Raw genomic sequence first — 72,089 nt, forward strand, 5'->3', positions numbered from 1 at the left:
GTAGACTCCGTTTACTTGGTTAATGTTGGCACCGGTAGGGAGGTTGAATTCTCTGTGGTCGGATAAGGTGTGGTCACCGTAGACTCCGTTTGCTTGGTTAATGTTGGCACCGGTAGGGAGATGGAATTCTCTGTGGTCAGATAAGGTGTGGTCACCGTAGACTCCGTTTACTTGGTTAATGTTGCATCGGTAGGGAGATGGAATTCTCTGTGGTCGGATAAGGTGTGGTCACCGTAGACTCCGTTTGCTTGGTTAATGTTGCATCGGTAGGGAGGTGGAATTCTCTGTGGTCGGATAAGGTGTGGTCACCGTAGACTCCGTTTACTTGGTTAATGTTGCACCGGTAGGGAGATGGAATTCTCTGTGGTCGGATAAGGTGTGGTCACCGTAGACTCCGTTTACTTGGTTAATGTTGCACGGTAGGGAGGTTGAATTCTCTGTGGTCGGATAAGGTGTGGTCACCGTAGACTCCGTTTACTTGGTTAATGTTGCATCGGTAGGGAGGTTGAATTCTCTGTGGTCAGATAAGGTGTGGTCACCGTAGACTCCGTTTGCTTGGTTAATGTTGGCACCGGTAGGGAGATGGAATTCTCTGTGGTCGGATAAGGTGTGGTCAACGTAGACTCCGTTTACTTGGTTAATGTTGGCATCGGTAGGGAGGTTGAATTCTCTGTGGTCAGATAAGGTGTGGTCACCGTAGACTCCGTTTACTTGGTTAATGTTGCACCGGTAGGGAGGTTGAATTATCTGTGGTCGGATAAGGTGTGGTCACCGTAGACTCCGTTTACTTGGTTAATGTTGGCACCGGTAGGGAGATGGAATTCTCTGTGGTCAGATAAGGTGTGGTCACCGTAGACTCCGTTTACTTGGTTAATGTTGCATCGGTAGGGAGGTTGAATTCTCTGTGGTCAGATAAGGTGTGGTCACCGTAGACTCCGTTTACTTGGTTAATGTTGCACCGGTAGGGAGATGGAATTCTCTGTGGTCAGATAAGGTGTGGTCACCGTAGACTCCGTTTACTTGGTTAATGTTGGCACCGGTAGGGAGGTTGAATTATCTGTGGTCGGATAAGGTGTGGTCACCGTAGACTCCGTTTACTTGGTTAATGTTGGCACCGGTAGGGAGGTTGAATTATCTGTGGTCGGATAAGGTGTGGTCACCGTAGACTCCGTTTACTTGGTTAATGTTGCATCGGTAGGGAGGTTGAATTCTCTGTGGTCAGATAAGGTGTGGTCACCGTAGACTCCGTTTACTTGGTTAATGTTGGCACCGGTAGGGAGATGGAATTCTCTGTGGTCAGATAAGGTGTGGTCACCGTAGACTCCTTTTACTTGGTTAATGTTGGCACCGGTAGGGAGGTTGAATTATCTGTGGTCGGATAAGGTGTGGTCACCGTAGACTCCGTTTACTTGGTTAATGTTGGCACCGGTAGGGAGGTTGAATTATCTGTGGTCGGATAAGGTGTGGTCACCGTAGACTCCGTTTACTTGGTTAATGTTGGCACCGGTAGGGAGGTTGAATTATCTGTGGTCGGATAAGGTGTGGTCACCGTAGACTCCGTTTGCTTGGTTAATGTTGGCACCGGTAGGGAGATGGAATTCTCTGTGGTCGGATAAGGTGTGGTCACCGTAGACTCCGTTTACTTGGTTAATGTTGGCACCGGTAGGGAGATGGAATTCTCTGTGGTCAGATAAGGTGTGGTCACCGTAGACTCCGTTTACTTGGTTAATGTTGGCACCGGTAGGGAGGTTGAATTCTCTGTGGTCGGATAAGGTGTGGTCACCGTAGACTCCGTTTACTTGGTTAATGTTGGCACCGGTAGGGAGATGGAATTCTCTGTGGTCAGATAAGGTGTGGTCACCGTAGACTCCGTTTACTTGGTTAATGTTGGCACCGGTAGGGAGATGGAATTCTCTGTGGTCGGATAAGGTGTGGTCACCGTAGATTCCGTTTGCTTGGTTAATGTTGGCACCGGTAGGGAGATGGAATTCTCTGTGGTCGGATAAGGTGTGGTCACCGTAGACTCCGTTTACTTGGTTAATGTTGGCATCGGTAGGGAGGTTGAATTCTCTGTGGTCAGATAAGGTGTGGTCACCGTAGACTCCGTTTACTTGGTTAATGTTGCACCGGTAGGGAGGTTGAATTATCTGTGGTCGGATAAGGTGTGGTCACCGTAGACTCCGTTTACTTGGTTAATGTTGGCACCGGTAGGGAGATGGAATTCTCTGTGGTCAGATAAGGTGTGGTCACCGTAGACTCCGTTTACTTGGTTAATGTTGCATCGGTAGGGAGGTTGAATTCTCTGTGGTCAGATAAGGTGTGGTCACCGTAGACTCCGTTTACTTGGTTAATGTTGCACCGGTAGGGAGATGGAATTCTCTGTGGTCAGATAAGGTGTGGTCACCGTAGACTCCGTTTACTTGGTTAATGTTGGCACCGGTAGGGAGGTTGAATTATCTGTGGTCGGATAAGGTGTGGTCACCGTAGACTCCGTTTACTTGGTTAATGTTGGCACCGGTAGGGAGGTTGAATTATCTGTGGTCGGATAAGGTGTGGTCACCGTAGACTCCGTTTACTTGGTTAATGTTGCATCGGTAGGGAGGTTGAATTCTCTGTGGTCAGATAAGGTGTGGTCACCGTAGACTCCGTTTACTTGGTTAATGTTGGCACCGGTAGGGAGATGGAATTCTCTGTGGTCAGATAAGGTGTGGTCACCGTAGACTCCTTTTACTTGGTTAATGTTGGCACCGGTAGGGAGGTTGAATTATCTGTGGTCGGATAAGGTGTGGTCACCGTAGACTCCGTTTACTTGGTTAATGTTGGCACCGGTAGGGAGGTTGAATTATCTGTGGTCGGATAAGGTGTGGTCACCGTAGACTCCGTTTACTTGGTTAATGTTGGCACCGGTAGGGAGGTTGAATTATCTGTGGTCGGATAAGGTGTGGTCACCGTAGACTCCGTTTGCTTGGTTAATGTTGGCACCGGTAGGGAGATGGAATTCTCTGTGGTCGGATAAGGTGTGGTCACCGTAGACTCCGTTTACTTGGTTAATGTTGGCACCGGTAGGGAGATGGAATTCTCTGTGGTCAGATAAGGTGTGGTCACCGTAGACTCCGTTTACTTGGTTAATGTTGGCACCGGTAGGGAGGTTGAATTCTCTGTGGTCGGATAAGGTGTGGTCACCGTAGACTCCGTTTACTTGGTTAATGTTGGCACCGGTAGGGAGATGGAATTCTCTGTGGTCAGATAAGGTGTGGTCACCGTAGACTCCGTTTACTTGGTTAATGTTGGCACCGGTAGGGAGATGGAATTCTCTGTGGTCGGATAAGGTGTGGTCACCGTAGATTCCGTTTGCTTGGTTAATGTTGGCACCGGTAGGGAGATGGAATTCTCTGTGGTCGGATAAGGTGTGGTCACCGTAGACTCCGTTTACTTGGTCAATGTTGGCATCGGTAGGGAGATGGAATTCTCTGTGGTCGGATAAGGTGTGGTCACCGTAGACTCCTTTTACTTGGTTAATGTTGGCACCGGTAGGGAGATGGAATTCTCTGTGGTCAGATAAGGTGTGGTCACCGTAGACTCCGTTTGCTTGGTTAATGTTGGCACCGGTAGGGAGATGGAATTCTCTGTGGTCAGATAAGGTGTGGTCACCGTAGACTCCGTTTGCTTGGTCAATGTCAGCACATTTAGGACGCTGCTCTTATGTGTGGTGTAAGTCTCCGAAGACTTCGTTAACTAGGTTAATGTGGGCTTATGTAGGGATATTATATTATGTGGTCTCTGTAGAGAGATGATATTCTTTGATGTCGGATAAGAGGTACAGAGGTGTAGTCTCTTTAAATTCCGTTTGCTTGGTTAATGTCGGCACATAAGGAACAAGATTGTATTCGGTTTGGCTAGGCATATGTCGAGAGTTTGAATTATGTCTGGTTGGATAATATATAGTCTATATAGATTCCATTTGCTTTGTAAATACTGACACCTTAAGAAATTGTTTTTTGTTTATGGTGATATAAGGGTTTTCCTCTGTTTGTTCCGTTCGCCTGGTTAATGTCTGTAAGGAAGCAATATTATTTGCGGTAAGAATATCTCGGCATATGTCAAGAGTTGATATTCTGCCTGGTCGGATAAGGTGTATTCTACATATATTCCGTTTGTTTAGTTAATCTCGACATATGAAAGGGGTTGGTATTCTGTCTGGTCGTATAAGGTGTATTCTCCCTAGATTCCGTTTGTTTGTTTTTAATGTCGACATATGGCATTTCTTATGGTCGGATAAGTTGTTGTCCCTGTAGATTCCGTTTGCTCGGTTAATTTCGTCAGATATGGGGAATTGATATTCTGTGTTGTCAAATAAGGTGCTGTCTCTGTTGGTTTAAACAATATTTATTTCAAAATAGCATTAAAGGATACAAAAAGTTTAAGCATAATAAATAATAAAGGATTTTCTGAAGTAATTAAACATGAAAGGTAAACAGTTGATGTATGCAAAAAACAAATTTCGACAGAATTGTGAAAAAAGCTTGTTAGCTTATACTATGTCACTCTTTCAAGCTGCTTGTAATTGCGTAAATGTAATAGCAGACAGTTTGTCGAATAGGCGGTGTCTGTGTGCATAATAAAGGGGACAGGTGAAGAAGAAATGGTAGGTGTCCTCAATTTCATCACGTTTGCAATTTGGGCTGTTGATAATGTTTTTAGAGAACAAATGTTTATGAAGATTACACAATTTGCGTTCACCCTCATAGTAGAAATCAGGAACTGATTGTTTATTTTTGTCAATATTTACATGAAGGGGGGCCAGAATGAAGAGACACGAACTGTTTCCGGAAGTGCATTCCATGAAAAAAAATATAGTTGGTAGGAATAAATTCGATAACAGTTGAGTTTTAGAAGAAAATTTGCGAGGCTTAACAGAGTTCCAAAGACTTTAGGAGGTTTGAACACCAACTCGGGACGCAATAAGTACATGTATAGTGAAATTGGCTGGCGTAAGAAAAAAAAAACATCTTGTAAGAAAGAGTGAGTTTATGATTTCTCCTTCTCTCCTTCAGAGATTCAAGTCCTGTTTCAATATAAAGATTTGAAATGGAAACAAGTCGTGTTGTTCCGGAAATGATTCGCGCTGCCTAATGCTGTACTTTTTTTATTTCTTTTGTCCTCTGCGCCAGCTTGCGTGAGATTGTCCCAAACCACATCTGTATATTACAAAAGTGGTAGAATTTATGTTTTGTATAGAACTTCTAGCGAGTTGCGATCCAGAACGTATTTGAATGATCGCATCCATAAAGATAGGTGGGTGTACCTGTATGTTTGTTTTTCGAGGGATGAGAAGTGATAGTTTTCCGGAAATCTGTTAAGGAGAAGGTATTTCCCTGAAGTTTCTAAGCAACTTTTTTCATAATGTGTTTGATTGGCTTTTCTTCTGATATGATTGTCATGATTGCGTATCGTCCTATAAACTCGCCAGTGATATTCATTTTTCGAGTGTTTGGCACTTTTATATGTTCTTCGTCTTTGACGGAGTTAATTACGAATTTCATTATGAAACCAAGGGCCTAAACAACTGCGGTAATTAGTAAGTCTATCGAATAAACGATATTTGAGATCTGCGTTAAAACCCCTACCTACCCTAATCTTTCACCAACACTTTAAAGCCGATCATGGTCCATCATTTGTATAGAGGAAATCACGAAGTTACTCAGTTATGTAAGGGTATAGAACGTATCAGTGAAAATCCCAACTTGCACCGGATTCAATGTGCCCTAAAACTTTAACCTATGTTCCTTAGTCAATCAGCGGCCACAATTTGTAATAAGGTAGATATGGAGTTATATAATCCTAGTTATTTGATTGGATCTTCAAACTGTGTGGAGAATGGTGAATTGAATGAAGGGTATTGTCACTTAAGCACTACAATAAGGAAGCTTTTCAGCAAAGCCTGATTGGTACTGACTGGAGTCATGTGCTATTATGTGATGATGTAAATATTGCCTGGTCATATTTTAAATCTACTTTTTTGTCCGTTTTAAATTCCATTGCACCAGTCAAGCAGGTCCGCATTAAGCAGAGAACAGAGGCTTGGATTGATAATGAGGTTCTTCAGAGTATTAAGGCTAGAGATAAGGCTTTTCAGAAATATAAGAGAAGTAAAACTGAGGAAGATTTATGTATGTTTAGAAAATTAAGAAACTATGCCCAAACATGTATTACAAATGCAAAAAAGAATTATTTTAAGAACACACTTGAATGTAATAAAAATGATTCAAAGTCTATATGGAAGAGCCTTAAACAGCTTGGTTTGCCTTCCAAGAAGAGCCAGTCCTCTTCCAGCATTGGTTTGAATGTTAATGGTGAAATTTGTTTTGATAAATCCAAGGTAGCTGAAGCTTTTAATGTCTTTTACACAACTGTTGCTGCAAACCTTGTTGATAAACTGCCAAAGTGTGTAAACAGATTTGGCAGAAATTTTGTTTTTCTATATTATTCGTCCAAAGGTGTAAAACCAAACAGTTTTGGTACTTCAATAGTTACAGAAAGTAAAGTATCGAAATTCTTGGACAGCCTTAGCTCCAACAAGGCAACTGGTCTTGATGGTATTCCCTCGAAGTTTGTTAAGGACTCATCAAACATTATAGCAAACCCCCTTGCACATATAATTAACCTATCCATCATTCAAGGAGTCGTACCAGATGACCTTAAGTCTGCACGTGTTGTTCCTTTGTTTAAGAAAAACGACAAAACTGAAGTTGGAAATTATCGTCCAGTCTCCATTTTAAACATCATATCTAAGGTCTTAGAAAAGGTTATCTATGACCAAGTTGAGGAATATTTGACAAACAATGAACTTCTGTATAGTTTACAGTCCGGTTATAGACGCAAGTATTCTACTGAGACATGCCTCATTCATTTGACCGATTACCTACGTTTTAATATGGATAAAGGAAATCTTGTTGGCATGGTGCTCATAGACTTACAGAAAGCGTTTGATACGGTCAACCATGATATTCTTCTAATGAAACTTTAAGCCATTGGTCTGAACGAGTCAACAACACGATGGTTTTCCTCATACCTGTCCGACCGTCACCAACTTGTTTCAGTCTCTGGTACTTTATCCTCTCAATCAAAGGTCACATGTGGTGTCCCACAAGGATCAATATTAGGTCCACTTTTATTTTTAATTTACGTGAATGATATGCCAGCTGTTGTCAGAAATAAGCTACTCCTATACGCCGATGATTCCGCAATTTTAGTGTCAGGCAAAAGTACAGAAGATTTAGAGTCTAGCCTTTCTGAAGAATTAGAACTTGTTAGTGAGTGGCTTATCTGTAATAAGCTATCTCTGCATTTGGGTAAAACAGAAACTATTTTATTCGGGTCAAAACAGAGGCTTAAATCTAAAGGCAATCTAAACGTGACTTGCAAAGGTTTGCCAATTGAATGTAAAACTTCAGTAAAATATTTAGGCGCAACCATTGATAATTGCTTGTCTTTTGAGGACATGGCTAGGTCGGTCATGAAAAAGGCAAATACAAGGTTAAAATTCTTATTTAGGAAGCGTGAGTACCTTACCCAGCACACAAAAAGGTTACTGGTCATGTCCCTTATTCAGTGCCATCTAGACTTTGCCTCTACCATCTGGTTTTATTCTGTTAACCAAGACTTGCGTAATAAGCTTCAGGTCACACAAAACAAACTAATGAGATTTGTTTTAAATTTAGAATCTAGGTCCCACATTGGAAAATCTCAGTTTAATTGTCTTAACTGGTTACCTGTGGACAAAAGGGTTGATTTTATAACTCTTTGTCATGTTTTTAAGATTCATTCCAAATTGGCCCCTTCATATCTAAGTGAACATTTTAACCCCGTTAGTGTGGCACACAATTATAAAACTAGATTCAGAATGTCCGCTACATCTCAGGGCACTGATTTTATGGATAGTAGGCGTTTTTCATATCCAAAGGTCAATAGTTTTGGTAAGAAATCCTTTGCTTACCGAGGATGCTCACTATGGAATGATCTCCCTAAGGAAATAAGGTTCAGCAAGTCTTTGAAGTCTTTTAAATCTTCCCTTAAAACATATTTGTTGGACTAGGGCTGTTCATATATCATGTATTTTATATTGTAATAGATAGGTTCATGTCCAAGGTAATCTTACATTTTTAATTTAGCATACCTATTATTCATGGATATTTATGTCTTGTTTTATTGTCCATTGTTGAATACATTCTGTTAATCTAGTATTTGAACAGCACTTCAATTGTGATACACTGTGATATTTCTTATTTTACCTAACATATTATTATTTATTTTTAAATATGCAATACAATTAATACATAATCAGTCTTCTACTGTGATATTTTTTATTTATTTTTTTTTTTTTTAATTATAATTTCTTAATAGCATGTCTTCCTATGTCAACTAGTTTGTTATATAAGGACCACAATGGAAATAAGGGATTATCAATCCCTTTTTTGTGTTATCCTTAGATATATAATGTAGTTAACATGGATATATTTTATTCCTGATATTATTTATCATGTGTTTAATTCCATGCTATGTACATTTTATGCTGAAATAAATCTATCTATCTATCTATTGTAGTTATAAATGATAATGATAAACCTTAACCGGACGCCGATGATGACGCCGACGTCAGCACCGAAGTCGACGCTGAGGCGAGTAGTATAGCCCTAATAGTCGAGCTAAACACAAGTTGCCAAATTCTAAATTGAGTATAAGAGCAGCCATTTGGAACAAATGCTGAAAATCCGGTATTTTGGAATACTGATTTATCTAGCCATCTTGCATATGATTTCTCGTTTAAAATGTGTTGATTTACAGTTGTTCAAAAACATTACGATATGTCTAGTAAAATGATACACAATATTGTGGCCATTCATAAATGTGGCTAAAAAGCTGAAATTTATAAAGCGAGAATTTTTTTTCAGCATGTAAAATTGCATTTCCAAACATTTTAGGACATTTTCCCTTGTACAAGGCCGGAATACATTTTACATAACAGTTTGGTTGGTATTACACTTAAGAATGCTATTGCACACATTTGCAATAGCTCTTGTGCCTTTTCGGACTCGAGTAAAACCCAAGAGATGCGTTAGAAGTTTGGTCGAGTGTATTGGGTAAGATAGTTTGACCTTTGACCAATATTTAAGTGCTTCTGGTTGGGTTTCAGCTTGGCATCCAGCTTGGTTGAGTTCCGAATAGAATGACGATAACAATGAAGAATGAAGTAATACTGTCTTGTCTAAAGATACTCACTACTTGTAACATAAGTACAAAGAGCTATTTTAATATCTTGGGTAAAGAAACAGATGCGCAAATATGTGAACTTTTCTGATAGCTCCATACTATAACGTTATTTATTTTATTTGCTCATATGCCCCATATTGTTTTTTATCATTTAAAACTAGTAAGTGCGCAGACAAAGAACGTGTAATAAGTTTACCAAAACTAATATTACAAACAGAATAAATTTCACTTTCAAATGCACAATTTAGGTCATTTAAACTGAGTTCAATAGAAATTAGAGCAACTACACGAACTGTAATAACTTAATGTATAGTGTACTTGTGTTCATTTATTTTGCATATTAGTGGTCTGCTAGCGTACACCTTTTGAATGATACCAAAATTTTCTGCGTTTCCATGCATTAAAATATTACCTATGACCTTACTGGACATAAATGCATTTTTAAGGCCAATTATTTTATGGAATTCTTTTCTTTCAAAAGCGACAGATTTCGTCGGTAGAGCGGTAAGGGGGATCTCAAAAGCCATACATTTTACCTACCGATGGTAGACGTTATCAGAGAACTATTTTATTTGACAATAACTGGTGGGTTTTTTTTTCTTTGAAAACAAACAAGCTAATAATTAAGATAAACCTGTATAATATGATAGGTACCATATGTATTTGTCATTGTTTTAGGTATGTAAGTCTTTATACATAATGTATGTATTATATTGTAATATACATGTACTATATATTTTCACATATCAATTAAATAATTAACAACAGTAGACTAATCAATATAACTGAAATATGTCCTGATTAATGAAGTAAGATAAATACATATGCACAGTATACATAATTATCACACAAAAAGAAGAAAAGTATCACATACAATAAAACGGTAAACATACTTGTAAGCACTAAAAGATAACTCAGCAAATTCATTGTCATTTTAAAAACACACCTGAGACAGTGTTGTAGAATTAAATGTGAATGTCTTTAATACATATCATGTTATGAAATTATCAAAATCCGATATTTTTAAGATTTTGTTGATCCTCTGTATAACCATGGAACTAAACACCTCCTCACTTCTGTAAGGTTGATCTATACAAATTGCGAATATTTCCATGGAAAATTTTAATGGTAAAGATGGAACGAAAGAAGTAATTTTAACCAAGCCTGCTTTTGTCAGTGTCATATTAGATGACAATTGTTGTGGACAGTCAAACGGTAAACAATATTTCCTTGTGGCATTAAGAAATAATTCTCATAATGTTTAAAGAGAATTAGGCAGTAAACATTGCCTTGAAAGTGTAAGCAATAGTTTTCTATCATAGTTACCAATTGTTTTGCCCACTCTGACATAACCAATAATCACTCCCCACAAGCTAGCTCAAGTCCAGCCACAGAGAAAAACATAGAGCACCATTCAAACATTCTTTTATATAAGAGTTGTCTATAAAAGGCTCTTCAGCTAGCTGCTTTTTATAAGCAACCCATAAAACAAGTTTAAAACTTTTTTTAAAGTGACCTTCTTTTTACCAACTTGCCCCATAATAATCCTTGACCCTAGATTTAAAGACAAGCAATCTGACTAAATTTCATGCGACTCCATACAACTGTGGCCTATGTTTGTCACGGTGTGCTTTAAGATTGTTCTCACAGTTGACCTAGTGACCTATTTTAGATACTTTATATATTCTGACCAAGATCCATGTAAATTGGGCAAAGGAATCGGGATGCTCTCCTGACAAAATATTGGTGATGATTTACATATTTTTACTGTATATCTGACGATCACAGTTGAATGCCACAAGCACGTTTCCTGATGGTGCTTGAATGTGTGATACAGTACATGTAAACAATTAACTTACTAAATTGAAATATTATGCAACTGTCATTGCTATATTTGAGATGAGAATAAAAAAATTGTATGTGAAGCTTACAAATAAATTACAAGGATAAAATCTAGTTTAATACAATAGTCTCATTGGAGAATTTTAGTCGTAACTTCAATGATCTTAAATCTGAATAAATGCCTCAAATGGCAAAAAGTTATTATGTTTACATTTTTCTCCCAAAAAACAAACCATTTTTAATACTGGCTGAAGTGCAATTCATAAACATTGAAATGTAGCAAAATAACAAAAATATGACACTAAATTTTTTCTATTTACGACATTGTTAATCTTAATTGAAACGAGCCGTAATCTATTGATCACTCCCTTCTAAAAAAAAACCCGCTTTTTATCAAAATGCGCTTAAAATGCAGAAAAAAATCCACACAGAAAAAATGCGCTTTAGTGAATTAATGCGCTTCGAGCCCAAAATAAATATGCTTTTAGTTCAGTCTCAAAAAGTACACTTTTTTCTAGTTTTTAAATAACTCAGTAAGAAAAATATGCTGACAATACGGTGTCAAAACCGTTAGGATAAATGCAGATCAAATGCCCAATTAAACAGACTTTTTGGAAAGGATATTTGTAATAATATACCAAAAACTGTACATGTTTATTATGAAGAGAAATTACATTACAATTATGAAATCAAAATTAAGAGTCTAGTTTTCTGTACCGGTATATTCCTAAATTTGTTAAATGTAATGTGAAATCAGTAAAAACTATACAAACAATTGATGATTTACATGAATAAACAAATAAATAATTAATTAGATCATGATTCGTTCTATATCACAAATAGTGTGTAATATCAGGATGAATGTTCCCCAACCCAAGCACAAGGACCTGACATACCATTAATATGAGATTAAATATGTGTTTGGCTTCTAAAAAACTGTATAGCAATCTAAGCTCACACAAAAATCCACAAACTCAAATGCCATACTTATTTTAAAGCTAGAAACCTCTTATAATTGTTAATTTAATGGGTCTTCCCATGTATAAGGATCACTTTATTTTCTTTTAATTTCATATTGTGTCATTTTATTCAATACTATAATAGAGCTGTACAGTACCATTAAATTCTAGGAAAAAATGACAATGAGCTGATTACACAGAACTTTGTTAAAGTTAACAAGTGATTAACAGCATTGTTGTTAACTTCTAAAAGATAAGTATTTTATGTGTTCAAATATTTAAATATAACAAATATATCTGAAATAATTTTTATCACAATGTACCAATGAAACTTCCCCTAGTAGTAAATATCTGAAAGTTAATAAAGATGATATTATCAACGTCATTAACTTTAACAAAGTTTTGAAAAAACAAATCAGTTTATTTTACATAAGAATGTTGTCAACTTCATGTAAGAACCCAGTATCAGCTCTTATTTATATATTCTTATATTAAATTCTTGCACCTGAATGAAAATGGATACTAGCCGAGTCTATTAAATTGCCATGATTTTGGTACCATTTTTTGGGTGTTCTTACACCTAAATAAACTCAATCAGATATTGGATAGTGCTTCAGTTAGCTCCTGTGATGCAGCCAAGGTCAGCACCATCTCTGCAGTGTTCTGGTCAAGGTCATCACCTTGGAGACTAAGGTCATCCACCACTGGGTTGCTAAGCATAAATTCCTTGTTGTCATTGACAACAGAGGAGTAGTCTGAGCACTTGTCTTGGCAATGTGGATCAATGCAAGCGTCAATACATGAAGAGTCTGTTAGTGAATCTATTTATTGCACAAATTCAAACCCTTGTGAAGAAGCGACTTGGATTTGCTCATCATCATTTTCTCCCTCCTTTTGCACAAAGGAAATATTAATTTTGTCTTTTGAAGTATCACTAGAGATTGCTGTACATGTAGCATTCCCCGAACTATCTACTACCTGCATAGAAGGAAACCCAACAGTTGCATCCTGATGGTGCTTGAATGTGTGATACAGTACATGTAAACAATTAACTTACTAAATTGAAATATTATGCAACTGTCATTGCTATATTTGAGATGAGAATAAAAAAATTGTATGTGAAGCTTACAAATAAATTACAAGGATAAAATCTAGTTTAATACAATAGTCTCATTGGAGAATTTTAGTCGTAACTTCAATGATCTTAAATCTGAATAAATGCCTCAAATGGCAAAAAGTTATTATGTTTACATTTTTCTCCCAAAAAACAAACCATTTTTAATACTGGCTGAAGTGCAATTCATAAACATTGAAATGTAGCAAAATAACAAAAATATGACACTAAATTTTTTCTATTTACGACATTGTTAATCTTAATTGAAACGAGCCGTAATCTATTGATCACTCCCTTCTAAAAAAAAACCCGCTTTTTATCAAAATGCGCTTAAAATGCAGAAAAAAATCCACACAGAAAAAATGCGCTTTAGTGAATTAATGCGCTTCGAGCCCAAAATAAATATGCTTTTAGTTCAGTCTCAAAAAGTACACTTTTTTCTAGTTTTTAAATAACTCAGTAAGAAAAATATGCTGACAATACGGTGTCAAAACCGTTAGGATAAATGCAGATCAAATGCCCAATTAAACAGACTTTTTGGAAAGGATATTTGTAATAATATACCAAAAACTGTACATGTTTATTATGAAGAGAAATTACATTACAATTATGAAATCAAAATTAAGAGTCTAGTTTTCTGTACCGGTATATTCCTAAATTTGTTAAATGTAATGTGAAATCAGTAAAAACTATACAAACAATTGATGATTTACATGAATAAACAAATAAATAATTAATTAGATCATGATTCGTTCTATATCACAAATAGTGTGTAATATCAGGATGAATGTTCCCCAACCCAAGCACAAGGACCTGACATACCATTAATATGAGATTAAATATGTGTTTGGCTTCTAAAAAACTGTATAGCAATCTAAGCTCACACAAAAATCCACAAACTCAAATGCCATACTTATTTTAAAGCTAGAAACCTCTTATAATTGTTAATTTAATGGGTCTTCCCATGTATAAGGATCACTTTATTTTCTTTTAATTTCATATTGTGTCATTTTATTCAATACTATAATAGAGCTGTACAGTACCATTAAATTCTAGGAAAAAATGACAATGAGCTGATTACACAGAACTTTGTTAAAGTTAACAAGTGATTAACAGCATTGTTGTTAACTTCTAAAAGATAAGTATTTTATGTGTTCAAATATTTAAATATAACAAATATATCTGAAATAATTTTTATCACAATGTACCAATGAAACTTCCCCTAGTAGTAAATATCTGAAAGTTAATAAAGATGATATTATCAACGTCATTAACTTTAACAAAGTTTTGAAAAAACAAATCAGTTTATTTTACATAAGAATGTTGTCAACTTCATGTAAGAACCCAGTATCAGCTCTTATTTATATATTCTTATATTAAATTCTTGCACCTGAATGAAAATGGATACTAGCCGAGTCTATTAAATTGCCATGATTTTGGTACCATTTTTTGGGTGTTCTTACACCTAAATAAACTCAATCAGATATTGGATAGTGCTTCAGTTAGCTCCTGTGATGCAGCCAAGGTCAGCACCATCTCTGCAGTGTTCTGGTCAAGGTCATCACCTTGGAGACTAAGGTCATCCACCACTGGGTTGCTAAGCATAAATTCCTTGTTGTCATTGACAACAGAGGAGTAGTCTGAGCACTTGTCTTGGCAATGTGGATCAATGCAAGCGTCAATACATGAAGAGTCTGTTAGTGAATCTATTTGTTGCACAAATTCAAACCCTTGTGAAGAAGCGACTTGGATTTGCTCATCATCATTTTCTCCCTCCTTTTGCACAAAGGAAATATTAATTTTGTCTTTTGAAGTATCACTAGAGATTGCTGTACATGTAGCATTCCCCGAACTATCTACTACCTGCATAGAAGGAAACCCAACAGTTGCATCCGGATGATACGGGTCTTCAGGGTCGACCATGTGGATTAGAGATATTTGAGGTGCCACGTTTTGTATTTCCTGCGCCAAGTTTTGTGTTTCCGGCACCACATTTTTTATGTCTGGTGCCATGTTTTGTGTTTCTGATGCCACGTTTTGTTGGCCCATGTACAGATTTGTAACAAGCTGTATCGGGGCCATGCCATCCCCACTGACTTCAGTGTTGTTTGGAATCATAATCGGGGTTGTTATCAACTGATTTGTCTGCTTCCCCGTTGATGTATTAGTAATAATGCTGGTCAATAAATAATGCTGGACAAGGACTTTTTCACCTTTCTCGTTAATTGTTTCAATTTGATCTGAAACAGCTGTATTTCCAGGTACACTGGCCAGGGTAGGAACATTTAGAGCCACGTCTGTCATGGCTTGTGTAACACAAGCAGCCTGTGATGTGGTGTCACCTTCACACTGATTATCTGAGAGAGGGACGTCTGTATGCATGTCATCGCATGTATGTGCATGTTCCTCAACACACTCAGACTGGTTCGTTTTTGCTCTGTTATCATGTGATGTAACAGGCACTAATTTAGACTGGTTTACAATTTGTTTCTTTATAGGTATCACTCTTGCAGCTTGCTGCTGGATGTTACTAGGAAATTTTATCACAGTTGGGAGAACCTTTGACATAACGGACGTTGAGGTGGTGGTAACAGCATGAGGCCGAGTCTCTGTGCATGTTCTTGACATAGGTTTGGAGCCCGCTGTTACCACAGGCACTTTTATAACTGGCTTGACTTCAATATCGCCGTCTGATGTCAGAGGGTAAACTGTAAATATTAGAAAATGTATGAACATATTTATGAATATCTGGAACAACAGAAAGTTTGCAAAATTAACACATACAAGCAAGCGGACTTCTTTTCGTGCTCTTTATCATCAAGGTATGTGTACATTGTAAGTGTTTAGAATGTCATGTACAATAGCACAAGGAGAGCATTTGATGCAAGTATCAGCTAGCCTATATGTGTAAGTTTAAAAAGAAATTTCATAGATAAGTTTTAAACTTTACTTCAATTTTTACATGTATGTGTAGCTGTACATACACAGAACTCCAAGAGCTTAAATTTGCTTCTTTTTGCGGCTGAACAGTCACTGATTCAGTATAGTTCGGACTTTTAAAATAAATGTATATAGCATAAGTAATTTAGGATTTTTTGATCATTTAGAAATATAAGTAAATGCTTAATGGTTTTCAAAATTATGATCTACAGGTATCTGCTGTTCCACTGAGAGATTGTGTGTTAAAGCCAACCAGTATTCCCCAAAAAGAACACTGAGAGATTGTGTGTTAAAGCCAACCAGGATTCCCCAAAAAGAACACTGAGAGATTGTGTGTTAAAGCCAACCAGGATTCCCCAAAAAGAACACTGAGAGATTGTGTGTTAAAGCCAACCAGGATTCCCCAAAAAGAACACTGAGAGATTGTGTGTTAAAGCCAACCAGGATTCCCCAAAAAGAACACTGAGAGATTGTGTGTTAAAGCCAACCAGGATTCCCCAAAAAGAACACTGAGAGATTGTGTGTTAAAGCCAACCAGTATTCCCCAAAAAGAACAAGTATTAGATTTTAACCAGAAACTAGAATTCCGGGATGTGTCATCTGTTTGGAGCGCCCATTTAAAAAAAAAAAAACATTATAAATGGTCACCAAGTTTGAAAATGCTACAAAAAATTTGTCCAAAACGGGTCACCTACTGATAATGACCAAAATGCCATATTTGGAAACTACATTACCTTTGGCCTATTTATACTAAATCAATATGGGTCATCTACTGACAATGACCAATGTACATAGCTGGCCTATTTATACCAAATCAATATGGGTCATCTACTGACAATGACCAATGTACATAGCAAATTTGTAGATGACACCAAGTTGTTTAAAAGATCTGAATAAATTTAAGGTCACTCATGACCTTGAACTTTGACCTATTGGTCCAAAAAATTTAAGGGTCATCTTTTTGCCATGACTATTGTGCATACCAAGTTTGAAGACTCTACACCATGCCATTCAAGAGTTTTTGATTGGAAATGCCCATTATTTTCCGAGTAAAGGTCACCATTACCCCAACCATTGACAGCAAAATCAATAAGGGGTATCTACTCACCATGACTATTGTACATTACCAATTTTAAAAACTACAACAAATCAGAAACGAAAGTGTGACACAGACTATCATGATGACAATGTAGACACAGCCAGCCCGGGACAAAGTAGCCCTATTGGTCAGCCACGCTCCCAGGCAAATAAAAAGACTCAAGCATGGTTATTATTAGCTTATAGTTGTAGTCACTATTGAATAGATTGAGGCCAAAATAAATTAGTGCAAAGATATTATGAAACAAGGAGGTCTCATACTTGTTATAGTATTTTTATTTTTTTCCTGCTGTGAAGACTTGAAGTCCAGCAACTTATCGCCGCTTAGAGTTGTTATCCCTGCATCTGTACACTGAAATATACAAGGAAAGATCTATGTTTGTAAGTTTCATATTCCATATTGTAGATAACTTTCATTTGCAAGATAAGTTTTCCTTTTAATTTTGTTCTAGCATTCTAGCTTTTACAATTTGTATGAGACTTAACAACTTCAATGATATTTAACCACTTCCATGATATTAAACCATTTCCACAATTGTATTAAACTATTTCAACAACATTTTACCATTTCCACGATATTAATCATTTCCATGATACTTAACCATTTCAACAACATTTAACCATTTCAACAATATTAACCATTTCCATGATATTAAACCATTTCAACAATATTAACCATTTCCATGATATTAAACCATTTCAACAATATTTAACCATTTCAACAATATCTAACCATTTCCATGATATTAAACCATTTCCATGATATTAAACCATTTCCACAAAATTTAACCATTTCAACAATATTAAACCATTTCCATTATATTAACCATTTCCATGATATTAAACGATTTCAACAAAATTTAACCATTTCAACAATATTTAACCATTTCCATGATATTTAACCATTTCCATGATATTAAATCATGTCCATGATATTTAACTATTTTCGTAATATTTAACCATTTCCATGATATTTAACTGTTTCCATGATATTTAACCATTTCCATGATATTTAACTATTATCGTAATATTTAACCATTTCCATGATATTCAAATATTTCCATGAAATTTAACCATTTCCATTAGATTAGTATTTGCGATGTGATGATTCCAAAGACAAAGTAATTTTTCCTGTTACAGGCCATGAAATTTTTTTGGGCGTTCACTCAACCTTTAGGGCAAGTGACCTTCAGAATCTTCTTGCCCTGCACAAAATTTACTCGCTCTACATTTTTTAACAGACATGATCAGTACAGCCACTCAAATTTTCTATCAAAGCATTGGTTTTAAACATTTATTTTCTTTTATAAAACCACCAAAATACCGCTTGATTATCGTAAAAAAGTACTTTTAAACTGCGTGATTAATTTAAGCAGCAGACAGGAACCAGACCGCCTATTACTGGTTTTTATTGATTGCAATCTATTAAAAACATTCTTATAATTAATTTTGTAATTCAATAATTAACAAGAGATGTTTGTCAAACATTATGCCTCCCCTGAGCGCCATGTTGTCAAGATTATATGGATAATTGAATGAAATATGCATGGACCGAAATGACAGCTGATTTGTCACTGACATTGGATGCTGTTGAGGAAGTTTTAAGATTATGACCATTCAAAGTGTGAGGATAGAGTGTGTTATGACCATGTCCTTTGACTCTATGACCTCAAAATCCATAGGAGCCATCAGCTGGTCACCAAAAATGTCAAGTATGAGGGCCATGGGTGCAGGCATTGACAAGTTATCACACAGACAAGCTTTTTTCGTTCAAGGTCACTGTGACCTTGACCTTTGACCCCTAAAATCATAAGGGGTCATCTACAGGTCAGACACAACTCCAAGTCAGGTTTAAGGGTCATGGGTGCAGGTATTGTCGAGTTATCATTTGAATCATTTTCACATTCAAGGTCACTGTGAACTTAACCTTTGACCCAATGACTCCTAAAATCAATAAGGGTCATCTCCTGGTCAGGCCCAATTTCCATGTCAAGTCTGATTATCATAGGTTCAGGCATTGTTGAGATATCACTGGGAGAAGATTTGTGAACTTTTTTGCCTTAAAGGTTACTGTGACCTTGACCTTGGCCCGATGACCCCCAAAGTCAAGAGGGGTCATCTACTGGTCAGGCCAAACCTTCATGTCAAGTTTGATGACCAAAAGTCAAGGAATTGTCGAGTTTGCTTCCAAGATCACTGTGACCTTGACCTTTGACCCCTAAAATCAATATGGGGTCATTTACTGGTCAGGCCTAACTTCCATGTCAAGTTTGATGACCATAGGTCTAGGCATTGTTGAGTTATCATTCGGACAAGCTTTAAAATTATTTTACCATTAAAGGTCACTGTGACCTTGACCTTTGACCCGATGAGCCCTAAAATCAATCGGGGTCATCTACTGGTCAGGCCCAATCTTCATGTCAAGTTTGATGACCATACGTCCAGGAATTGTCGAGTTGTCACTCGGACAAGCTTTGGTCTACCGACGGACCGACCGACCGACCAACCGACTGACATGTGCAAATCAATATATCCCTCTTTTTCGAAGGGGGGCATAATAATTTGATTTCTTCGATTACCTGACGATTCATCTTCAACATATGATCAATTAAACTAAATCCATGTTCATGTGCATGCAATAAAATTTATACCCATCATGACATTCTATTAACTAGCCTTTTACAGTTCTATGGAAGAGATACCTTAACTAGCCTGTTTCAGTTCTACGGAAGAGATACCTTAACTAATCTGTTTCAGTTCTATGGAAGAGATACCTTAACTTGCCTGTTTCAGTTCTACGGAAGAGATACCTTAACTAGTCTGTTTCAGTTCTACGGAAGAGATACCTTAACTAGTCTGTTTCAGTTCTACGGAAGAGATACCTTAACTAGTCTGTTTCAGTTCTACGGAAGAGATACCTTAACTAGTCTGTTTCAGTTCTACGGAAGAGATACCTTAACTAGCCTGTTTCAGTTCTATGGAAGAGATACCTTAACTAGCCTGTTTCAGTTCTATGGAAGAGATACCTTAACTAGCCTGTTTCAGTTCTATGGAAGAGATACCTTAACTAGCCTGTTTCAGTTCTATGGAAGAGATGCCTTAACTAGCCAGTTTCAGTTCTATGGAAGAGATGCCTTAACTAGCCAGTTTCAGTTCTATGGAAGAGATGCCTTAACTAGTCTGTTTCAGTTCTATGGAAGAGATACCTTAACTAGTCTATAACAGTTCTATGGAAGAGATACCTTAACTAGCCTGTTTCAGTTCTATGGAAGAGATACCTTAACTAGCCTGTTTCAGTTCTATGGAAAAGATACCTTAACTAGTCTGTTTCAGTTCTATGGAAGAGATACCTTAACTAGTCTGTTTCAGTTCTATGGAAGAGATACCTTAACTAGCCTATAACAGTTCTATGGAAGAGATACCTTAACTAGCCTGTTTCAGTTCTATAGAAGAGATAACTTAACTAGCCTGTTTCAGTTCTATAGAAGAGATACCTTAACTAGCCTGTTTCAGTTCTGTGGAAGAGATACCTTAAATAGTCTGTTTCAGTTCTGTGGAAGAGATACCTTAACTAGTCTGTTTCAGTTCTATGGAAGAGATACCTTAACTAGTCTATAACAGTTCTATGGAAGAGATACCTTAACTAGCCTGTTTCAGTTCTATGGAAGAGATACCTTAACTAGCCTGTTTCAGTTCTATGGAAGAGATACCTTAACTAGTCTGTTTCAGTTCTATGGAAGAGATACCTTAACTAGTCTGTTTCAGTTCTATGGAAGAGATACCTTAACAAGTCTGTTTCAGTTCTATGGAAGAGATACCTTAACAAGTCTGTTTCAGTTCTATAGAAGAGATACCTTAACTAGTCTGTTTCAGTTCTGTGGAAGAGATACCTTAACTAGCCTGTTTCAGTTCTGTGGAAGAGATACCTAAACTAGTCTGTTTCAGTTCTATGGAAGAGATACCTTAACTAGTCTATAACAGTTCTATGGAAGAGATACCTTAACTAGCCTGTTTCAATTCTATGGAAGAGATATCTTAACAAGTCTGTTTCAGTTCTATGGAAGAGATACCTTAACAAGTCTGTTTCAGTTCTATGGAAGAGATACCTTAACTAGTCTGTTTCAGTTCTATGGAAGAGATACCTTAACAAGTCTGTTTCAGTTCTATGGAAGAGATACCTTAACTAGTCTGTTTCAGTTCTATGGAAGAGATACCTTAACAAGTCTGTTTCAGTTCTATGGAAGAGATACCTTAACTAGTCTGTTTCAGTTCTATGGAAGAGATACCTTAACTAGTCTATAACAGTTCTATGGAAGAGATACCTTAACTAGTCTATAACAGTTCTATGGAAGAGATACCTTAACTAGTCTGTTTCAGTTCTATGGAAGAGATACCTTAACTAGCCTGTTACAGTTCTATGGAAGAGATACCTTAACTAGCCTGTTTCAGTTCTATGGAAGAGATACCTTAACTAGCCTGTTTCAGTTCTATGGAAGAGATACCTTAACTAGTCTGTTTCAGTTCTATGGAAGAGATACCTTAACTAGTCTATAACAGTTCTATGGAAGAGATACCTTAACTAGCCTGTTTCAGTTCTATGGAAGAGATACCTTAACTAGTCTGTTTCAGTTCTATGGAAGAGATACCTTAACTAGTCTGTTCAGTTCAATGGAAGAGATACCTTAACTAGTCTATAACAGTTCTATGGAAGAGATACCTTAACTAGCCTGTTTCAGTTCTATGGAAGAGATACCTTAACTAGTCTGTTTCAGTTCTATGGAAGAGATACCTTAACTAGTCTGTTTCAGTTCTATGGAAGAGATACCTTAACTAGTCTATAACAGTTCTATGGAAGAGATACCTTAACTAGCCTGTTTCAGTTCTATGGAAGAGATACCTTAACAAGTCTGTTTCAGTTCTATGGAAGAGATACCTTAACTAGTCTGTTTCAGTTCTACGGAAGAGATACCTTAACAAGTCTGTTTCAGTTCTACGGAAGAGATACCTTAACTAGCCTGTTTCAGTTCTATGGAAGAGATACCTTAACAAGTCTGTTTCACTTCTATGGAAGAGATACCTTAACTAGTCTGTTTCAGTTCTATGGAAGAGATACCTTAACTAGTCTATAACAGTTCTATGGAAGAGATACCTTAACTAGTCTGTTTCAGTTCTATGGAAGACATACCTTAACTAGCCTGTTACAGTTCTATGGAAGAGATACCTTAACAAGTCTGTTACAGTTCTATGGATGAGATACCTTAAATAGCTTTTTACAGTTCTATGGGTGAGATACCTTACCTAACCTGTTTTAGTTCTAAGGGTGAGATAATGAACCTGTTTCAGTTTTATGAGTGGTATACCTAGCCTGCTTCAGTTCTATGGGTGATATACCTAGCCTGCTTCAGTTCTATGGGTGAGATAACTAACCTGTTACAGTTCTATGGGTGAGATAACTAACCTGTTTCAGTTATATGGGTGTTATACCTAGCCTGCTTCAGTTCTTTGTGTGACATAACTAACCTGTTACAGTTCTATGGGTGATATACCTAGCCTGCTACAGTTCTATGGGTGACATAACTAACCTGTTACAGTTCAATGGGTGACATACCTAACCTGTTACAGTTCTTTGTGTGAGATAACTAACCTGTTACAGTTCTATGTGTGTGATAACTAACCTGCTTCAGTTCTAACCGTGAGATAACTAACCTGTTACAGTTCTTTGTGTGAGATAACTAACCTGTTTCAGTTCTATGAGTGAGATAACTAACCTGTTTCAGTTCTATGGGTGATATAACTAGCCTGTTTCAGTTACATGGGTGACATAACTAACCTGTTACAGTTCCATGAGTGACATAACTAACCTGTTACAGTTCTTTGTGTGAGATAACTAACCTGTTACAGTTCTATGGGTGAGATAACTCACCTGTTACAGTTCTAAGGGTGACATAACTTACATGATACAGTTCTATGGGTGAGATAACTAACCTGCTACAGTTCCATGGGTTACATAACTAACCTGTTACAGTTCTATGGGTGAGATAACTCACCTGTTACAGTTCCATGGGTGAGATAACTAACCTGTTTCAGTTCTATGAGTGAGATAACTAACCTGTTTCAGTTCTATGGGTGAGATAGCTCATATGTCACAGTTCTAAGGGTGAGATAACTAACTTGTTTCAGTTCTAAGGGAGAGATAACTAACCTATTTCAAATCTATGGGTGAGATAACAAACCTGTTACAGTTCTAAGGGTGAGATAACTAACCTGTTACTGTTCTTTGTGTGAGATAACTAACCCGTTTCAGTTCTATGAGTGAGATAACTAACCTGTTTCAGTTCTATGGGTGATATACCTAGCCTGTTACAGTTCCATGGGTGACATAACTAACCTCTTACAGTCCTTTGTGTGACATAACTAACCTGTTTCAGTTCTATGGGTGAGATAAATAACCTGTTACAGTTCTATGGGTGACATAACTAACCTGTTACAGTTCTTTGTGTGAGATAACTAACCTGTTACACTTCTACAGGTGAGATAACTCACCTGTTACAGTTCTAAGGGTGACATAACTAACCTGTTACAGTTCTATGGGTGAGATAACTAACCTGTTACAGTTCCATGGGTGACATAACTAACCTGTTACAGTTCTTTGTGTGAGATAACTAACCTGTTACACTTCTACAGGTGAGATAACTCACCTGTTACAGTTCTAAGGGTGACATAACTAACCTGTTACAGTTCTATGGGTGAGATAACTAACCTGTTACAGTTCCATGGGTGACATAACTAACCTGTTACAGTTCTTTGTGTGAGATAACTAACCTGTTACAGTTCTATGGGTGAGATAACTCACCTGTTACAGTTCTAAGGGTGACATAACTAACCTGTTACAGTTCTATGGGTGAGATAACTAACCTGTTAGTGTTCCATGGGTGACATAACTAACATGTTACAGTTCTATGGGTGAGATAACTAACCTGTTACAGTTCTAAGGGTGAGATAACTAACCTGTTTCAGTTCTATGGGTGAGATTACTAGCTTGTTTCAGTTCTTTTGGTGAGATAATTAACCTGTTCCAGTTATTTGGGTGACATAACTAACCTGTTTCAAGTCCTGTGCCCCATGTTTGTTCAGGTGGTTCTTCAAGCTATGGGAGGTCGAGAATGCCTTCCCTTCACACTGGTAACAACTGTACGGCTTCTCCCCTGGCAAGACATGGTTTATTAAATTATATTTTGACATTGACAAAATTGTGATCAATAGACACAAGCCCTGCACTGGCAAAATGTTCACTAAACTTGTTGAAAATCAATATCAAAAGATAATAGGGCTTGTTATAATTTTTGAAGTCAGAAATAGTGTTAGATTTCATTTGTTTTTTTGTACATATTTCTGCTTTGATGAATATTTATGGGCTATGGTGTGCATTGTTCTTCTTCATGATTGTTACAAATAATTTACATCAACATCCCTTTTGAAAGAATTCAATTCTAACAAAGTTGTAGCATTTAAGGTTATGAATGGTAGAGGGTGATATAAAACAAGAGTGCCTCAGAGCGAACACCAATGCTAGAGTTGTTGGCTTTGCTATACGTGTGTGTTTTGTCACTGGCAACATTCATACCAAGTTTCATTTAAATATCTTGAACATTTGTTTAATAATGGCAGAGCTTTTCCAAGTCACCACCACCAACAACAACAACATCACAGCTATGACAATACTTAGACTTATTTATGATAACTCAAAATGAGCTAGGTTAGCAAAAGTATACTGATAACCAGACTTTGAGTGTTAACCAATCAGAAGTTACGAGTTTGTGATTTCTGAAGACTAAAACCAGACTTTGGGGCTCATCAACCAGTAGTTATGAGCTTGTATTTTTCTGAAGACCTCACCAGACTTTGGGTGTTCATCAACCAGTAGTTATGAGCTTGTAATTTTCTGAAGACCTCACCAGACTTTGGGTGTTCTTCAACCAGTAGTTATGAGCTTGGACCGTAATTTTCTGAACACCTCACCAGACTTTGGGTGTTCTTCAACCAGTAGTTATGAGCTTGGACCGTAATTTTCTGAAGACCTCACCAGACTTTGGGTGTTCATCAACCAGTAGTTATGAGCTTGTAATTTTCTGAAGACCTCACCAGACTTTGGGTGTTCTTCAACCAGTAGTTATGAGCTTGGACCGTAATTTTCTGAACACCTCACCAGACTTTGGGTGTTCTTCAACCAGTAGTTATGAGCTTGTAATTTTCTGAACACCTCACCAGACTTTGGGTGTTCTTCAACCAGTAGTTATGAGCTTGGACCGTAATTTTCTGAAGACCTCACCAGACTTTGGGTGTTCATCAACCAGTAGTTATGAGCTTGTGATTTCTGAGACTATAACCGGACTTTGGATGTTAATCAGGCAGTAGGTATGCGTTTGTGCGCTTGAGACAGAGGCCTGCAGTGAAATGGGCCAGTGGCCAAAAAGACCGGATCAGTTATCAAAGGATAAGTAAGATCAACACCTACATACCTGTGTGCACAAGTTTGTGGGACTTCAGGTGGTGACTGACTGTGAATGCCTTCCCACATCCATCCTCCACACACCTGCAACAAGATATTCCAGGGAATAAGCCTGCACCTGTGTTATTGTAGTTTGTTTTGTTGAATTAAGTTTTGTTCGTTTTGTTTCTTTCTTCTTTTTCTCCGAAATTTTTTTGGGGGGGGGGGGGGGTCAACCATAATCTTCCCTATATAGATGGCACAAAACTCTTTTTTTGTTTTTACTTACCGTATTTGGATAAAATATTTGTTACAAAAAAATCAGGCCAAGCTTCCTCTACCCTTGGCTATTTTGGACCTATATTTCTTATAGATACATGTATAAGGAGTCTATGCTAGTCACTGGTGTATTAAACTTGAACAAAACATGTATCTTCTCTGTCCATATCAGAAATACAGACTCTGCAATGTACACATTCAAATCATGTCATATCAATAGCCATGAAAGCCCATACTTGAATGGTTTCTCCCCCGTGTGTGTGCGCACATGCTTGCGGAGGTCACTGAGAGTCGTGAAGTATTTGGTGCATCCATCCTCATTACAGTTAAAAGTGTTTCCTGTATGAACACGCTCATGGGCACGAAGTCTGAAAACACAAACGGGTTTGGTTTATACTCATTTACTTCATGACTTGTATTACCTATATACTGTGAAATCATAAATATTCATGGTACAATAATTTTTCATGGATTTCGTGGGTTGGCTTATCCACGAATTCAAGATCCCAACAAAAAATTTGACCTTTGATTCTGAAATCATACCGTCTATGTTTAAGGGTATACTAGTACATGTATTCACATGAATATACATGGTCGCGGTATACAACTTGTAAGTACCTAAATCATAACTATTAATATGGTTTATATCATATATTATTTAACCTCAATGAACTGGAAATGTATCCTTGATGTTGGTGCATCTTTATTAATGACCCTTAGTTTAACAATCAAGTCATAATTGACATGGGTATATCTGCGCTTATTGACATATTGTCCCATTGAAGTGTCCAAATGTAGGGTCATAAACTGCAAGATGTAGATGATACTAAGCACGAAATCGGCGCAAGGTGAACTTGCAGATAAATTAGGATCGCAGTTTTGATTATGTTTTTCAAAAAAATGAAGTACCCACGAAATTATCCTTTTTCGAAAAACCACAAATTTTTAAGCCCAAAAATACAAATAATTTCACAGTAGTTATAATTGTGACCTTAAGCAAAGACCAAACTGGAAATCTGACAATCAATAATAAATTTGATCCATTTTAAACTTGGATAAATAAAAACTAATCTGAATGAAATGAAATCCTGAAATCTGCAAAATAAATAAATATATTTCAACATGTCCTTAGTTCTGCTGGGAAACCCCAACCCAAAAAATTGAATAATATCAAGAAGAGTTCGCCACTGAAGTTTTGCCAACACTCTTTTGATTTTGGTTTTTTTTTCAGTCCAAGAAAGGGCATAACTGTTTAACAATGGTCAAAATTAGCAAAAGCCAGCAAGCCATGCACTGGTAAAAAGCTTTCTGGGTTTGCTCTTGAAAGTTCTGGGATTTCTACAGCAGGGCTTTTTCAAAACTGTAATGCCCAGCAGTAGTATATGAATTCAGGCTGGTTCATCCAAAAGTCTAATTTGGATGACTGGTTGAAGCCGGAGTCTGATAACCTGTGTATGCAGAATATCTTGGTTTTCCAGTTTTGTTCCAGATTGAAATTTTGCACAATACCAACACATATGCTTTGACAATGCTGACTTTTTTCTTTGGAAAACATAAGCTTAAACATGTCATTGCTTCAATCATCTCCTATAAACCAAAGACCTACCTGTACACTGTATTAAACTGTTTCTCGCAGCCCGAGGCCTTACATTCAAATGGTTTCTCCTTTGTGTGGACTCGCACATGTATCCTCAGCGCATATGATGTCAAGAACTGTTTCCCGCAAGATGACTGGTTACACACAAACATATACTCACCTGTGTTTGAAACAAGTGGGTTTCTTAATGATTTAATCATTTTCAACTTTTAACAAGTAGTATTGTTTTACATTATTTTACAATCTAACACAAACCTAGATGTAAACTGGAAGTTGCATTGACTGCAAAGTAGTTTTTTAATGACTTTTTTGCCTATTGGTAATTACCACAAGGTTTGCTTTTTTGTGAAGCAATGATGATCTAATCGTTGCTTCGGAATACGTGCTTGGTTTTCATAAACCATAAGTTTTAGCAAAATTTTGACTTAGCATGTGAAGGAATTGCAAAATATTTCTTGAAATCAAAACCTCCATGAATATAAAGCAGTAATGAAGTATACAACAATGAATCAGAAACCAAGCTCTAAAATAAAATTATTGGTATGTATTAACACTCCTATTGTGCTTCCTTGGATGAAAAAATATGAATTCAATTACATTTATAATCTATAAACACAACATTTACAATATGCTTGCGATAATACAAAACCCACCCTTTTAATTGGTCATATGACATGTTATTGATGTAACTGTCTTTTGAAAATCACTTTTGAATAAAATGATGTCAATGACGCTACTCCTGTTCGAACTACCGATTTTCAACTACATGTTACTGTCTTTAAAGCGTTATTTTTCGGTATTGTAAAAGGTTTATCACTGTGAAATTTTTCAAATGAGTGTAAAATATAATCAGTGAATTTTTTAGAATTGCAGTTAATAAACAACAGTACATAAATTCTCAATTGTTATTGGTTCAATTTCCTGCTTTTCTGAAAAATGTCACTGACCTTTGTGTGTTTTCTGGTGGGTTTTCAGATTTCCTGATGTGCTGTATGTTCTCTTACAGCCCGTGAAGTCACATTTGAACCTGTAAAAAAATGACAAAAATGTTCATTCTTATACAAATCAGTGTGTGACAACCAAATTTCCTGTCAAAAACTATTCAAAAACCATTATAACTGTAAGTAACATTGATTTTTATTGGAATCAAATTCACCGCATTTGCCTTCTTCACTTGTTTAGAGTGTCAAAATATCTACATCTGCCTCAATTTTGCATTTGGAAGGCACAGGCGATGGCAATCTTTCTAAAAAAAATACTTCAAAGTATTGACAATTTTGAAAATCATAATGCATGGTAAAGATAAAGCATTGACAAAGTTCAGTCTGTACATACAAATTGACAGACGTACACAGAACTGATATTGTGACTACCACGTCTCGCTTACCGAAAGCGAACTCGACAAAAATGGTATGCATAGGTAGGGTTGGGTTACCTGAAACCAGAGGTTTTTTAGGCATCATGGCTAAGCATTTGCACAACAACACCAATGATGACTCCTATGACAATACCACATTTTGTTTCTACGAAAGGCAGACAAGCTGAAAATGCTTTAAACCTTTTAATTTCTTTGCTGTTTGTATCTGGATTCTGTGTTTCTATGGTCAGTGTGGCGTATGTTGGATTTTCGGGCATGTGATGACCACCCGGATTTATCTGCATAAATATCTGGTCATCTGAGAGCGTATGCTGGATGAGTCTGAAATAAACAGAAATTGAAAATAAAAGTTGCATTAATCAGCAAATTTCTTGATAGCCCATAAAATTAGGAATCTTTTTTACCTGTTAAAGCATGTATATTATTTTCCTGCATTCTGTGTCATGACAGTACCATCATCAAAACACAGTACCCAGTACTTTTTACCAATGGCTTCCTCTTTATTTTCTGCTTATTTTTTACCAAGCAGAAGAGACGGTATTATAAAGATATATAGTCTGTGTGTGGTATTGCTCAGCCCAGTTTCAAATAGACCATCTAAATTTATTTTTCAACTTGCTCAGTGTAAAGAACAGAAACAAAGATCACAGCTTGCCTGGGTTTTACTCACCTGTATTCAGTACTTAACTACCAAGTATCACAGCAACACTTTTTAAGGGAGATACCAGTGGTATTTGCTATGTTTTTGGTACAACACAAAAGGGACTGGAACCCGGGTGCTACCACACCAGAAACAAATATGCTACCACTAGGCTATCAACAAACATACAGGTTTTAAATCTGCTATACCAGTCATCAAAATTATACTTTTGAATGAACAAACCATAGCTCCTACTCTTATGATGGGCATCAATTTTTTTAACAAGCCCTGCTACTATTTAGTATATGAAAATCATAACTTGTGCAAGCTTAAAAAGCATTTTACCAGTGCACTTGTGGGCTTGTGAAACTGATATGTATGAGAACACGAACCTCTCATCATTCCAAGGTGATAACATTCATACCATGTCTCTAGAATCCATTCCAGGGGATTTTGACCTTTTGTTCATAACTGTAGGGGATTTTGACATTTTTGTTCAGAATTGTAGGGGATTTTGACATTTTTGTTCAGAATTGTAGGGGATTTTGACATTTTTGTTCAGAATTGTAGGGGATTTTTGACATTTTTTTCAGAATTGTAGGGGATTTCACTACATTCCAATGAATTTCATTTATACTTTCTGCTTAAATCACTTATATTTTTATGATACACTGTGATGAGTATATATACACTGTGATGAGTATATATCATATAGTGATAAACAAATATGATGCACTCGCAAAACAAAATATCTCCAGCGTTCCCTCTGGGTATTTAAAAGTTTTCGCCAAATTATTAAAGTTAGGCAAGCTCCTGGATTATGCAAAAAAGAGCCTAAACTATATGTATTATTTTTTAAGAGTTGTAACAATAAATGTCATAAATTCAGTCATAAATCAAACACTTACATTCAATTTATGCAGGATATGATTATATTATTTAAAAAAAATATATTGAATCTAGACAAAAACATGTTGTGTTGTTTTAATCCAATATTTAAAAAAATGCCAAACAAATGGCCTGATTAGTGACAACAGGCACTTGTTTCGCCATGAACATGGTTGTTCAATTTACTATATAAGGATACTATGTCACAGAAAAATCAATAAAGGAGGTCCTCATTACTACTTTGAGTGGGCAAATCAGTGTCACTTGTGATATGTCAATGAAAAAGTAGATATTTAATATATGGAAATAAATATAAAAAAGCAAAACATAAGAATTTAATAGTTGTTTTTTGGTGTTTGTTGAAATTCCTGGGGAAATTCGTCTTCACCCAGGATACCAAATGGATCATAATTCCAGGGGAGTTTTTTTCTCCGCCAGAGATATGGCATATATATGATAACTGTGTAAAACTTCTTGATATAGACAAAATTCCAAGCAGTGTATCAAACACAAGATACATGCACAATTAAGAATAAGTTTGTGAGAGTAAGAACCAGCTGCCCAGTTATCTTAGTTGGTTATAGAGCTGTGCTAGTGGTCCACAAAATTCCTGCCAGGTTTACTTTACTGTTAAAGAAATAAACAGCAGGAGTGCCTCTTAGCCTAAAAAGTTAATTGAAGGAAAAGTGTAGTGAGTATGAGTAAGAATCAGCCCCACCGTTAGCTCAGTTGGTTACAGGGCCGTGCTAGTGTTCGGGTGTTCATGGATTCACGCACTACACAGGGCACACTTTTCCTTTCTGGTTGTCTTTATAATTTATCAGCCATCACATCAACACCTGGATACAAAATGACAGCCTGTATGCATTACTCAACAGAATAATAATATTCTATTCTCTATTATTAATGACAAGGATGTACTACCTACCCAGCACATTCATTTCCATCGTTTTCAATGATCCCATAGTTGCAAAAGGATTGAAGAGAGGTGTTACTTCTGGAGTTTTCAAAACTGTAGATATTTTGACAGTCATTTGAACTTTCAAATGAAACATGTGTAAAGCAAGAACTGTCTATATTATTTTCGCCATCATTACTGTCTTCCTGGTCACCAGGATCGACCTTAAAACTCATTGTCGGGGACCTGTAACTTTTATACACGAAAATTCATTACAGTATATTTGTATTTAGCCAAAACGGTAATTGACCAAACCGGGGGTACCAAATAAAGTCGGTATAGTCTGAGACCAATCATATTCCCAGCTATAATTTCGATTAATAATATTTATACAAATTGTTATACATAGCACATTAGATTAAATGTCAACACTATAATATAGCTTTAAAGTGCTTGAAAATACATACCATAAACAATAATTTTTTATACTTAGGTAGAGAAGTAGATATTATTTGATAGAACAGAAGAGATCATGAATTTGTTTAGACTTATGAAATGTGCATCGTAACCGTAACGACATATATTTTTTAACTAATGTTGTTTCAACGCAAACCCTGTTTATAGCCATGGTTGTCCTACGCGTGGACGTACCATCCACTCCCCCTTTTATGAACACATTCCCTATTAACGACACAGTTTTGATGTTTGCACCATGTGCAAACTTGTAAAATATTGTTAAGTCGAAATAAGAAAGCCATTAGGCAGCGTTTATCAACATACAGTTTGCATACCTAGTTACTTTGTTTTTGGTCTAGGTCTGCACTAATGTGTAGATAACATTTCACTTTGTAATGTTGTTTTTTTCATATTTATATTGATGAAAAACATGTTAAATGATTGATTTATAACTTATAACTTAAGTGTAAGGCAAATGTGGATTCTAGAATTTCGTTTTTGGTCTAGCCTTCGCCTAATTATTTGCATCTGAACTATGTGTTGTGTGTCACTGCATTTGTGTGTGTATATATGTGTGCGAGTGTGTGAGTGTGTGCGTGCGTGCGTGCGTGCGTGCGTGCGTGCGTGCGTGTGTGTGTGAGTTTCAATGTATCGTACGTACATGTACTTTGTATTTCAAGTGTGATGTTTTTTGCTCTTCATTTATTGGAGAAAAATAAATATACATCTGCTTGTAAAATGCTCACTGATTTTTGATATTTTGTCCCTTAAATTGTTAAAGCACATTTAGACAAATAAATGCTTTTTATGGAGGGAGATGAGCCCGAATAAAAACAGGTGAAACCAGAATACTCTTCTTTAATTTTTGCTTAACATATATATATATTATTATTAAAAATATGTAACCAAATCACCAGCGGACCCAGGGTGGTGGGCGCACCCGGCGCTTTCAATATCATGAGGTGAATAAAACAACAAAATACGCCCCAAATGCACCATTTTGGACTAGAAATTGCTAAAATGTTCAAGTCGAGTCAAAAAGTCAAAAATATATTTCACGAGTGGCATAGCAAAATAGTGAAATATTCACTTTTGGTGTTCACAAGGTGAAATATAGTGCTATATTGCACTGAAACAGTTCTTCTTTTTTAAAGTTATACCTAAAAATGGAGTTCAAAGTCATTTAATTACAATATTTTAGAAAAAAACGCGCGAATTTGAATGCGCACATAATGTCATTTTAGAAATGACGTGTCGTCATTGAATTTGTATCCCAGCCCAGTCCAAAATTTTAAAACAATCAAAATATCAAGTTGATATTTTCACTGTTTCATTTTATTTCACTGATAAATCTCTTTAAACCATCAAAAGCATATAATAAAATAGTTTTCTGATGCATTTATCATCACGCTACATTTCAATGTCATTAAAATCAGCTGAATATTGCAACATTTTGATTTTCTGCGTACCGTGCATTATCTTCTTAAGACCAGAGTATTCAATGAAAAGCACCTGAATACCGCGTGCCAACAGAAGTCACGGTGAAGAAGTGCTTCTAGAAGAGTGAGGTACAATATAGGGAGTTCGACCCTTTCATCCTCTTCAGATGTTCAAGTAATCACTGCACTTGTTATACTTTTGGGTTTAAACGAACACAGCGTAAACGTCACAAGATTGTTTTTACAAGTCCGTTACGTGATTTAATGGTTACTTATTGTTTACATTAAAGCAGTTTGGAAATGAGTATTATACGTACGGACTTTCGCGATGAAAGGCACACGAATAGTCATACCCTGTATGTCAATACCTTCTTTAAAGCTTTGTAAAGTGCTTGAATTATACTGTATGCTCTGCCTTAAGGACTCATTTCAATTTTTGTATTTTTCTTGACGGCAAGCGATCTTGGTTTCATGTACCTACACAGTTATATAGTTACATATTTTACAGATATACCTGTCTGAATTTAAGTCTACTAAAAACGTTTTGGCTAAGTGCGTTTTGACGATATAAAAGACAAACTACGTTTTAATATCTAACTTCTCATTTGTTTAAGGCTAATAGTCTTCACCAATGGGATAAGACATAAGATAAAAATATTAATTTTGTTGCGATGCAAGCGACTCAAAATTTTGGTTCCTGGCCCTATCTCTTCTCACGGCTGAATTACGTTTAGATTAAGGAACCAGTAGACTTTACTCGATAACTTCCTTTTTCCGTTTGGTTTTACCAACATGGTAGATATTTTAGACAGCTTCTGAAAATCCGAGTTAATCACAAATAATCAAGTCGAGTTGAATTTTGATTTTTACATTTAAAGAAACTGTGTATATTCTTTGTTACCTTTTCAAGGTGCTTAATGTAATTGTCACGGACATTAAGGCGAATTAACCGTCATTAAAATGCTTATATTCACATTTCTTTTCTAGGGTTACAGAGGCCGAAGGAAACATTTAAAGCGGTTGACCGCGCCTAAGGCATGGATGCTGGACAAACTTGGGGGTGTCTTTGTAAGTACAACTTCACATAACTGGTTGACATGCGAAACATTTTAATAAGAATGATGAAAACCTTTTTTTAGGCAGTCTGAAGTGAAAGCAGGACGGTTGCTTTAAGAATTGCATCTCGTGCGGTATGTTTTTTTCGAACAAAACTCCTTGCCTACAAAGATTTATACTTTAATCAATCATATATCAACTGTAGCCTGTAGGGACTAAGAAGTATGAAATTCATCCAATCCATGTCCACTTCAGGAAGACCAACCTTTTCAATCATTGATCATCATTTGCTTTCGTTGCGAGAAGTGATTAATCTTAAAATCTGCTTCAATGCTACAGACATCACGAAACTGACAGTCCTGACTGGTAAATTTTGACTCGGTCCGATTAAATTTGTGATGGGGTCGGTCCTCTGACCGACAGTTTTCACAGCCAGATTTAAAAAATAATGGAAGATTTATTCTTTATCATTATCAAACACCGCTTAAAAGTAAGAATAATTTTTTTTGTTTAACAGAAAATCAAGTTTTTATCAATTATATCGTCAAATAACCATTTGTTTATGAATCCGATGTTGTTTTTCGGTAGTGTAGATGTCGGAATGCATACCACACCAAGTCAACACCATGCATCATTTGCCTCTCTTTGCAGTACATTACCAAATAATGTTAACTACTGTGCAGGGTTCCCGCTGGCGATCGCCATTGTCGCCATTTGCGACAAAATCGCAAAACTGGCGACAACTTTTCAAATTTGGCGAATTTATGGCGACAACGATTTTTTTCTAAAATATTTTCTTAAAATGACGTAAGTGGTGACCATGCGGCCTGCATGATAATCGATTCTGTCACTGTCATAAATCAAGCGCATCTGCTGGTGCGACAACAAAAATTAATCCGATAATTAGGGCAAGCAGTCACGGCCCAGTCAACACCTCGCTAATTTTCACGGATAAACAATGACATCCTTTAACTGTTATGTCTCTTATTAGCAAACAATTTTAATATTTAGCTCAACAGCCTTGTTGTTGCGTAATTATCCTGTTAGTTTTAAACATGCAAATCATAGAATTTTATGTTGTCGGAAAGTCACGTGATATGCAAATTTCGTAATGACGTTTACGCGCTAAAAATAGACTTGCTTTCGGTTTTGTCGCAATTTGTAATTGCTATAAATGCAGCATTCTAAGAGTTCAAAAAGTGTCAAAAAGATTAACAGAAATCAAATAAATAGGATTAAACCCCATTTGATAAGGCTTCTAATATGTTGGCTGGAGTAAAGAGTAGGTAGACAAATTTCTATTAGGAAAGTTATGGCCCTAGTTTGACAATGTATATTTCTTTGAGTTTCCATTTATTTTAAATTTATCTCATAATTTCACAAATGTATTCTTTTATTGTATGCAGGCATTAGACTGAAATCAACATAGTGATGTTTATGTCACATTTTTTGCAATATTTTTTTATTTATATACTAGTCCATATACAATGAATTTTGTCAACAGAATAAGAATTTGCTATTAATATCTTGTGCTTAATGTACAACAAAATGTTATGTTTTTGCACGACAATGTGCTAATTAAATGCAATTTAAGGCTCTTAAAATGCTTAAACCCTATGAGTTTCAGGGGGCTTCGCCCCCTTGGCCCCCACAAGGGCGCTGCCCTGGACCCGTAAGGGGGCCTATCGCGGCCCCCTTAACCCCCCGCGAAAAAGTGGCGACAACTTTTTAGAACCCAGGGGGAACCCTGCTGTGTATATATTGCAAGATGTTTTGGAACGCTAAAATGATAAATCTTTGAACATTGGATTGTTTTAAATTATAGTTCCAAATGTTCCAACCAATAATCTTATCCTTTGGAACATGTTATTCGATTATGAAACCGGTATGGTCCGAAAATAGCCAGCAAATCAACCAATCAGAATTTTCATTACAATATTAAGTGAGTGCCCAAAAATGGCTTACTTTTTACTTATTTTATTCCGAGGCAAAACCTGGCAAAAAAGAAAGAAGCAGATAAAAGCAGAAAGAAAAAAACAATATTACTAAAGAGTCCCCCTGAGCGTTGTTTTAATGACATATGGAAAATAAAACAAATGGCTGGTCTATGACTACGTAGTATGGCTGGTCTATGATGACAAGAGCAAAAAAAGCGATGTAGTGACTGTTGATTTTTCGGACAGACAAAATATCAGAGGGCAGGCTGTCGGTCCGAATAACCGAGACCTTCTGAACTTTCGCGATGTCTTACGCAATCCTTTGACTGGTATATTTCTTAACTAGGTCCTGAGCAAAAATCTAAGCATCCAAAACATTAAAGAATATTTGAAATTAAATCCTGCTGACGACAGTTCAAAAATGGGTGTTCAGAAAAAAAACAGGATAGGACTCTCCATTCTCTCGAAAATAAATCCCTACCCTGTTATATTTCCAATGAAATAAATGTGCAAAATCTCTTTGCAGCAAAACTCGGGACATTGTCTCAAAATTATTTAATTCACAGGCCCCCAAGCCCGGCACTGGCCCACACAGGTCCAGGGAATGTCTGCCTCTGGTTGTTTTCTTGAGAAACCGCCTAAAGTATGCTCTCACTGCTGATGAGGTGAAGAAGATCGTGAAACAGAGGCTCATCAAGATTGATGGCAAAGTCAGGACAGAAACAAGATACCCAGCTGGCTTCATGGGTAAGAATATAGAGACAATTCTTCTGGTTTTAAGTCTAGTAGTAAAATGATAGATGAGAGCAAAATGATAGATGAGCAATTGTTTGGTTTGGATTGAAGCTAGTTGATGGTTAAGTTATCTATAGATTCTATTCTATTCTATAGATACAAACTGAGGCCAAGTCCCAGCTATGACTGGCTGCTTGTTAATGGCATTTATCGAAGCCAGATTGGATAAGATGTCTTAACTGGTCAAATTAGTGCCCAAATCAAATCTGCTGACGGTCGCAACTTGTTTCCATGGACTTGTTGCACTACCAACAGTTGAGACATTTTGCATGATATTCTTTGTAACAAGTGTTTATTGTTGTGGTATATTCAGGTGGGTTTTGTTGGTTGTTTTTTGTTTTGTCTTGTATTTCAAATAGTATACATTTTCATTTGTAAAAATTGCAAGTGAAACTTCAATAAGGAGGAAATGGTCAATTTTGGTTAAAGAAATTTTTGTGTGTTTGATGAGACAAAATACTTCCAATTTTTTTCTAATTTTAAAATTTCAAAAAAGGCATGAATCGGGCTTAATATTATCAATATATACTGGCTACAAAGGCATTTATCGAAGCCAGATTGAGCAGAATGCCTAACCTGGTCAAATTAATGCCCAAATCAAAATCTGCTGACGGTCGCAGCTGGTTTCCATAACTTTGTTGCATTACCAACAGTTGAGACATTTTAAATTGGCTACATAGCTTTATGCAAATAGTTGCGTTAGGCAATCACATTAACATTAATAATAACATGACCTGAGTGCTGGAATAATGCAGGCAAAAGAAATGAAAATATTGCAGTTTTCTGTCAGATATTGATTCCTTTTTTTTATGACTCAAAAGTTTAATTTTAACACAAAATTGTATGGAAATATACACTTTAAGGTGGGACGATAGGAAGTTATTTTAACACAAAATTATTGGAAAGACAGCCTTGACTTGGCTTTTTAGGCATTTAATATCGAAGCCAAATTGGACATGATGTCTGACCTGGTCAAATTATTGCCAAAATCAAATCTGCTGACGGTCGCAACTGGTTTTCATAACCTTCTTGCATTACCAACAGTTGAGACATTTTGAAAGTGGGTTCTTATAGATATATTAACACAATTCGTACAAAGTTATTGTATGATTCTAAAATAAAATGCTTTCAGCTGGTTCTTATATACAGGCCTTCCAGCGTTCTTACTTTTTCCTACTGTTTCCTACTTTTTTAACAGCTTCCTACTTTTTTCTAAAAAAAACTCCCTACTTTTTTGAAAATGAAGTCCGCAAAAATATTTAAGTTTGATCTTTGTGCTAGTTTTATTTGCAGAAAATGAACAAAATATGTCAAACTGGCTGGTTTCTGTTGTTGAAAGGTGTGGCATCATCTTTTCACCCACACAGTTCAGCAACAGAAACTGACCAAGCATCATTCAATAAAATATTCAATGTGGCATATAGAAAGGTATGATTTTGCATTAAAAACATCTCGTAGTAAAGTTAATAGCTATTAATAATTACATATCTAACCAAAAATATTCCTACTTTTCCTACACTTTTGTAAAAAATATTCATACTAGTTCCTTCTTTTCTGTCAGAAAACCTACTTTTTTCCTACTTTTTTGTTAGTGGCTGCTGGAAGGCCTGTGTATATATATAACTTTTATTTATAGATGTTATCACCATTGAGAAGACAAACGAGCACTTCCGTCTGCTCTACGACGTCAAGGGACGATTCACAGTTCACAGAATCAAGCCAGAGGAAGCTAAGGTAGGCCAAACATGCTAGGGCAATTAGCTATGGCTTTTAAAGTGTTGACAAAAAGCTACAAACACCCCCATACTATTGCTTTAAAGTTAAAGCAGTTGGAAGGTAATGTACACATTCTTTCATTTTGAAATTTGTGTCTTCTGTGGTGATAGAATTTGTGGATAAACTGTTAACATTGTTCCCTTAAAAAGTCTGTGTGAAAACTTAATGTTTTGCATTATAAATATAATTGTGTATATATATTGTAAAAAGGTAAGATAAATGAGGATAATTACTATTATTCAAGCATAATGTTTATAGTAAATGGAATTGTATAGTAAATGTATTTGTACAGAAACTTGCAAGGATTGGTGAAGTAGTATTTTTGAACAATAGTCTCATCATAATTTCTGGATTCTTTATTTCTAGTACAAGCTGTGCCGTATCAGGAAACAGGAGAACGGACCCAAGGGTGTCCCGTACGTGACAACCACTGATGGACGCACCATCCGCTACCCTGACCCCCTCATCAAGGTCAATGATACCGCAATGGTAGACATTGCCTCCGGCAAAATCAAGGACTTCATTAAATTTGACAGTGGTGGGTAATCTTATCTCCAAATATTCTGAAAATGCTTGTCTATGTAATCTTAATCTCAAAATAAGTACAGATAAGTGGCTGGTATGTCTGTGATTCTTGCAGCGGTGCAATATAAAAATGAAGTAGGTAGCAGTAAAAGAGCACCAACTCGATTCCCTTTCTCCATATGAATGTCGCAGTTTTGATTTTTGGTGTCAACCTGCTTGTTAATGCTTACCTTATACGATTTAGGCTCATAACTGTGAATAAACATTTAATGGAGATATAAAATAGAAATTTAGGCAAGTCTGGTTTTGATTTTGTGGCCATTATTATGTCGACTGAAACAGTAATTGAGATCAGTTAATTAATCACTGCATATTTTTGTGAAGGTAACCTTTGCATGATCACTGGCGGCCACAACTTGGGGCGTGTTGGCGTGATCCAGCACAGAGACAGACATCCAGGATCGTTCGACATAGTTACTGTTAAGGACGCTGTCGGACACACATTCGCCACCAGGTGTGTACAATGGACTATGCCTTGCCCTTGCATTTAAAACTTGCGTGGGATCTAGTAAGATAGTGGATGAGTTGATGTATACAAGAATAGCATGTTAAGCTTCAAGCCTCGTCCGTATTGTTGTCCTCAGCAACTCCATACTCTACCCCACATTCATGATAATTATGGTACCATTATTATGCCCCCCTTCTAAGAAGAGGGTATATTGCTTGCACAGGCAGGTCGGTCGGTCCGTCGGTAGACCCAAGGCTTGTCCGAGTGATAACTCAACAATTCCTGGACGTATGGTCATCAAACTTCACATGAAGGTTGGGCCTGATCAGTAGATGACCCCTATTGATTTTGGGGGTCAAGGTCACAGTGACCTTTAATGGTAAAATAATTTTAAAGCTTGTCCGAGTGATTACTCAACAATGCCTGCACCCATGGCCCTCAAACTTGACATGGAGGTTGGGCCTGACCAGTAGATGACCCCTAATGTTTTGGGGGTCATCAGGTCAAGGTCACAGTGACCTTGAATGGTAAAAGGTCGTCCGAGTGATAACTTGACAATGCCTGCACCCATGGCCCTCAAACTTGACTTGGAGGTTGGGCCTGACCAGTAGCTGACCTCTATTGTTTTTGGGGCTCATCGGGTCAAAAGTCAAGTTCACAGTGACCTTGAATGGTAAAAGGTTGTCCGAGTGATTACTCAACAATGCCTGCACCCATGGCCCTCAAACTTGACATGGAGGTTGGGCCTGACCAGTAGATGACCCCTATTGTTTTGGGGGTCATCAGGCCAAAGGTCAAGGTCACAGTGACCTTGAATGGTAAAAGGTCGTCCGAGTGATAACTTGACAATGCCTGCACCCATGGCCCTCAAACTTGACTTGGAGGTTGGGCCTGACCAGTAGCTGACCCCTATTGTTTTTGGGGCTCATCGGGTCAAAAGTCAAGTTCACAGTGACCTTGAATGGTAAAAGGTTGTCCGAGTGATAACTCGACAATGCCGGCACCCATGGCCCTCATAATTGAATTGGAGGTTGGGCCTGACCAGTAGATGACCCCTATTGTTTTTGGGGGTCATCGGGTCAAGGTCACAGTCACCTTGAATGGTAAAAGGTTGTCCGAGTGATAATTCGACAATGCCTGCACCCATGGCCCTCATAATTGAATTGGAGGTTGTGCCAGACCAGTAGAAGACCCCTATTGTTTTTGGGGGTCATCGGGCCAAAGGTCAAGTTCACAGTCACCTTGAATGGTAAAAGGTCGTCCGAGTGATAACTTGACAATGCCTGCACCCATGGCCCTCAAACTTGACTTGGAATTGGGCCTGACCAGTACATGACCCCTTTTGTTTTGGGGGATCATCTGGACTTGGAGAATTGGCCTGACCAGGAGATGACCCCTATGGTTTTGGGGTGTCATCTGGCCAAAGGTCAAGGTCACAGTGACCTGGAATGGTAAAAGGTTGTCTGAGTGATAACTCGACAATGCCTGCACCCATGGCCCTCAAACTTGACTTGGAATTGGGCCTGACCAGTACATGACCCCTTTTGTTTTGGGGGATCATCTGGACTTGGAGAATTGGCCTGACCAGGAGATGACCCCTATGGTTTTGGGGGGTCATCTGGCCAAAGGTCAAGGTCACAGTGACCTGGAATGGTAAAAGGTTGTCTGAGTGATAACTCGACAATGCCTGCACCCATGGCCCTCAAACTTGACTTGGAGGTTGGGCCTGGCCAGAAGATGGTCCCTATTGATTTTAGGGGTCATTGGGCCAAAAGTCAAGGTCACAGTGATGTTGAATGATAAAAGGTTGTCCGAGTGATAACTCAACAATGCCTGCACTCATGGCCCTCAAACTTGACATGGAGGTTGGGCCTGACCAGTAGATGACCCCTATTGATTTTAGGGGTCAAAGGTCAAGGTCACAGTGACCTTGAAAGCAACCTCGACAATTCCTGGACCTATGGTCATCAAACTTGACATGAAGGTTGGGCCTGCCCAGTAGATGACCCCTATTGTCTCTGGGGGTCATCAGGCCAAGGTCAATGTCACAGTAACCTTTAACGCTAAAAAAGTAAACAAATCTTCCCCCACTGATATCTCAACAATGCCTGAACCTATGATCATTAAACTTTACATGGATGTTAAGCCTGATCAGTAGATCACCCTTATTGATTTTAGGATTCATAGAGCCAAAGGTCAAGGTCACAGTGATCTTGACTGGTAAAAGGTTGCCTGAGTGATAACTCAACAATGCCTGAACCCATGGCCTTCAAACTTGACTTGGAGTTGCATCTGACTTGTAGATGACCCCTTATGATTTAAGGGGTCAAAGGTCAAGGTCACAGTGACCTTGAACGAAAAAAACTTGTCTGTGTGATAACTTGACAATGCCTGCACCCATGACCCTCGAACTTGACATTTAGGTTTTTGGTGACCTGCTGATGACTCTGGATTTTGAGTTCATAGAGTCATTGTCATAACACACTCTATCCTCACACTTTAATGGTCATAATCTTAAAACTGCATTAACGGCAACAAATCAGCTGTCATTTCGGTCCATGCATATTTCATTCAATTGTCCATATAATCCTGACAACATGGCGCTCAGGGGGGGCATAATGTTTGACAAAAATCTCTTGTTATTATGGTTTCGGTTCTATCGAGGAGAGTTAAACCTGTCGTTACTCAGAAACATTGTAACGTTGATGCATTCTGTTAGTAGCATACAAGCTTTTGGTTTTTCACAGTTCTACGGAGAGAAAAACATTTGGGATGCTGTTGATATAATTTAGTGAATAATTTGAATTAATCAGCTTATAACAATAGGCAAGAAAGGTGAAGATCACTATAATGCATACATAACGCTTTTTCAGAATTGGCTACGTTTTTGTGATTGGCAAGGGAAGCAAGCCATGGGTGTCGCTGCCACGAGGCAAGGGAGTTAAGCTGACCATCGCAGAGGAGCGTGACCGCAGAATGGCCATCAAGTCTCAGTGATGTGTACTGTACAAATAAACTATAAATAAACCCCTGGAAGAGAGATATCTTATGGTCTTTTTGTTGTACTGCAGATATCAGTGTGTGTTTACCACGTGATAAATTACTTCATTCACCATTTTAAATGAAACCTAGTGCAGGCTACGCCGCTTAAGAGCCCTGCCTTCGGTCTTTTACTCGAGTTTGAGAGTTAAGTTTATATTAACACTTAGACAAACATTCTCACAAAACTGCTGCTTGATGGACCAATGTCAAAAACATTATTTAGGAAACCGATCTGTCTAAGGGTTTAGAGAAACCTAAATCTTTTCAAACGAAAGCGGGGCTCTTTGAGCTGCATTGACTGCCAATTGCTTCATTTAAAATGGTGAGGAAAAGAAATGTTATTTTTGTTTCAAGTCACCAATCAAGCAAAATATTGCCTTCCGACATTGCATTTAAAACGTAATTTATTACCTGGAATACACAAGTTTGGATATGTGTTTGATAAGTCGGATCAGGTAAAGGACGGGTGATCCTCAATTGACATCCGAAGTTACCCTGTATTTTATAGCCACATATATAGTTAGATCATGGTGCAATAAGTGTGCTTTCAGGTTTTCATTCTTACTACATGGTAACAACTATCTTTAAATGCAGGGACTGTATATATAGGAATGCCTATCTTGTAATGCAATGAAGCTTGACATCACCGCTATGAGTACAATAACGAGTTGTCATCGTCATGGTGTCCTTATTGTCGGTGTGCAAAATGAAGACATTTCTTAGGAACTTTGTACGCGTCATCGATGACCAGATCAATTGCATTAAGCGCTTATTAATCGGCAAATAATTGACTAAACCAAAAGAAACGGATGATAGTTAACTTCTGCTTGTGGTGGTGTTTTTATGACCTACGTTACCATCAAGCATTGGTTAGAATAAAAAAGTGGCAGCAATTTTCCTATTACTATGCACCAGGCAAACACGCCCCCCCCCCCCCAGAGGTCCGGGGGAAATGGGCCATGTTTTTATCTTCCAAGTGGCCCCGAAGTGCTGAAGGAATGTGGTAGTTTTGTTTTCGCGCCTAAAATAGCGGGGGATCGGCCTTACTTAGAATGTCCTCGGGGTGGGGGTCATGTGGCGGGGATTTTACCAGCTGTTTGTTCCCGCAGGTCGGGTATTTTACCTGGGGTTGGCTTGACCAAAAGTCAAAGGCCCCGCTATTGCCCGGACGTTGGGGCCGTGGTTAAAATTGACTGGTGCATTACTAACCCTTTAAAAACATGGTAATTGTAGTGTATACTGAGTACTAATTAATCTCTGTGGCAATAAAAAGTAGATTTATGTTGTAAATTGAAACATAGTGTCATAATTACAATCATTTGCTAAAATGTATAATTTTGTGAAAGAACTTGTCGGTACCTTAAAATTGAGCACAAACTTGGAGGAATCACATGTAAATATAAGTATTCGTACAAAAATTAAGATATTTTGAAAAGTTCACTGCATACCCGGCGTTTAGTCTTGATGCATGAGGTTTAATTTTAGCCTGAAACGAGCACCGGTTCTCGTTAGAAGCTATAATGATTGATTTGTCGTCGTTGACTTATAAACAACGTCAATTTCTACCCAATCCAATCGAAGCTGTAACCTCGTATGCAGGAACATCACAGATTTCCATAATTTTGTTTCCAAATGAAATTCAGGCCTACACTCGATTTGTTGCACAATAACGAAACTATGGCACTAAGAACTGCCCAGCGTATGACTCGTTTCTAGTATTGGGCAGAATGTGTGTTTTGGTTTATCTAGGTCAAATTCAAATACGGGCCAAGTTCTGGCGTAATTCGTGATACATATCCGAAAAATGTAGTTAACTCTTACCGGACATATTTTATACCATTTTTTTTCTTTAAAATGGACAGAAACTTTAAATGTGTACGTGGCATGAAGGTCAAGTTTGAATATATCTGATCATATGAAAAAGAAGGTCTCCGAGAAAACATTTGTGCCATATTTCTACAATCTTCATAAAACTTGGTCAATATGTTGCAGTGTAATATCGAGGTCAAGTTTCAATAGGGCACAACATTTGGTGCCAATATTAGTCAAATAAATAAATAAAAAAGTCATCACTCTAGGGCCCGCATCTTTTACCCGATCTTGGTAAAACGCAGTCAGATTTAATTGTGTCTTTAAAATGTAGGTTAAAGTGAGCGATAACGTAAGCTGTAAACATGCTCTGAATGATTTGAAGAAAAATATCAAGGTATTGTGAAAGCTCTTAAACCTTTGCTACAACTCAAAAAAACGTTAAAAGCTGCATTCTCACCGATTGAACGTTTTGACAACTTGTTTTATTTTTTGTCTTGGAAAGAGCAAATTTTTGCGAAAATGCATGGAAACCAGTTTTATAAGACTGCTGACAAAAATTAGATCGCAGATTTTTATATTTAAGTTCAAAAATTGATGTTTTATGCAAACTGCAAGTAACGGTTTAAGCTATAAAACATTAATTTTCGAACGGAAATATGAAATTTGCGATCTGATTTTTTGTCAGCAATCTTTTATCATTGGTTTGCGGATATTAATGCAAAAATTTGCTCTTGCCAAGACAAAAAAAAAAACAACAAAAAAACGGTATATGTGCGAACTTTAAGATATTCAAATGAAACTTGGTAAACATGTCGCCAGAAATAATTTGCTCATGTGTAGCTAGGCCAAACTCTTCCTTGATAATTAAGTTAGGCCCATTATTAGACGGCTTAAAAACAGACGAGCGTTTGGTGCACGGCGCTCTTGATATCTAACATTTTAACAAAATTGTTCGAATGAATTTCTCTGTTAAAAACAACGGAAGTAACAATTTTAATAGAATAATAAAGAGATACGACAAAGGGAACAGACATGAAAATGATAGGGAAATAATATGCCTGACAAAAAATAAAAGCTATGATAAACGATCCTTCAGTACGTGCTGCTTTCCAAATCAATGTATTTATAAATCTTGACCGTGGCGTCGCCGCCGCCGACCCAGAGGAAGCCAGCCTTGTCCACGGCCACAGAGGTGGGTCCGAAAATCCCATCCGCCTCTGTGAGAAGATACATAAGGAAGCGACCATGTTTGTCCAGCAGATGGACCCTGTTGCTGCTGTAGTCGCACACAATCACGTGACCGTACTTATCGCACGTGATACCCCGCGGGTCGAAAGGTGGGACATAGGGCTCGTAATCCATCTCCGATTCCACGTCAGTGACGCTCGCCGTCTCTAGGGCGCCGGTCATGCCGCTGAGCGCCTTGATGTGCGCCGGAACAAGTATATTTTCCTCGCCGCCCTGCGCGTTGGTGATCTCTTTCAGTGTTCCGGTGCTCTCAAGTGACACACTTGTCTCAAACGTGCTTTCGTAGCTGTAGTTAATTGGTGCTAAAGCTTGCTCGGGCGTTTGTACGGTTTTTGGACTGTTGTTCAGCGGGGGACGTGTTTTGTCTAAAATGGATTTCGGCGTCGACTCCAGTGGGCCGTCTTGTTCTTTCCGGCTCTCAGGAGGCTTCAGACTGACGGTACCAGCTCGTGTGGTGGACGATTTCGCCGTCATAAGGTTTGTTCGCGTTGGCGCTTTAACGAGGGATATGTCGTCTGTTTTCCGCTCCCCACTATAGACGTACTTAATTTCTCCGTTCGGTTTCAGAAACAGAACTGCGTGTTTGATGTTATCAGATACACACAGCTCGTCAGTAATGTTGACAGCGACCCTTATTGGGTACATGAAACAAAGTGACGGGTTCTTCAACTCCTTCGATTCATCTCCGTCGGGCCCAAGCTTCAATACTCGGTTTTGATGGCTCGGGTCATAATCAAAATACGTTGTGGTTTTGTTCACGCAAATTACCAACTTGTTATCATTTGTCGTAGCGATCCCGCGAGGATACTCAATGTTTAACGTCGCCATGCGCCGCCGGAAGTTCCTATCAAACCTCTTTACCGAGTGTTCCTCCCGGCACGAGACGTATGCGTTGCCGTCTGAATCTATAGCCAAACAATCGACGTCACGCCCCAGATGTTTAGAGCGTATTTGCTGCCCAAACCTGTCAAACAGAAAAACTTCCGACTTCCAACCGCAGGCCACCCAACATTTATCGTCCATTGATGGGCATATTGCGTTGATGACGTCAGACGTATTTTCAACGCGGAATGTTGCTACCTCGCTAACAGAGATGTAGTTTGGCGGAGTAATATCAATGGAAAGCCGGCCAAACAAGTAGCGGAGGCTCTGTTCCGCTTGCTTCTGGTAATTAAACTCGATGTTTAGTTTAATACCAGTCATACTGAGGGGGATTTCTTTCTTCGCAAGGGCCAAACTGCCAATTATATCCTGCCTGTTTCGAACAACCTCTATATCGGAACCAAAATCAACCATTTGATTTGCGGTAGCTATTTTTTGTGAAAGTGTCAACATATCGGTTTCTGCATAGTCCTTGTCTTCTAAAATCCTCACCTCCTCGCTAACAACTTCCGTTTCCAGTTTGTTTATCATGTTGTCACACAATGTGTCGATCGATTTATGAAATTGCTCTCTGCGATTCCCTATTATTTTCTTAATCTCTGTTTTGGCTTTGTCCATTTTATCTGCATACACCCGTAATTCCTCAATTTCATTTAACATTTGGAATCGGAATCCATTGTTTTCATCGAGCGCAATTTTGAGTTCTCGTCTCGCGCGTACCGCGAAGTCAACGAGATCTTCTGTTGTATGGTCCTCGTGCACCGTCAGACGACATCGCATGCAGACGGGGAATTGGCACGTGCGACAATAAAAGGTCAGCTCCTCGTTCTTGTGTTTGTCGCAGTAACCTGAAATGAGTTTGTTAGAAACTAGCACGTTCACTCATTGTTAAAATAACACTAAAGGTTAGGAACCCTTTTAAGTGCAGAAATGGATGGTTGTCTTGGATAACTCGAGAAATACATATGCTCATACGCCACCGAAATGCAGTGTTCTGTGCAAATATTTCGCTATCTTTAGACAGTTGAAATTATAAAAAAGGTTCTCTCCTGAGTATTTTTGGGCGAAAATATTTCAATTTTGTCGAGAGGTAAAAAATCGAAATCCCCCGCTGGAAGAAATATGGCGCAACCTGTCGTATTTAAATGTTGATGATAAATATCCTATTTAAGAGACAAAAATATCAGTTTGTTTTTTTGAAGCTTTTTATGAACACAAACTACCATTTGTATGAAAACAATCATAACGAAATCCCTAAACGAGTTATAGAAAGTGGTAAAATCAGAAGCCCACGTCTTAGACTAACGTCCGCTCCGGGTGCGAAAGGACCCGGGTTCGATTCCCGATTGCAATTGTTGAATACAGGTGTATTGGTGTCAATACCTGCACTGTGAGGCGCTCGGAATTAAACAATCGGAACACCTCGGCCAGTATCCAACAGGAATTAGTCTATCTCAAAGCTTGCCGGAGATGGCCGAGATGTAACGATTGGGTATGAAAGTGTGGTACTAGGAAATTCGGTGTACTCTGTATTGGTAAAAACCCAGGAAAGTTGTCTCCCTTGTATCGCTGCTGTATAACGGGCACGTTAAAGAACCAACGTTCTCTTCGAAAAAATACAGAATAGCATCCGTGTCTCCTTGTATGTCAACACTGACAATATCTTGATGCAACTGGGTATTGCGGTCACTTCTAACTCATGTATCTTATTGAATTTAAAAATAATAAGTCGTGTCGCGCCGTCATGGCGGGCTCAAGCTATAATGCAGCCAGTGGACGCGGAAAGACGATCATAAACTTAAAGAATCAGACAAATATCATGATTCATAAAAGCTGTTTCCGCAGTCAAGCTGAAGTCATCGTCGGCAACCACGGTACTTTCTTCCGTTACACTCCATACACAACGAAGCATAGCGTAGTGTGTATCGGGGTTATCAGACGATGAGCTGAAGTATGTTAGTATGCTGAATTAAACTAGCATACCAGTGGCTGTGAGATATTTCCTGCCTTCGGGCCCAGCTATGTTGGCGAGGGTGTGGGACTTGGCGATGTTGAGGCGGAGGTGGGCCCTGCTGCACGGTTTACAGAAGTTCTGCTCACAGTCCAGACATCGCTGTACGGCATCCTGCTTCTCCTCGCACACCTACCGGAGAAAAAAAAATCATGTACTCACCACACTGCTAGACCCACAGCTTTAGGCTTATGACTTTAAATTGCACATCTAGTTTCTTTGTAAAAAGTGTTATTGTACATGACATTTGGGTTAACTGAAACTTTATAGTTTAACAAGAGGTGTCGTAAGACAGCGCGCTCGACTACGCCGCTTTGACTTAGAAGTGAATTCGATATTGATGTATGTGCCTGACAAAAGCCAAAAAATATAAACAGTGACCGTAACTCTCGGGGGCCCAAAACACAATCTCATGAAAGGTCCCTATAAAATCTTTATATATACTAAGTTTGCTCGCAATATTTCGCCCTTACTTAAGTTATTCAATACCAACCATTTTTCTATTAATGGTAGCTTTGACCTTGACCTTGATCCTATGGGCCTCAAACGCAATCCCATGAAAGGTCTCCATAAACTCTTCCTATATACCAAGTTTGGTCACTTGATGTCAAACCTAGCTAAAATTATTCGATACGTATGGTGACTTTAACGCTTCCCTCACATCAGCCCCCCCCCCAAACAATGACACAAGTAATTATTCTTATAATTTTATAGTTTTGTTTGTGAAAATCTGATTATGAATATAAAAATGTGCTTGTCAAAAGAAATAAAAAGAAAATATATAAAAAAAATAATAAAAATCAAGGGCCATAATTGGTATTTAGGGTTTAAATGGAGTTATGTAACCTTATTGTAAGATGGTCGTCATTAAGTGTGAAAAGTATATGGTCAATTGAATGCAGTATGGAGTTATGTAACCTCATTGTGTTATGGTCCTGAACAACTGTGTGAAGTATCAAGTCAATTGAATGAAGGGTATAGAAGCTATTAATAAATATCCCAACTTGCCCTAAAACTTTAACCTAAGTTCCATAGTCAATCAGGGACCATAATTTGTATAAAGGATAATATGGAGTTATCTAACCTCATAATGTGATGGCCCTGAACAACTGTGTGAAGTATTAAGTCAATTGAATGGAATGGAGGCTATTGGACTTAGAAGTGAAAATCCCAACTTGCCCTAAAACGGCTTTAACCGGACGCCGACGCCGACGCTGGGGCGAGTAGTATAGCCCTCCTTATTCTTCGAATAGTCGAGCTAAAAAAGAAAACAATGAAATACGTTTCCATGGTTTGTCATGGGTATAAGTCTGGCCGTGTCAAACTAACGAGTTAACTATAATGCGTAGTGTGTATGGCAAATATTTGTCAGTTATAGTTTTAAGTGTATTCGGTGCGCACTAAAGTCTTTTTTTTTAAATTTGAATTACTTTAAATAAAATTGCTTAATATATTGAAATTAAAATAAAACGTTACGTAAAACGGAACATGTTGAATGCTACTTTATTTGACCTACCTCACATAGACAAGGCAAATCTGGGTCTGCGGGCGTTTTTTCAAGCGTCTGTTCCAGTTTGATGTATTGGTTATCGTCAAATTTTGAGATGCCCCCTTCCGGCACGGGCACCTCGAGGTGACACACCGGACAAGGAAATGTCCCGGATGCGCGCGCATTCTTCACCACATACTCGTCAAGACACGTGAAGCAGACGGTATCCAGACACGGAAGTAGTTTCGCCTTCTGGAACGACCCGAAACACAAAGGGCACCTATCCATGAAGACACTGGTGCTAAATCTGCAATCGGAACCTCTCGGCTGTTTCCGTATTCGTCCGATTTCGTCTAATGAATTTATAAATCTCGTCGGGGTCGAAACAACGGATGTCAATTGCTCACTCAGACAATAGATTGACTTTTACTCGTAAATTGTCTATACCAGGAGGTTAAATAAATAAATAAATTCACTTTTAAGCCTTAGACGAACATCCTTAGACAAACATCCTTAGACAAGCATAAAGGCCGCATAGCTTGTTGCAAATGGTTTATTTTCGCAACATAAATCGCAGTCAAACTGTGAGCTAACTTAATTACGCACATTCCTTAAGTCATTTATATGAAAATTAAACAAACAAAAAAAACGTTTTTGCAATGTTCACAGTAAACGAATTATGATTTCATATAAAAATCAAAAGCGTTCCTTTGTTCTAACGCTATGATCATTTTAAACTCCACAATGGTATTGTTCTTTAACTGAAGGTCGATTGACTTCTTTTGAACACTTGTCTAACTATATACCTGACATCGATTACTTTCTTTATATCTAAATGCCTTTTAACTATTACTTTCTAAATTGTTCGACGTGCCGTTTTAAATTTAAATAAAACTTAAAAAAATCTGGCGAGAATGGTCATAAAAAGTCAAAAGCCAGTCAAGAAAAATAATTTAACTTTATTGTAATAATGTCAACCATTTCTTATGTATTTCGGGTTTAACATGACTTAGAAAGAGTACTAATTATATAAGATATATACTATGTATAAATAGAGTAGGTCTACAAGTATGTTTATTAACAAATGAAAAAAATGGAATTATTTCGGTATTTACATGACAGACAAAGCAGCGATATATACTGTGTGTAAAACAGAAGGTTACCATGTTTGTTTATTTACAAAGGAAAAAAATGGAATTTTATAAATATGGGAATTAATGTCATGCTCTCCCGTTGCCTTTCAAACTATAACTATTAGGTTTCCCTTCTCTGGCCACCGAAAATGAACATACACATAGAAACGCGACTAATAAACACGCCGCCCCAATAGATAAGCTTAAAATAATATTTTCCGCGGTATGAATGTCCACTTGAAACCACTGTCCTATTTCCCGCGGACAAATCTGAGTCTCAGAAATGTCGTCTGCCTCCGAATTACGAGAAGTGGAAGAAAGTAGTCCGGGGACTATTTTCGCCCAGAACGTCATGTAAGGTTCTCGAAAATGGTCACGTGGTACTATCTGTTTTTGGGAGATGTCCATATAAGGTAACGTGCTTGCGTCAAACTTTGGCCATACTGCGTAGGGTGCCTCGGAGGGATTTCTGGAAATAAAATAAGTTTTAAATTCAGATTGATATATTTTACATTTATTGTTTTTGACAATTAAGGCATTCAACAGCAATAATGACTTCCCATGCAGTGGCTCGACTCAGTAACGTACTTATATAGTCGTAAACTGAAATAATTTAAGTATCATCGTTTCGTTATTTTGCAACAATTTTGTGTGCATTGAACATGTAGCTAGTAGAGAAATGAACACAGGAAACAACAAGAGCTGTCACAGTATGTGACGAATGCCCCCGAATGTGACATTGACCTACGAACAAGGTCAGTACATGAAAAGTTGATCTTGCCTTTATGTGTCAAATACATATGGCAAGTTATTTTAAATTTCCTCTGAACATAAAAAAATACCACCCATACTTGACAACCTACACTGTTATGTCCTTATATTCAGAATTCCCTTGTGAATAAACACTTAGTGTATCTTTCACCTTAGAGGTAGGGACATGGGTCTTGCACACGACACGTCGTCTTCGTATGTGGAACACATGTAGCAAGTTATTTTAAAATCTGTCCTTACAAGGGAAAGTTACAGCCCGGACACGACAACCTATACTCTATGCTTATGTGCAGCACTCTATGGTGAATAAACACTAAGTGTGACCTTGACCTTTGAGGTAGGGACACGGGTCTTGCACGCGACACGTCGTCTTGGTATGTGAAACACTTGTGACAAGTTATTTTAAAATCTGTCCATACAAGGGAAAGTTACAGCCCGGACACGACAACCTATACTCTATGTCCTTATATGCAGCACTCCATTGTGAATAAACACTATGTGTGACCTTGATCTTTAAGGTAGGGACACGGGTCTTGCACGCGACACGTCGCCTTGGTATGTGGAACACATTTGGCAAGTTATTTTAAAATCTGTCCATACAAGGGAAAGTTACAGGCCGGACACGACAACCTATACTCTATGTCCTTATATGCAGCACTCTATTGTGAATAAACACTAAGTGTACCTTGACCTTTGACGTAGGGACACGGGTCTTGCAGGCGACACGTTGTCTTGGTATGTGGAACACATGTGGCAAGTTATTTTAAAATCTGACCATTCAAGAGAAAGTTACAGCCCGGACACGACAACCTATACTCTATGCCCTTATATGCAGCACTCCATTGTGAATAAACACTAAGTGTGACCTTGACCTTTGAGGTAGGGACACGGTTCTTGCACGCGACACGTCGTCTTGGTATGTGGAACACATGTGGCAAGTTATTTTAATATCTGTCCATACAAGGGAAAGTTACAGCCCGGACACGACAACCTATACTCTATGCTTATGTGCAGCACTCCATTGTGAGTAAACACTATGTGTGACCTTGACCTTTGAGGTAGGGACACGAGTCTTGCACGCAACACGTGGTCTTGTTATGTGGAACACATTTGGCAAGTTATTTTAAAATCTGTCCATACAAGGGAAAGTTACAGCCCGGACACGACAACCTATACTCTATGCTTATGTGCAGCACTCTATGGTGAATAAACACTAAGTGTGACCTTGACCTTTGAGGTAGGGACACGGGTCTTGCACGCGACACGTCGTCTTGGTATGTGGTACACATGTGGCAAGTTATTTTAAAATCTGTCCATACAAGAGAAAGTTACAGCCCGGACACGACAACCTATACTCTATGTCCTTATATGCAGCACTCCATTGTGAATAAACACTAAGTGTGAACTTGACCTTTGAGATAGGGACACGACCCTTGCATGCCACATGTCGTCTTGGTATGTGGAACACATGTGGCAATTTATTTTAAAATCTGTCCATACAAGGGAAAGTTACAGAGCCGGACGGACGGACGATGCGATTTTAATATGCCCACCTTCGGGGGCATAAAAATATCACCGTGTTACATCTTGTGACATTTATACAGATTCAAGATGATTGAATTTCCGACCAAGATCCTATAATGAAACTTGTCCTTGTAGTTTAACTTCATGGGATTAGGTTTATACCCTTGTTAGGTTAAACAATGTTTCATCGATATTATTTAAAGCGTCATAGACATGGCGCAAGCTGTTCAAAACCCTGGATCAAATAACGCTTTCTTGACCTTGACCTAATATCTTGATCTCGACCTTGATATCGTTTGATTCAAACATGTGTTTTGAACCTCGCGCCAATGGGCTAAACACACTGCCCACGTTTAATAAGTAGCATTCTATGGATGTAGGAGACGACATACCAGGCTTAAATTCTTAACCAAATAGAATGACCATGTCCATGACCCTTACGTAGTTTTAAGTTTTAAATTTCACCTAATTCACCAACGGATGTCTTTTAGTGGGTGTAGAAGATACAGAAATAGACCAAACTTTAGATTTCCAACACAGTGGCGGATCCGTGGTCTAGTGGTAACACACTTGATTGTCAATGCAGTGGTCGCAAGTTCGATTCCCCGCCGCACCATTAAATACTAATCGTCTTCTGGGAGAGACTTAAAATGGGGGTCCCGTTTTACTGGTGCACGTAAAAGAACCACCGTAGCTCTTTTTAGGGTTACTTTCTGTTGTCACTCATGCGCTTTGCTCCAAAAACCTTATTAAATGGCTAGCGATCATATCGGAGCACTCGCCGAAAGGGCAAGGCCCGAGTGCGAGTATAAATAAGCTTACACATCACCATTGTCCAACATGGGGTTTGAACGTCTTCTTAGTGAGACAATGGGAGGGTGGTCCATTTTATATTAAATAATTATTCACCGCGCGCTCAAATTCTGAATCTATTTATTTGTCCTCGACCTTGTGTCGGGGTTATTCCAGGTGGAAACTGCATGTCACACGTGTGATCAAGGAATATGTCCCATTCGGAACTCCTCGGCCATTTTTATTGAAAACAACCTCGGATGTATTTGGACGGTTTACATACTCAAAAGGCGGTACGTTTAAGTCCGCTGCAAGTTTAGCAGTTTAACTTCATGATTATACTCTTGGGATTCTTAATTATGTTTGCAATAATACACTTCATTGGCAATCAATTTAAGCTTAGATCAATAAAAACAACTCTAAAACACTACATTTAGTTAATGATATAATTCAAAAATTACGAACTACTTCAACTGATGTACCGGCATACATCCCAGAATGTTTTCGATTAAAATGACCGAGATCCGAATGGAATATCTCCATGCCGCGGACACGGACATTTTACGGGTGACAGGACAGGTGGACGAATACTAAAGAGAAAACTCATGGACGGAAAAATTATGATCATTGATGCTACGTAATAGTAAGATGACATGTAGCGGACGAGCCCTACATAGTCATAAAGATATTACTTCATGAAACCTGACTTAGAATACAACCTCATTGTCTGACGCTTAAAACTCCGGAGAAAGTTCTTAATGATTAAGCCTAGTACTTCAAGAATGCATATCTATAATTTGATTGGCTGAAAATATAGGTTGTATTCTAACATGTTTTAGAATACAACTTACATTTTCAGCCAATCAAATTGCCTCAGATTTTGCGTTCACAATAAGTCAGCTCACTCCGCCCATTCTTATTCATAAAGATTTTACTTAATAATGTCATCTAACTATAACATAAGTCATATGATACTAAATGTAGAATAGAAGTACGAAATAATTTAGAAAAAATGCAAAGCAGTCTTGATTAAGCTGTCAAAACGTGATTTAGTCGCCTTATTATGAGAAACCGGTTAAATATGCAGGATTTGCAACACTAATTTTGATTTAGGCCTGCTTATTTCCATCAACGGTTGAGCAACTTATGATATTAAAATATTAAAGTTGATCACAATGATGTTTTATACTTAAAATTATTTCACACTATCAGCCGCCATTCATCAACCGACTTTATTCAGCATTTAAAGGCGATATACGAGTTATGCTTTAATATGATTAATTTCTTCGCATAAAGTTTAATTCTGGATTATCAAAATTAATAATAACTATGAATCAAATATCAATTCTTAGCTTATGTTATATAAGCTGAAGTAGATTACCATACGAGCAGACAGTTATAAACAATCAAACACCTTAAACTACAGAAAAACTGCGATCGCTCGAGGACGCCGGAGCCCAAGCTAATACATCGAGTGATCCGATTGTTTGAACAACCCAAGTTGCCATTATAGTATGAAAATACATCTGGTCACCATATCATTTACTAGCGACAGCAGGTCATACACGATGTTTTGTTACTTGCCGATGGGAATTCATGGAAAAATCATTATTAGAAATAATTCAAATGAAGGAAGACAAAAATATACATCAGGAACCGCATTCGGAACACTTCGGCTATTTTCCATCGAAAACAAGCGTTGAAAGCTAAGCTATCGGATGTTTTAAAACAACTTAAACAATTTAAAACAGTATAGAAATGTATAGCATCTCCACATTTTACTGTAACGTATGGTAACCATGGGAACAAAAACTATAAAAGGTCCAAACTGTTATATCAAAACATCTTATTTCAGAGAAAGAGTTACTCACAAATAAACATATACAATCTGTTCATTGACTTTATTGAACTACATGTATTATTCCCTATATAAAACCTTTTTGGGAGTTTTCGAGAAACCGTACTTCCCAAAAAGTTGACAAAGGAATGTTACAATCTCCAAAACATATGGGACTTGCTACCCTATTGTAATCTCAATCTTACCAGCTCTGCCAAAGTTTCATGCGAATATCTTGAATGATTTTTATTCGGGACTAAGGTTTTGCACGAGGCCGCCATCGTCGACGGCACTAGGCGGATTGAGTCCCCCAACCCTCCCCCTTAAATGGTCGAAGTAACTTTTTATGTCAATATCGGAGAAAAAAGGGATAATAAAATACGCTTTTAAAAAATGTTCCTTTTTGGACTAGAAGTTGTTAATGTTTCTCGTGGGGGAGTACCCTTACCCTCCTCCCCGCAAACATTTTGAAGCAGATATTTCAGTTATGAGGGAGGGGCGTTTGTCATAAGATTGTGCCCCGAATTCCCCCCTCTAACGTCAATTCATGGATCCGCCCCTGCTACCGTATTAATTATAATCTATAACAATTAAAATATCAAAGAATATGATAATTTTCTACTTACCCTGTTCTTGCAAAATTGGATATTATTTTAATGAACTTCTTAACAAGCGTCCTCTGGTCTATGGTCGGCACGAATCCCTGCGCGTGCTTCAGACGACTCAGCGAGCGTTCACTGAATCCGAACAAGAAGAAGATGTCGTCTGCCCGGTTCGCGCCCTCAAGCCAAGAGGGCTTTAACGGGTTGCTGTAATTAAGGGGCTCAGAAAACTGGAATAGATACGTACTTCCTTGACTGAAATCAGAATGGATGGAAGCAGTTTTAATCAATGGCGCTGCTACATCAATATCTGTGGATAGATCAACTATGTTATGTCTGATAACATCCACATTTTCTGGACGAGTGACGTCACTGTATTGAAAACTCACGGTGTTCAGAATGGATTCCGACACATTTCCCCCATATATCGTCTTCATTGCCGTAGGAACAACAATTTTATCAAATTCGGTTCTGTTCACTTGAAAACTATTTATATCTTTATTTAGTAACCTCGACCACATTAGAGCAATATGGATTCCACCCTCCATGTTGTTAATTCCAAGTAAGAGATCTTTTCCAGCAAATGTTTGACGTTCATTTTCAAACTGAGAAGTATCCTCCATATTTGAAAGAATATCGCCAGGGTCAGCCTTGATAAATGTCCCATCTATTGTAGGGGAAAATGTGAAAGTGGCTGAGGTCAAAGTATTTGCTATTTCAATAATAGACTTTCCTCGAAGGCAGCGGGAAATTTCTGTATTGGAGTCCTTCATGCATCCGATGGCGTCGATAAATTCGTTCCCAGACGACGGACGAATAGACGATGTCCCCCCTTCGGTTCGAATAGGGGTTCCACTGAGAGCCACCACTTTCTGGAAATATTGTTTATTTCCGGGGTACATAGCCTGAAGGATGGCATGCGAGGCACCGACAGAGTGGCCGATGACGGTTACCTTACTCGGATCGCCGCCAAAATCACTGATATAATCGGACACCCAGTTGATTGCCATGTGTTGGTCCCAGAGTCCGTAGTTTCCGGTGGACGCGTCCCCATGTAGGCTAAGAAACCCCAGCAGCCCCTGGCGGAAGTTGATGACAACAACTATGACGTCACCTTCAGTTGAGAGGACATCGCCGACGAATCCACTCGATTGGCCAGGCGTGGTGTGGATATACACGATAACGGGTAACGGAGATAGCCGACTACCGCCGGAGATGTAAGGAGCGTAAATGTTCAATGTTAAACAGTCCTCAGACATAGTTTCGTCAATGACATCGAACCAGCCTTGGGTACCCTGGTCGCTGTGGTAACACGAGGGGCGGAAGTAGGCTCCATTGTGGGTTTCTCCCCACCACGGCTTCTTCGGTTCAGGTTTTCGAAACCGGAACTCCCCAATGGGCGGCTCCGCGTATGGAACACCCAGATACTCGACGAAGGCAGCCACAGAGGTACTCCCATTTTCGTTATAGAGTGTCACTTCCTGTATAGTTCCGGAAATATTCCCGAGATTTGTCTCAATCAAGTGTTGTTGACGCTGTTGACACTGCACGTGCTGTGGACCAAATACTAATAAATATACACTCACAATAAATCCAGTCGACATGTAACGAAATCCACTTAGGTTATCCATTTTAAATTCCTGCTGTGTACCAATATTTTATCTTACAATTCTCATTTAAGTTTATCAGAATAGAACAGTTAATCAATGAAAACCTATCCAAGTTATTTGCACGGGCCTATGGCGGTTGCTCGTTTAAATGGAAGCATGAACATTCCTAAACAGTCATCAATAATGTATCGCTTAACTTGTGTGTGTGTGTGTGTAAACAGTGCAACTATTAATACGTTAATAACAAACGAGCTGTAAACTCGTTCAGGTAAGGGTGTTTTAAAAATTAAAAACTACGAATTATTCAAATGGCTGATATGAATGAGCACTTAAAACAAGTATTTAGGCGACTCTAAATTAATTGCGAGATTTTCATCCCCGCCCACCCCCACTTTTTTCGCCGCCTGTTAAATTGTATTGACTCAAATAAATATGTTGAACAAGGGTCTGTATTTGCGTTTCGGTCAAATTCTTTCCGAGAATGGCGTTTATCCATACCAGCCGGTGTGTCGATGTATAACATTCACATGTAAAAAAGGAGAATTATTACGATCATGTACTAGAAACACATATATGTGGTCCCTTTTGCAATAAAAAAAGAGCATGAAAACATTTAACGGTGAAACAGTCATCTATAAAAGAAAAAAGGTCACCCCCGCCCCTATTTAAAAAAATGAATGAAAATCGAGCTATAAATTTATATTGGCCTTATAGGGTATTACATCTTTATTATCTTTAAAGCTGTTTGTTGCTCATTCAAAACGCGGTGTCTCTCAACTGTGAATCATTCATTATACACATTCGTGCGTCGATACGCTCGGGCAAATGTACCATAAATTCGTTGGACAATTTGCAAAATTAAACATATTTTTAATTCATATTCAAACTACACGACCCGTCGCCGAATCTGCTGCTTCCTACATATTGGTTACAACTTTCCAAGTATCTTAGCGCTCAAGCATTTCATTCACAACTGATATATACACATATAATTATATTAATAAAATTAGGGCTGTCACAGGAGTTACGAATACCCCCGACTGCTGCCTTGACACAGGAATAGCAAACTATTTCTTTAAAAAATAGGCCATTACTCCGACGTTATTGTACACTGCATTTCAACTTAACATGTTTAATCAAAGTTTGTTGTTTAGTAAAAATCCATTCAGAAGTTACGCTGCGGACAAGAAAATTAATAATGAGAAAGTTTAATCAAATTTCACCAAGTAGCTTTCAAGCTTCTCAAGCCTACTGCCCCATCCATTCTTTGGCTGAATGCACAGTCATGCACGAAAATCATTCACGCCATAAGCGCAACCAAGGCCTTTTTTCAACCCGAATACACGTGCACACTATGCAAATCTGTAACTGGTGATATTATAACGCATACCATTATTATCTATTCAAAATCTGGCAGCCTCAGAAAATAACTTTCTACCCGAAATTAACACATTATGCGGTCAGAACATATATACGGTGCTCGTAAACTCGGATACTGAATATCTAATACGCTTACTCTTCCAGCCAAACTTCATCACTGCGTTCAGTCACAGTCTTCCGATTTAGGAAACTTTCAAAATATTTCTTAACAAAGCATGCAACTTTGTTCACGATACGATCAGTCTGTACAATAGCTAAACTTTTGTGTAAATATGATAAAAAAATGTTTGCATTTTGTCGCATAAATACCCCAACATATATACACATCTTAAATCTGCCACTAAATGCTTAATTTTCGATAAGCTTTTAGTTATATGACGGGTAAATACAGAGTATGCATGCCTGTGAATATTGTAAACAAACCATTTAAGGATTGCTTTAATCATAATAATCAATAATTTGTAATTCTCACACACCTATATTGTCTGTATAAATTATGTATTTTTTTGTATTATTTATATTATTAATTGCATTACATTTCATGTCATTTATATAATATGTTAAACCACTGAGAAGTGGAATAAAAGAGAATATATACATAGAGAAAAGCTTCAAAGGGCAACTTCTCTGTGATGAGCTTAAATAGAGTTCTTGTACACAGCACTTCCTCTTATTGTTCTTAACCATTGTATGAAGTTTAATTAAATTCCATCCATTAGTTTTCAACTTAAGCTAGGAGTAACAAAGGGCAATAACTCTATATAAGCTGAAACATATTTATAGTTTCTGTACACTGCAGTTCCTCTCATTGTGCTCTACCATAGTATGAAGTTTAATTAAATTCAATACAGTACTTGTTATGATCTAGACAAGAAAAGTTGAAAAAAGGCAATAACTCTGTAAGAAGGTAAAATGAGTTATGGTTCTTATACACTCCACTTCCTCTTATTGTGTTCGATTTCATGGAGTTTAATTAAATTCCATCCAGTAGTTTTTACGTTATGCCCAGACAAGAAAAAATATCAAAGGGCAATAACTCTGTTATAAGCTAAAACGGAGTCATGGTTCTTCATACTTCACTTTCTATCACTGTATAAAGTGTTTCATTGGATTCAATAACATAGTTTTGAATAAGAAAAAAGTAAAATGGATAATACCTCTGTCATAAGCTAAAATAGAGTTATGGTTCCTGTACACTGCACTTTCTCTTGTTGTGCTTTACCATTTTATGAAGTTAAATTAAATTCCATCCAGTAGTTTTCAAGTTGTGCCCCGCACAAGAAAATCATAACAAAGGGCAATTACTCTGTTATGAGCTTAAACAGAGTTATGGTTCTTACATATCAGCTTTCCTCTCATTATGTTTTATCACTGAATGAAGTTTTATACACAGAACTTTTGCGACTTTATGTTCCGAACAAAAAATAAATAAAAAAAGGAAACTTACTTTGTAAAAAGCTGAAATAGATTTATTGTTTCTATACACTGCACTTCATCTCATTGTACTTTACCATAAAATGCAGTTTAATTAATTTCCATTTATTAGTAATAGTTGTGTAGTTATGCTCCGAAGAAGACGTAACAAAGGGCAATAACTCTGTTATTAGCTTAAATATAGTTATTATTCTTACACACAAAAAATGGCTCGTTCCAAGACAAAAAAAAAGTTGTCAAAACGTACAATCTGTGAGATTGCAGCTTTCAACGCGCATCCCTTTCAAAACATGCAGGTTTGTAAACTTAATCCTGCATTGTTTAACATTCTAGAATAAATTCACAATGTATAACTGTTGGCCTAGTTTTAAATCAGACTTTTGGCTTGTAACACAATGAATAAAGTGAACACCATTAAAATACACCTGTGACAGTAATTATATCGAGCCATCATTGGTGTATAATGAATCATTGCCAATGTGCACGATGACACGAACTGTAAACACGATGTGAACTCGTTGGAACAAATTGTTATAACCGACTATCAAACTATTAAACAGAGCGCCATTGTTAACATGGTAAAGTACATCACTGAGTAAACAGAGCGCCACTGTAAAGTACAAAACTGAGTTCGACTTCTAAGAAAATGATATCTTTTGACTTTGCCATTGGTCCGTTGACTTTCAAGAACGTTTTAGTTTCAACATTAATTATTTTACAACGATTGTAAAGAAAGTTATGATAACTAATACCAAGTCACTCTAGTTGGCACGAAAATGCGCGAAAGTGTGGACTTGTGCTGTGTGGGAAACCGGAGTACCCTTGGAAAACCCACTTGTCCGAATTTGTGACCACTTACCCATATCACATGCGCACAGGCCGGGAATCGAACTCAGGTCGCATTGCTGAAAAGCGAGTGTTCTAACCACTTCTCTAACCGGACCGTGAACCACTGCGCTAACCGGACAACCACTGCTCTAACCGGACAACCACTTCTCTAACCGGACAACCACTGCTCTAACCGGACAACCACTTCTCTAACCGGACCGTGAACCACTTCTCTAACCGGACCGTGAACCACTGCGCTAACCGGACAACAACTGCTCTAACCGGACAACCACTTCTCTAACCGGACAACCACTTCTCTAACCGGACCGTGAACCACTGCTCTAACTGGACAACAACTGCTCTAACCGGACAACCACTTCTATAACCGGACCGTGAACCACTGCTCTAACCGGACAACCACTGGTCTAACCGGACAACAACTGCTCTAACCGGACAACCACTTCTCTAACCGGACCGTGAACCACTGCGCTAACCGGACAACAACTGCTCTAACCGGACAACCACTTCTCTAACCGGACCGTGAACCACTGCTCTAACCGGACCGTGAACCACTGCTCTAACCGGACCGTGAACCACTTCTCTAACCGGACAACCACTTCTCTAACCGGACCGTGAACCACTGCCCTAACCGGACAACCACTGCTCTAACCGGACAACCACTGCTCTAACCGGACAACCACTTCTCTAACCGGACCGTGAACCACTGCGCTAACCGGACAACAACTGCGCTAACCGGACAACCACTTCTCTAACCGGACAACCACTTCTCTAACCGGACCGTGAACCACTGCTCTAACCGGACAACCACTTCTCTAACCGGACCGTGAATCACTGCTCTAACCGGACAACCACTTCTCTAACCGGACCGTGAACCACTTCTCTAACCGGACCGTGAACCACTGCGCTAACCGGACAACAACTGCTCTAACCGGACAACCACTTCTCTAACCGGACCGTGAACCACTTCTCTAACCGGACCGTGAACCACTGCGCTAACCGGACAACAACTGCTCTAACCGGACAACCACTTCTCTAACCGGACCGTGAACCACTGCGCTAACCGGACAACAACTGCTCTAACCGGACAACCACTTCTCTAACCGGACCGTGAACCACTTTTCTAACCGGACCGTGAACCACTTCTCTAACCGGACAACCACTGCTCTAACCGGACAACAACTGCGCTAACCGGACTACAACTGCTTTAACCGGACAACCACTTCTCTAACCGGACAACCACTTCTCTAACCGGACCGTGAACCACTGCGCTAACCGGACAACCACTGCTCTAACCGGACCGTGAACCACTGCGCTAACCGGATAACCACTGCTCTAACCGGACAACCACTTCTCTAACCGGACAACCACTTGTCTAACCGGACCGTGAACCACTGCTCTAACCGGACAACCACTTCTCTAACCGGACCGTTAACCACTGCGCTAACCGGACAACCAATGCTCTAACCGGACAACCACTTCTCTAACCGGACAACCACTTCTCTAACCGGACCGTGAACCACTGCTCTAACCGGACAACCACTTCTCTAACCGGACCGTGAACCACTTCTCTAACCGGACCGTGAACCACTGCGCTAACCGGACAACAACTGCTCTAACCGGACAACCACTTCTCTAACCGGACCGTCAACCACTGCTCTAACCGGACAACCACTTCTCTAACCGGACCGTGAACCACTGCTCTAACCGGACAACCACTGCTCTAACCGGACAACCACTTCTCTAACCGGACAACCACTGTTCTAACCGGACAACCATTGAGAACGTGTTGTATTTTTGATACATGGAATTCGCAATACTTATGCAGATATGTTCATGATACTAGTACATCACGTTTGAAACGGTAGGAGCGACATTTTATAAGATTTGAACTGCGTGCAACTGTCGTTTTTGAATTATATTAAACAATCGAGAAGTTCAAATCAAGTTCGCCTTCTTCCTTCCCAAGTTTTAAAGGTCACACAGCGACATTTTCAGTCATAAAAAGGCTTGACAAAGATATATCTAACACGATAAACGTTATAAAGGTACGCATGGTATAATGGCTCTGGTGTACGAGAATGGACTGCGCCTATGTTTAGCATTATGGCTCGACTCTGCCGCATGCCGTGCCTATCGGAACATCTCTGCCGAAATGTTATCTCCGACAGAGAACATTGAACCCAGCCGGTTTGTGAGGTATACACCTTAACAACAGTTGAAGCTAAAAATGCTGTGAAAAAATAACTAATGAAATCTGGATGATTTAACTGCAAAGGGCCAAAATTAGGTAAAGAAGGAAAAGCGGTCATATTTAAAGCCACCCCGCTGATCTTAGTCGAGGTTCCATCGGCTGCAGACAATATAATTATAGTAAGTCTTTATCCCGGAGAGTCCTGTGCCCTCATGCTGACCTAAACGTACCACATGGTACCAGGATATCAAAGAAGCCTCAGTTTGTCACCAGCACATTTGGCCATTACATGTATGTTTCTTTGCGGTCATCGACAGGTGAGGCATAGCATAATCCGGAGTTTGGATATCCACCTTAACAAAAGGGCAATGTTCTTGTTACATTTATTTCACTTTAAACTACATAATAGCACATTCAAAGATGCGAGGTGAAATCATTTTAAGGCCAAAAAAGGTTTGGTTAGGGTAATAGCCTTTTCAAAAACATGTAGTCTAAGAGTAGGTAAGCTTTTTTTATTCGTTCGTGTTAGGCGTTATGTATGAACGGGATTGTCACCATTGGAGAATTGTGTTAAAGTAATTCTCTGTAAACAGCGTTATAGGTTTTAAACTACATATTAAAACACAAACTTAAAATAATAATAACATATATATATATACATTTCGTAGGTATGGTAACCCAAACCAAATGTATTTTAAGCCCAACCTATTATATCGTTTTAGCTGCGAATTTGATCGATTTTTTCTACTTTTTGCAAATTAACGACTTCTTGTATTCCATCAAATGGTGATACTGTCGCAATTGGTCTATTTTAGATACAAGTTAACCTTTATAAACTGAGAAAACCGTATTTAATTTAAGATTGATAATTATTGGATGACATTCAAATTCCACGTTCAACAAATGAACGAAATACTTTTGCAAATTACTCATTTTTAAAGTTTTTTTCAAGTGCTAAATTACCAATACAATGTTATAGCATTCGATCATCGTCAGGGGTACAGCAACTGAACAAAGAGGTCTGTTAAAAGAAAACTGAAGCAACATAGTTGTATATAAAATTTCATTGTTTCATAAAGCTTTAACAACACTTAATAAGCTAAAACAAGCATCCAATTGTCATAAAATCGGTATCACTCCATGTATTACGTAAATACCCTCCAATTGTTCGGTTTCACTAAAGTTATTATAAAATATCTCTAACTGGTTAGTTTCACCAATGTTATAAGTAAACATCCCCCCATTGGTAGATACATGTATCACTCCATATAACAAGTATGCATTTCTCATTGGTCGACATAACTCCATACAGCAAGTGTCCTCCCATTGGTTGGTATCACTTCAAATAATAAGTATGCATCTTCCCATTGGTCAGCATCTCTCCATATAGCAAGTAAGTGTCCTCCCATTGGTTGGTATCACTTCATATAATAAGTATGCATCTTCCCATTGGTTGGTATCACTTCATATAATAGGTATGCATCTTCCCATTGGTCAGCATCACTCCGTATAGCAAGTAAGTGTCCTCCCATTGGTTGGTATCACATCAAGTAATAAGTAAGCATCCTCCCATTGGTCAGAATCACTCACTATAACAAGTGCCCTTCCATTGGTTAGTAATACTTCAAATAATAAGTATGCATCTTCCTATTGGTCAGCATCACTCCATGTAATAAGTAAACTTCCTCCCATTGGACAATACCACTCCATGTAATAAGTAAGCGTCCATCAATTGGACAGTTTCACTCCATGTAATAAGTAAGCGTTTTCCCATTGAATGAGAAGGTAATGATCAGGGACCGAGGGTCTCGTCTGTTCTTTCTGCATGAAAGGGTGCCCTTGATTTCATCCCCTGCAAACAAATTGCTAAATCATTACTCTTTCAAAACAGAAAAATCAGATCAAGCCTTAGAAAATGACTATCATTTTCATAAAATACAGTTGGAATTAGACTGGTATAGGAAAAATACTGAAGCAAGAATGGCAAGTCAAATCTTCAAGCACTCTAACGTCAGAGACATCAATTAATGTAAGTTATTTAACATGGTATGAATAGTTCAACTAGGTGTTAATCAAATTAATGAAATGAATGTATAGTGTATACTGTATTGTACTACTTATGATTCATGTCTGTGACTGCATGAATGTTGTTGTTGTTGTTGTTTTAAATATGTTGCAAAATCATAAATTACTAGTATACATCTACATGTATACTCCCAGAGAGTAATATTTCCTGAGTGTCATATATCTAGAGTGTAATATATTCTGAATGTAATTCTCCGCTCGACTAATCTCTTGCAGGAAGTTTACTGCATTTGTTATATTTAATTACATTTCTTTTAATGGTAAAATCCAGCATTGGGGCCATTGCAATCTCTTGTGTGAGGGCAGACACCTAAACCACTAGACCACTTTCAACGTCTCCAAAAAAAATGTTTCATACAAATAATTTAAACCAAACAAAGATATAGATTGACATAATGTTCAATTAATAGACATAAAGAAGAACAAACTTAAAAGTTTGATGATAACAGTTTAACTAATATCAATATTCCCCTGTATTACCTGTATGACATTGCATGGGTGTATCCAGCAAGAACACACTCTGTTTCCAGTGAGTTGGGGTTGCGCCTGGCCCAGTAGAAAATTCTACCTGTATTCAAAACACACACACACATCTCAACTTCTTTAATATAGATAATGTATACTTAATAATTACCTGTATGTAATGTATTTCTGCTGATTTATAAAATATCTGTAATGTATTCACATGCATTTTTGTTAAAACCTATATAAAATTGCAATGCATATTCTCCGATACATAAGGTGATATTCTGATAAGTTATCATGATATATTACAATATGTTTTAACAATTATACCCATTTCTAACATCAACGCCACTACACTGCCTCTAAATCGATACAATCGAAATATCTGTTGACTTAAATACCTGCAGATGTTGGTTAAAAGCAATGTAAGAATATTAACAAATTCCTCTCTATGTAACTGTACCTTTTCTGTACAGTTCTGATGAAAGAATATATCAAAATAGCCAATGAAAGCTGAGATGCTGGTTTCCTTGGTAACAGAGATGTTAAATGGTGCTGTAAACTGAAGGTCGCCCACACTACATGTACAAACATCCAGCTCCTGGAAGGGAAAACGAATGTTGAAGGAGGCTGTTGAAAAGGGTTGACAATAAAAGTGTACCTCATGTTAACAGACCATGATAGAAAGGAATCTCAGTTTTTAATACTGGTGATTGTCATCTGTAATTCTTATATGTCAGAAATTTAAAAATCAACTTTCCAAAGGCAAATTTTGACACTAGTCAACAAATAACTGCTAAACTAAAGGTTTTCAATTTTTCTCTTCATTATAGGCCATACCGTCATAAGTTTGAGGTTTGGGAATTCTGTTATTCTTCAAATTGCAAGAGTATATCTCCCGCCATACTCTTCCACGAGTAACAAAGTTGACCGAGATTTGATGTCATAAACATAAGGCTAGTAAAGTAAGTAAGAGCTCTATATTAGAGTATCACATAAGAACCCACCTTACCAAAGCAACAATTTGATTTTTGAAAAAGCTTTGGTTTAAAAAAAAAAAAATAACAAAAGAAACAATTTAAGCGTGAAAGGCTAAGCCCTACCTACATAAAGTATGCATGGTTTTAATGAATTAATTCAATTTTAGATGTAGATTTCCTATGCAACGACCTAAATCAAAATAGCTCACTACACGAAGCAGCCAAATTCAAGTCCGCAAAGTGTATGAAGGGCTCCCTTGTGATGCCCCGTTGTAAAGGATTTGTACATTGAATGCTCTGGGGCCAACAGCTCTAGCAAAGCTTATGCATGACAACACTAGTGTTTGGAATTGGTTCCAGTTTGACTATCGATAATCGGTTCCACTCAAGTAACCTATTATCAATAGTACAATCGGTTTTTAACAATACCTTAATTGTAGTTTCCTTCTTGTACAATAACTCGTAATCCTTAACCATGTTTATGTTATGCGGAATTTGGAAGTTATTTAGTGTTGTTCTTGCTTTCGGCCATATTGTTAATGATAACAACTAAACACCTCTGAATGCATAAACAAACTCAAAGGAGAAAATTAGGGAAATTGACCGAACACTATTAATGAGAGAAAAGAAGAAAAACAACTCGCCCATTGAATCAATGATCTATATTGACAAAATATAATTGATTGTTGCCAATTTCAGGCCCATCAGTCAATTTCCGATTATAATCGAAAATTGGAACATCACTAGACAACAGTATTTTACCTTGACAATGCAAGCAGTTGTTGCAAGCTTGTCCTTATTTATGACATCCACGCTGGCCTCCCGTACCACGCATGTTTTCATACAATTCATCTTAAACCCATAAACATCATCCCAGTAGGTCACATGCTTGTTGTGGAGGTCAAGGTCACTTATGGCAGCCACACTGATGTTACATCGGTCTGGATAGACTGTAATAAAAGCAAAAAATCATACTGTTATATTAGTAATTATTCATATTACTAATTATAGAGAACATTAGTAAAATTACTATATCTTGGTGCTTTTATTTTATATATTTTTTTCAATTTCGGGGTCGCTTTTCCTTCATCAAAAAAAAATGCCCCATTTTCATTCAAAGCTTGTGTTATGTTTTCCCTTCATCCATACGAGTTCGACCCGGCCTGTCACTTAGTACCTTGACGTTGAATAATACATAAAAAATAGCAAGAGAAATATCAAAGTGAATGTGAGGGAAATTATAATAATAACATGTATATTTTTAAGGTAAAGTAATTGGGCAAAACTGGCTGGGTAACAATCATGAAATTAGAATTGTCATGAATAAGCCAGAACATTACATGTAAGGATGTTAATAGTAATAGTCTAATAGATTATTACTCACAAGTACAAATATTAGACCCAAATATATTTACAAGCCCTCACTTCATTCAGAACTGCAGGCTTGTGGTAATGTTTTATAACTGCACTATTGGTACTAAAATAACATCTCTTTCCTACCTACACCTCCAGGTTTCAGGTACTTGTTTCTAGCATACAGCACCGAGTCTAGCATCGATTCAAACAACAGGAAGTATCCCATCCATTCTGATATTATAATGTCAACCTGGAAAAAAAACCCACATACATGTACATACAAATCCATGCACATTTGGAGATACGCACGACACATGCTTGCAAGGTTACATACAAATACATGTATCGATGTTGTAATCAATGGTTCTTATTTCTTATCATTTCAAAAGAAAAAAGACCACTTGTATAAAATACAATAAACATTCTCACCCATATTATTACCATATATGCAAAGTGTTGCAAACTTCAATTGTGTACCAATGTGTTTGGAAATGTTCTGAAATCATTTTTCCCTAACAGATGGAGGACTCATTTTTGTCAATATTAAAGATTGGTAAAAGAGTATTTGTGGCATCATGTTAAATACTTAAAATATACCACACCTTTCCAACAGGTAATGTGATGTCTTCAAGTTTCCCTCTAATAAAAGTTATTTTGTCTTCTAAGTTGTTCTCTCTGAAATGAAAAACAAAAGGTAAGCATTATATTTTCTATTATTTCATAACATTTCATTCATAAGTCATTTATAACAGGATTAAGCTTAGCTCACTATTTTGTTTCAATAATTTTTATTATAAATATTTACTTTCTTAAAAGTTTTTAGACATCAAATAAGAATTATCTTTATGATAATCACAATAAACTATTTTCATTTATCAAAGTTATGTTTGTATTTTGGTTAATTAAACCAAACCTCTTAAGCTCAAAGGAAACATTTAAAAAAAAGTGACTTTATTAATAATTCAGAAAAATATCATCCATGACTCCATACCTTGCTATGTCCATGGCCTGGTATATTATTTCCGCCATGTCAACAGCATACACATGTTGGGCGCCCGCCTGGGCAGCGAACATGGACAGAATCCCCGTTCCACACCCCACGTCTAGTACAATTTTGTCTCGAAACACGTCCTTGTTCTTGTACATACAGTCCCGGTAACTCTCCGTTCTAACCCTGTCCTGGTTGTTAAAAGTTAAAAGAAATTAATTGAGAAACTCAGGCAATGACATTTGGAATGCAAATAAATAGCATAACTACCGTAACTGCTTGTTTAATAGGTGTTGCCTTCATAAACCTTCAATTTTGCATAAATGTACATGTATTAAGTATGTGTTTGAAAGCATTGATACCATCAAATATAGTCATTCTACTGTTTACCTGTTGCAGACATAACCAAGCCAAAACACGAAGTAGAAATTTGTGTTTGTCTGCATTTTTTTTTAAGCCTTTTCAAACAAGTAGCACAAAGTTATTTGGTCAAGGGGTGTAACAATAACACCAGCGCTATGGCAATACCTCTTTTATCTTATATTGTTTTTTTTTTAAATGAATGAAAAGTTAAAAATAACAAAAAAAATTATAATACCGATATGTTTGTACCTCAATGATTTTGCTACTTTTTTACAGATGATATATTTCAGTAATGCGATTCATCAGTGCATGAAAATGCTCGAGGTCAATGCATGTTTACAGAAGTCCAAAGAACTTTACAATTAATATTGGTACACTCACCTTACATGTTTCATTGACGTCACTTATATTTTACCAAAATGTCAAATGTTTTTTTGCTTTTACCATATTCCAAAGATGTTGCAATCTTCAGAGAATGAATGCTATTAAAGCGATTTGCATTTATCTGAGAATGAATGCTATTGAAGCGATTTGCATTTATCTGAGAATGAATGCTATTGAAGTGATTTGCATTTATCTGAGAATGAATGCTATTGAAGTGATTTGCATTTATCTGAGAATGAATGCTATTGAAGTGATTTGCATTTATCTGAGAATGAATGCTATTGAAGCGATTTGCATTTATCTGAGAATGAATGCTATTGAAGTGATTTGCATTTATCTGAGAAAGCTTAATAGGAGAGTGAATTTCTGACTATGAAATCATTTCCATCCATTTCATATTATTTATAAGAAATTATTCACATCATAAATCACATACCGTAAAAGACATTACCTTTAACATTTCTTCATGAATACTGAAATGTCCGTATGAGCTGAAATACGGATCATCATCGTCCTCTATGTCAGTCTGGCCGTCTGATATTCTGCTAGCAGACGGACATTCCTCGCTAGGCTGTGACAGCACCAACTCGCGTGTCTTTTCTCTGCAACAGAACTGATAGTGTTATGACAAAAGACTTCACTAATCCAGAAAACCTCACTCCCATTTTAAACTTACAGTGCATCAATCGGACCACCAAAAAGAACAACATTATCAAAGCAAGTACAAACCATTTAATGGAGCCCCATATAATTACCAGAGGCTCCTTATTTGTCAACAAAGACGGTCATAGGACACTAAGCTGAAAAATACTATTTCTATCATAGTATCAAGTTGTGCCCCTTTGGCAAATCTTTTATCAATCTTTATTTTATCCTTGTGAAGTGGCATATTCTATCACAGGAACAAATGACAAGACTGCTAGATTTACAAATTCATTTCTTCATATTTTTTTCTTTAAAAAAAAAAACAATAAAGAA

The 72,089-nt window shown here is 37.7% G+C and overlaps 5 protein-coding genes across 5 annotated transcripts in view; 1 reads left to right on the top strand and 4 right to left on the bottom strand.

Moving 5' to 3' along the window:
* Positions 1–9,504: 9,504 nt before the first annotated feature.
* Positions 9,505–31,661, bottom strand: LOC128238835 (zinc finger protein 148-like). The gene is made up of 9 exons (XM_052955104.1): positions 31,422–31,661; positions 29,146–29,286; positions 28,535–28,614; positions 27,597–27,747; positions 26,227–26,358; positions 25,743–25,816; positions 24,325–24,428; positions 17,485–17,575; positions 9,505–15,893 (listed from the first exon to the last, which is right to left on the bottom strand). The coding sequence occupies exons 1-9, from the start codon at positions 31,625–31,627 to the stop codon at positions 14,665–14,667; spliced, it is 2,208 nt and encodes a 735-aa protein (XP_052811064.1). The 5' UTR covers positions 31,628–31,661; the 3' UTR covers positions 9,505–14,664.
* Positions 31,662–34,018: 2,357 nt separating this feature from the next.
* On the top strand, positions 34,019–42,925 carry LOC128237542 (40S ribosomal protein S4-like). The gene is made up of 7 exons (XM_052953133.1): positions 34,019–34,081; positions 34,274–34,354; positions 36,846–37,026; positions 38,711–38,808; positions 39,217–39,388; positions 39,760–39,889; positions 42,757–42,925. The coding sequence occupies exons 1-7, from the start codon at positions 34,079–34,081 to the stop codon at positions 42,878–42,880; spliced, it is 789 nt and encodes a 262-aa protein (XP_052809093.1). The 5' UTR covers positions 34,019–34,078; the 3' UTR covers positions 42,881–42,925.
* A 2,793-nt stretch (positions 42,926–45,718) lies between these two features.
* Positions 45,719–51,162, bottom strand: LOC128237540 (E3 ubiquitin-protein ligase TRIM71-like). Its single transcript, XM_052953131.1, has 3 exons — positions 50,395–51,162; positions 48,851–49,010; positions 45,719–47,715 (listed from the first exon to the last, which is right to left on the bottom strand). Exons 1-3 carry the CDS (start codon positions 50,653–50,655, stop codon positions 45,830–45,832), a joined length of 2,307 nt encoding a protein of 768 aa, XP_052809091.1. The 5' UTR covers positions 50,656–51,162; the 3' UTR covers positions 45,719–45,829.
* Positions 51,163–51,314: 152 nt separating this feature from the next.
* Positions 51,315–58,914, bottom strand: LOC128237541 (neuroligin-4, X-linked-like). The gene is made up of 2 exons (XM_052953132.1): positions 57,051–58,914; positions 51,315–51,969 (listed from the first exon to the last, which is right to left on the bottom strand). The coding sequence occupies exons 1-2, from the start codon at positions 58,655–58,657 to the stop codon at positions 51,588–51,590; spliced, it is 1,989 nt and encodes a 662-aa protein (XP_052809092.1). The 5' UTR covers positions 58,658–58,914; the 3' UTR covers positions 51,315–51,587.
* Positions 58,915–65,539: 6,625 nt separating this feature from the next.
* Positions 65,540–72,089, bottom strand: part of LOC128236859 (protein arginine N-methyltransferase 3-like) — a 12,555-nt gene continuing 6,005 nt past the window's right edge. Inside the window, exons 6-13 of the mRNA XM_052951983.1 lie at positions 71,563–71,713; positions 70,368–70,555; positions 69,979–70,051; positions 69,521–69,626; positions 68,783–68,970; positions 67,504–67,641; positions 67,056–67,143; positions 65,540–66,342 (exon numbers count right to left, since the gene is read on the bottom strand). Of these exons, the coding sequence (XP_052807943.1) occupies positions 66,233–66,342; positions 67,056–67,143; positions 67,504–67,641; positions 68,783–68,970; positions 69,521–69,626; positions 69,979–70,051; positions 70,368–70,555; positions 71,563–71,713 (1,042 nt within the window). The 3' untranslated portion in view covers positions 65,540–66,232. The remainder of the gene's footprint in view (positions 66,343–67,055; positions 67,144–67,503; positions 67,642–68,782; positions 68,971–69,520; positions 69,627–69,978; positions 70,052–70,367; positions 70,556–71,562; positions 71,714–72,089) is intronic.

This window comes from Mya arenaria, chromosome 6, assembly GCF_026914265.1.
Source record: "Mya arenaria isolate MELC-2E11 chromosome 6, ASM2691426v1".
Lineage (NCBI taxonomy): Eukaryota > Metazoa > Mollusca > Bivalvia > Myida > Myidae > Mya > Mya arenaria.

Coding starts and splice junctions, on each gene's coding strand:
- LOC128238835 (XM_052955104.1), bottom strand. CDS start 31,627: ATGAGTTTTAAGGTCGATCCTGGTGACCAGGAAGACAGTAATGATGGC. Junction 29,287..31,421: donor GATGGAAATGAATGTGCTGG/GTAGGTAGTACA, acceptor TGTTTATTTCAG/ACTCATCCAGCATACGCTCT. Junction 24,429..25,742: donor CCACAAACTTGTGCACACAG/GTATGTAGGTGT, acceptor ATGTCTTGCCAG/GGGAGAAGCCGTACAGTTGT.
- LOC128237542 (XM_052953133.1), top strand. Junction 34,355..36,845: donor ACAAACTTGGGGGTGTCTTT/GTAAGTACAACT, acceptor TTTAATTCACAG/GCCCCCAAGCCCGGCACTGG. Junction 37,027..38,710: donor ATACCCAGCTGGCTTCATGG/GTAAGAATATAG, acceptor TTTTATTTATAG/ATGTTATCACCATTGAGAAG.
- LOC128237540 (XM_052953131.1), bottom strand. CDS start 50,655: ATGGATAGGTGCCCTTTGTGTTTCGGGTCGTTCCAGAAGGCGAAACTA. Junction 49,011..50,394: donor ATTTGCCTTGTCTATGTGAG/GTAGGTCAAATA, acceptor TTTCTCCGGTAG/GTGTGCGAGGAGAAGCAGGA. Junction 47,716..48,850: donor GAAATATCTCACAGCCACTG/GTATGCTAGTTT, acceptor AACTCATTTCAG/GTTACTGCGACAAACACAAG.
- LOC128237541 (XM_052953132.1), bottom strand. CDS start 58,657: ATGGATAACCTAAGTGGATTTCGTTACATGTCGACTGGATTTATTGTG. Junction 51,970..57,050: donor TCCAATTTTGCAAGAACAGG/GTAAGTAGAAAA, acceptor TTTTATTTCCAG/AAATCCCTCCGAGGCACCCT.